General features: G+C 46.9%; 6 protein-coding genes across 6 annotated transcripts; 2 read left to right on the forward strand and 4 right to left on the reverse strand.

Annotated features, from left to right (window-relative positions):
* Window positions 1-426: 426 nt before the first annotated feature.
* LOC106731295 (olfactory receptor 51G2-like) lies at window positions 427-1,383 on the reverse strand. The gene has a single exon (XM_014578292.3). It carries the CDS (start codon window positions 1,381-1,383, stop codon window positions 427-429), a length of 957 nt encoding a protein of 318 aa, XP_014433778.3.
* Window positions 1,384-17,367: 15,984 nt separating this feature from the next.
* Window positions 17,368-18,303, reverse strand: LOC102448203 (olfactory receptor 51G2-like). The gene has a single exon (XM_006132574.3). It carries the CDS (start codon window positions 18,301-18,303, stop codon window positions 17,368-17,370), a length of 936 nt encoding a protein of 311 aa, XP_006132636.3.
* Window positions 18,304-26,903: 8,600 nt separating this feature from the next.
* LOC102447952 (olfactory receptor 51G2-like) lies at window positions 26,904-27,839 on the reverse strand. Its single transcript, XM_006132573.3, has one exon. It carries the CDS (start codon window positions 27,837-27,839, stop codon window positions 26,904-26,906), a length of 936 nt encoding a protein of 311 aa, XP_006132635.3.
* Window positions 27,840-38,169: 10,330 nt separating this feature from the next.
* LOC102447698 (olfactory receptor 51G2-like) lies at window positions 38,170-39,105 on the forward strand. The gene has a single exon (XM_014578291.3). The coding sequence runs from the start codon at window positions 38,170-38,172 to the stop codon at window positions 39,103-39,105; it is 936 nt and encodes a 311-aa protein (XP_014433777.3).
* A 4,736-nt stretch (window positions 39,106-43,841) lies between these two features.
* LOC102447204 (olfactory receptor 52N2-like) lies at window positions 43,842-44,813 on the reverse strand. The gene has a single exon (XM_006132570.3). The coding sequence runs from the start codon at window positions 44,811-44,813 to the stop codon at window positions 43,842-43,844; it is 972 nt and encodes a 323-aa protein (XP_006132632.3).
* Window positions 44,814-56,562: 11,749 nt separating this feature from the next.
* On the forward strand, window positions 56,563-57,498 carry LOC102446954 (olfactory receptor 51G2-like). The gene has a single exon (XM_006132569.5). It carries the CDS (start codon window positions 56,563-56,565, stop codon window positions 57,496-57,498), a length of 936 nt encoding a protein of 311 aa, XP_006132631.5.
* Window positions 57,499-61,980: the final 4,482 nt, after the last annotated feature.

The following is a 61,980-nucleotide window of genomic DNA, read 5'->3' on the forward strand; positions in this document are numbered from 1 at the left end:
TTGGTATCATCTGCAAACTTTACCACCTTACTGCTTTCCCCTTTTTCCAGATCATTTATGAATCAGTTGAAAAGGATTGGTCCCAGGACTGACCCTTGGGGGACACCACTAGTTACCCCTCTCCATTCTGAAAATTTACCATTTATTCCTACCCTTTGTTTCCTGTCTTTTAACCAGTTCTCAATCCAAGAAAGGACCTTCTCTCTTATCCCATGGCCATGTAATTTACACAAGAGCCTTTGGTGAGGGACCTTGTCAAAGGCTTTCTGAAAATCTAAGTATACTATATCTACTGGATCCCCCTTGTCCGCATGTTTGTTAACCCCTTCAATGAACTCTACTAGACTAGTAAGACAGGATTTCCCTTTACAGAATCCATGTTGACTTTTGTCCAACAGATTATGTTCTTCTACATGCTTCACAATTTTATTCTTTACTGATAAGAATAAAATTGAAGAACACCTTGAGTATCCTTGAACGAAGGTGTTCGTTTTTCACACTGTACACGATTGGATTCATCAGGGGCGGGACCAGCATGTAGACGTAGCCCATGAGACTCTGAAGCAAGTGAGAAGAGCTGTTTCCGAATCTGTGTACCATGGACAAGCCAATGTCAGGTATGAAGAAGATCAGGACAGCACAGAAGTGGGAGACACAAGTGTTCAGGGCCCTGAAACACTCTGTAGAAGATGCAACACTCAGCACAGTCTTGAGGATCATCCCATAGGAAAGTAAAATGAGCAATGAGTCCAACCCTAGAGCAAAGATTTTGACAGTCAAACCATAGATGATGTTGACAGTGATGTCCGCACAAGCCAGCTTCATGACGTCTTGGTGCAGGCAGTAGGAGTGGGAGACGACATTGGATCGACAATATTGGAACCGTTTCAGCAGAAAGGGGAGTGGGAATACTAAGAACACTGCTCTTAGCACAAACACTAGCCCCATCTTGGCTATTCTCGGCAGGGTTAAGATGGAAGCATATCTCAGCGGGTTGCAGATTGCCATGAAGCGGTCATAGGCCATCAACAGGAGCATGGAGGATTCAGTGTGTGAAAACAAGTGGACAAAGAACAGCTGGGCAAAACAGGCATCCAGGCTGATCTCTCTAGAGTTAAACAAAAATACACCCAATGTTGTTGGCATGGTGGTTATCGATAAGCCAATGTCTGTGACAGCCAACATGGAAAGGAAAATGTACATGGGCTCATGGAGGGTTGGATCTGTTTTTATAATGAACAGAATGACTGAATTTCCTATAATTGAGATAGTGTACATCATGCAGAAGGAGATAGAAATCCAGGGGTGCATGCTTTCCTGCCTAGGAATCCCCGAAAGAAGGAATACCGTAGAATTGAATTTGGTGTCATTAGCAGCTAACATGATGTACTGGGTAGGTCGGAAGAGTTTTCAGCTTTAATTTCTGAAAGGAAATATAACATGAGAGTAGATGATATTTTACTAGATAGCTTTCTGCTCCCAAGAGCTCAAAGAAGATCAGCAAAAGCATAGACTTGAGTTTACACCATGGAAAGAAAGATAGGCCCTGCTAGACTGGATGAGACTGCAGTCTATCTGTCCCAGTATCCACTGTCCGGTCCCACACGCTGCAAGAGAAAGGTGGAAGACACCCGGTAATAAGCAGCTATGAATTTTCCTGCTGCCAGGGAAAATTTGTCCCTGACGCTAACTGTTGAGACATACTTTGTTATGCAAATCAAGGTTTAGAGACCGTCCAAAATTTTTAAAACAATCCTTTCTACTGTATTTATAACTGGATTTTCTGGTTACCCATATAAACATCCAGCCCATCTTTGAATCCTGCTAATCTCTTGGCCCCAAGGATATCTTGTGGTTAGGACTTCCACAGCCTGCTTCAAGGCACTGTGTGATTTTGCAGTTGTCACTTTCCCACAAACACTCTTTCTGTGCCTCCATATCTGAGGGTATGTCTACACTACTAGGCTGCGTCTAGATTGGCATGATTTTGCAGAAATACTTTTATCGGAAAAGTTTTTCCTTTAAAAGTATTTCCACAAAAGCTCATCTAGATTGGCACAGATGCTTTTGCACAAAAGCATCCATGGCCAGTCTAGACGCGATTTTGCGGAAGAAAGCCCTGATCACCATTTTAGCCATTGGGGCTTTTTTGCGCAAAACAGTTATTTCCTGTCTACACTGGCCCTCTTGCACAAGTATTCTTGAGAAAGAGGGCTTTTTCCTGAGCGTGAGCATGAAAATATTTGCGCAAGAAGCACTGATTTTGTACATTACAAATTCAGTGCTCTTGCGTAAATTCAAGCAGCCAATGTACACAGCTGGCAAGTTTTTGTGCAAAAGCGGCTACTTTTGCGCAAAGTCTTGCCAGTCTAGATGCACCCCTAGATTTTTCCCGGATATTCCGGAAAAACTCTTCTGATGCCAGGGACGTGTTTGTTCTTCCACATTTTTCAGTGGAAGAACAAATGCGCTCTTTTGGCAGCTCTTGTGTTCCTCGTTCTATGAGGAATAAAGGGGCTTCTGAAAGAGGAGTTTTTTTCCCCAACATTTGGCCCAGTCTAAATGGGCCAAATGTCGAAAAACCCTCAAAAGATTTGAAAAAATGCAGAGCGCATCTTTGTGCAGCTTTTTTCAAAAAATCAGTGTAGTCTAGATATACCCTGAGGCTACGTCTAGACTGGCCACAAATTCCGGAAAAGGGATGCAAATCAGGTAAGTCAGCATAGGGAAATCCGCGGGGGATTTAAATATCCCCCGCGGATTTAAATAAACATGTCCGCCGCTTTTTTTCCGGCTTGGAAAGTAGGAATAAGACCCTCCGGAAAAGGGCACTTTTTCCGGAGGATCGGGGCCAGTGTAGACGCTCTTTTCCGGCTTTTTTAAAAGCCGGAAAAAAGCGGCGGACATTTTTATTTAAATGCCGCGGGGGATATTTAAATCCCCCGCGGATTTCCCTACGACGACAGGTGAAATTTACATGCCCCTTCCGGAAAAGGGGCCAGTGTAGACGAGCCCTTAAGTGTTTGAAGCAGCTTCTGGTTAGTTACCAGGAGACCATACTATACAACTGTTCCCCGAACAAAGATTTAATCACAGAAACCCATTGCAAAAAATATGTGGACTGCTTTTATCATACTTTCAACAGCCAAAGCCTCTAAGCAGCAAAGTTACCTGCTTGGTCATTGTCTTCAATCCATCCCCTCCGGGGTACCTGGTGTTGGCCGCTGTCGGCAGACAGGCTACTGGGCTAGATGGACCTTTGGTCTGACCCAGTATGGCCGTTCTTATGTTCTTACCTCTGCTTTTTCCTGTAAAGATTCCAAGAATTCTGCTGCAACCTTTTGATATACCTGAATGCCAGGAAGGCTTGATTTGTAATGTTTTTATGGCAAAGAAAAATGTTTGGCATCACATTTTCACATCTGTATGTTAGCACACACGTATCAACCCAGACACTGATGTTCTTGTGGCAGTGATGGCTCCAATTAGAGTGGGACTGAAAATGGAGCATCTGTCATAGGTGGTATGTCTCCGCTGCATTCCTCTTTTGAGAGAGGAATGCAAATGCAGCCGAGTGAAATTGCAAATGAAGCACAGATTTGAATTTCCTGCACTTCATTTGCATAATTGCATCTGGCCGCTATCTTGAAATACCCTATTTTGGGATTGAAAAAAATCTGTGTAGACATGGTTATTTAAAAAAAAAGACCCTTCTTTTGAAATAACTGTTAAACCCCATTTTTAAGGCATAAGGATTATTTCGAAAGAATTGCTTCATTTACAATTTTGCTCAGCTGTATTTGCATTCCTCTCTCGAAAGAGGAATGCAGTGTAGACACACCCTTTGATTTCTTGAGAACCTGGAAGAAACACAGCATCTCAATCCATTGTCACAATGGAAAACTGTCTATTGGACTACGCCTTCATTACAGTGTTCTTGCGCAAGAAGTCTGTAGCGCTAGTTTTTTGGCACAAAGGCTTCTTGAACAAGAGAGGTCCACACTATTGCACGCTCTTGCACAAGAAAGCTCTGATGGTCATTCACAGAATGGCAATCAGAGCACCTGTGCTTTTTTCCATATGGGTGTCTTGCACAAGGAACTCCTGTGGAGCATCCACACTTGCCTTTTTGTGCAAGAGCTGTAGCATAAAAGGGAGTTATGCCTCAGAAAGGGAGGTTTACCTACAGCAGAAAAAGTCCTCTCTTCTGCCGTTTAACTGCCCATTTAACTGAGCAAAAGCGCATTTGAGGTGTGGACACTACATGGATTTTTGCACAAAAACAGCTGGTTTTGCGCAAAAACCCTGCAGTGTAGATGTAGCCTTGTTTTCTCTCTCTTTCTGTCCATCTGTCTCTACGGTATGTTTACACCGCAGTGTTTTTCCAGAAAAAAAACCCTGTACTTATGTCCACACTGCCACTGAGTTCTTTCAACAGAAAGTTGCTAGAACAGCAAGGTTTTTCTGACACTGGTAAACCTCTTTCTAGGAGAAAGAAGCCTTTTTCGGAAAAAGCTTTTTTGGAAAAAGGCATGTGGGGACACAGGAGAGGGACTTCTTTCCAAAGAAGAGGCCTCTAACAAATAACAAAGATGCCCTGATGGCCACTCTGTCCAGACTAATCACAACTGAAATGCAAGACAGCATCCAATCAATATGGACACTCTCTTTCAAAAATGCACATCTCTTTTTCATTGTGCTTTAGCTGCATGGATGCTCTCTTTTGAAAAAAGTTTTTCTGGAAGATCTCTTCTGGAGAAGCTTCTTCTGAAAGAAATCTGCAGTCTTGACATAGCCTCTATAATTCTTCTGACATTTGCTATATAACTACTTTGCTAAATAACTACTTTGGGTTAACTCAAGGCTACGTCTACACTGGTGCGTTCTCACACAAAAACTCTTCCAGAAGAAAGTGTCTACACTTTCAAGTGGGAATAAGAGATCCTCCAGAAAAGAGCTTATTTTCCGGAGGATCGCGTCCAGACTGGCGCTTTTCTCCGGCTTATCTACAAGCCGGAAAAAAGCGGCAGCCATGAAAATGCAAATCCCGCGGGGGATATTTAAATCCCCCGCGGATTTGCCTATTCCCAAGTGCTACATTAGCATTGCTATTACAGAATAGGGGCCAATGTAGACGTAGCCATCTTGTTGTGCCAGTGCTGAGAGTCTGTCCAGAGATGTGGCCACTGTTGCTGAGAAGCTCTTTAGACTGACTGGCACAGACATGGCTGGGGAAGGCTGAAGGCCCTCGGCCTGCCTGGGTCCCTGTCATACCAGGAGGGCCTATGTCAGAGATGTGGGGAAACTGTTGTTTGAAGCCCTCTTCTTTTCCCATGTTACGCTTTACTCCTGCTGTTCAGATTAAACAGCATTTTGGATCTAGAAGGTTGGCTGGTCATTGGTCTCCCTGCTGCTCACAGCCTTCCAAAAGGAAGAACCTCAGGTGCCAAACCCACTCAGACCTGCAGGGCAGGCCCAGTCCACCCACAGTTTTTTGAAGCTGTCAGCCGATGGTCAGGGCAGTGTGTGTGTATGTTACACCCAAGTCTTCAACTGCTGGGACGCAAGGTCCCGTCGCAGAGGGCAGCCTAGGGAGGATGATGGGTGCCCCGAGAAGTTTAACGTCCATGTCTTTAACCGCTAGGACCGGGGTCCCGTCACAGCAGGCAGCCAACAGGCTGACAGATGCCCCAGAGTTTACAGGGAGAGCTTATTACACCTCAGATTTTGACTGCTAGGATACATGATCCCTTCACAGCGGGCAGCCTAGGGAAGGCTGAGAGATGCCCCACGGATCTGTGCTCTGGAAGCGACACGATCCAAACACCCCAGCTCTCCCTATACCTGTCCCTTATGTCCGGCTGGAGTTCTTTTAAATTGTACTTGGTTCTGTTACAGCCACTGAAGGAGTCAGGTTAAAACTTAACCAGTTACAGGTTTATTAAAAAGGCTTATAAAGCATGTGGTTACAATGGCTATTACTCTACTTCTTAACTGCTAGCTAATATAGATCTTAAAATGGTTACAAAGGAAAAAGGAAGATAGAAAATAATGGTACCAAGTGACAGCTTAATCTTTAAAGAGCTCTAACACTATGTATATACTTAAACAAAGGACACATACAGGTACAATTTTTACCCCTTTCTGTGCCTCTCGACTCCAGCGGGTCAGGCCAGGGTCGGTCCCTCAATTCCTCGGAAAGACGAATACGAGGTGGGCATCCCCATGGAACCTCGGGAGGTCAAACACCTAACCTGGCCAGCAGGTAGATGGCAGATCAACGCTCAGAGTGAGTGTGCTGCTGGACCCATCTTTATGCCCCTAGGGGCCCGTATCCTCTTTCTTATCGCAGATGCCAAATTGTACTGGTCCGGTTTTTTTGCGCCAGTTCTTATAAGGGAGTTTCAAATAATTTACACTTGTAAGAGAAAGATAATGAAATTTAGGAGTACTGGACATTCTTTGCTGGGTGGGAGATTCCTCCCCCCCCCCCCTCCCCGGACAAGTGTGTGATTGTATCAATATGGGTTTCAGTCAAGGCCACTTCTCGGCAGCCTCTTGGTCAGCGATTAGTTCGATCACCCTCTTATCTCTGCTTACAGTTGTCCAGGGTCACTGGGTGAGCTGGCATATCTCGGCGTCCGTCAAGGCTTTCAAAGACTATGCTGATGTTACTGCTCTGTGTACCCTGTGTGCTTCCAGGCAAGCAAAGATGGATGTTACAGGGGGGGTTCCTGTCTGGCTACAGAAGCCCAAGGCCCTGTATGAGGGAGGGAGAATTGTGGGATTCCACCCACAAGAGGATAGGGCCCAAACCCTGTTCTCTGGGACTGACAGAGACTGGCAGGGATTCTGGTGGCTCAGTAATTCTGGGGAGTTTCTACAAGGAAGAACTGCTGGAGCCCTGGGTCAGCCAGGGAAAATAGAAATTAAAACTACGTCCCATTGGACTTATTACCACAGCTCTGAATTCCTGCCCTCACAACGGAGCCCAAGAAGAAAACCCTTCCCAATGCATTTGCTGATTACATTTCAGGGAGCAAACAAATCTGAAGCAATTTGGGAACTAGTCATGGATGTTGCTCCTCTCACTCAACCCTTGGCAGGAATGGAACACCCACACCTCTGGAGATGGAAGCTCTTGAAAATGTCTGACTTAGGGCATAGGGGATTTTATACTCTGAGTTCCTATTGAAAATCACACTCCTACGTAGCTTAAACAGCCCACTGTGGGCATGTCTATGTAAATCACACACCTAATGTGGTTCACTGTCCCATGGAATGGCACCGAGACCATTTACAGCTCGAGATAACAACAAGGGAACTCTACAGCATAAAGTAAGGGCAAGCTGGCTTTATAGCTCAAGCTGTAATGGCTCCTACAGTAAGCTCCAAAGTTCAAATCTGTCTGGCGGCAGTTATATCTACCCCAGGAGATTATTTCAAAGTAACTTATTTTGAAATAATAGCTGCTGAAATAACTGTTTTGAAATAGCATGTGCACACTACAGGAAAGCCTCAAAAATTAGTCTGAAGCAGGCTCCCTCTATGTGGATGCATGACCTCCACTTAGATCCCCAGGAATCACTGGGGAGTAATACTTTGAAGGACTCTGGGAAGTAGTTATTTCAAAAAAGTGTCACCGGAGCGACCACACTACCACTATTTTGAGATAACTATGTTACAATAATAATAGAGGTGTTAGTCTGGTCTTGCTGAAACAAAAGATAGGACTATGCAGCACTTTAATGACTAACAAGATGGTTTATTAGGTGATGAGCTTTTGTGGGTCAGATCCACTTCCTCAGATCAAATTGTGGAAGAAAATTGGCATGACCCTATATACCAAAGGGATCAGACCCACTTCCTCGGATCAAAGGATATGACCCTTTGGTATATAGGGTTGTGCCAATTTTCTTCCACTATTTGATCTGAGGAAGTGGGTCTGGCCCACAAAAGCTCATCACCTAATAAACCATCTTGTTAGTCTTTAAAGAGCTGCATAGTCCTGTCTTATGTTAAAATAAGGGTTATTTCCCATGAAAAGCAGGAGTTACTATTTCAAAATAACCAGCCCCTTCCATTGAAATAATGGGCTTGGTAGTGTGGGCGATCCCCTTGTTATTTCAAAATAAAGGGAGACACTTTGACAAAACTCCATAGTGGAGTCTGTGATGCTTTGGCAGATGGACACGGGTTTTGAAGCTGCCTGGTGTTACCCTGCCTCCAGTTAGAATCATAGAATACTAGGACTGGAAGGGACCTCGAGAGGTCATCGAGTCCAGTCCCCTACCCCATGGCAGGACCAAATACTGTCTAGACCATCCCTGATAGACATTTATCTAACCTGCTCTTAAATATCTCCAGAGATGGAGATTCCACAACCTCCCTAGGCAATTTATTCCAGTGTTTCACCACCCTGACAGGTAGGAAGTTTTTCCTAATGTTCAAGCTAAACCTCCCTTGCTGCAGTTTAAGCCCATTGCTTCTTGTTCTATCCTCAGAGGTCAGTTATGTCACTGAGTCACCCCGGCAGCCCACTGAGTCCTCCTCTGCTGTTCAAAACATCTGCCAGTGCAAACATTTCTCTTCACATTTTAAAGACAGTGCAACCTGCCAAGGTACTCAGTTCCCGTGAAAAAGAGACAGCTGATACCAGAGGTCTTAACCCGATGTTACACGGGCAGCACACATCGTGTGTTCAGATAGGGAGGCTGCTGCCTTTATGCAGCATGTTTGTACCTTCCCTTGGGGGCCACTTGACCATCAGGGAGCCTCAGCTGCTTGGCTTCCTGCGCACCAGCTTTAACCCCGTCACTGCCAATGGCAAATGGCAAGAGGCCACATCCCAAGGGATGGGGGCTGATGCCAGCCCTGCTGCATGCTCCATGCCTGGAATCCAGGCTCTTCAGCACACTTCAGATGATTCTCATTAGTCACACGGCTACCTCATGGGTAGAAGAGGGCTAATGCCGATGCTGTCACAGCTGCAATAACACAGAATATTAATGCTAATAGTGTTGGACCAGATTTCTCCACACAAGTCCCCTGTCCTGAATTACAAACTTAGGGTGTAAGCCAAAGCTCTGTGTATGGGGATTTCCCTCAGATTGCTCCGGAATGGGTGGTCCTTTGCCTTCTCCCTGAGACATGAAAAATGGCTCCTGTATCCAGGGATCCCACAGTTAGGAACAGATGTCAATGATCCATGGATCTAGTCCCACACGTTCACCCTCCAATCTCTGGGCCTCCTCAGCTGTGCTAGGACCCTCTTCAGTGCCCTGTTCACACAGGCTGCTCAGAGATATGCTACCAGGGTCTGTCACAGCAGCCACTGCCCCCAGGAATTGCTCAAGGGGACTTGTGCCAGGAGGAGGTGGCTGCACAGAGAAAATTGGTTAGAGTAGCTGATGGGACATCTGGCTCTCAGCTACCAGAGACGGGGCAGAGAGATTTGTAACAGGGGCTACATGTAGACTACAATATTCTATTGAAAAAAGATATGCAAATTGCACTCCACTATTTCCATACCTTTTTCTGATAGTTGTGTTGGAAGAGGCTTTTCAGAAATCTGGCCCATCTACACTGGGCCAAATTTTGGAAGAAACCTTCTCTTTCAGAGGAGCCCTTCTTCCATGAGGAAGAAGGAAGGTAGGGCTTCTGAAAGAGCGTGTCTGCTCTTGCACAAAAAAAAGCGGAAGAGCAGATGCGTTCCCTGTTCATAGCGGAGTTTTTTCAAGATACCTCCAGTATGTACCTTGTGAGGGGTCCCTCCAAAATGGAGTTTCTGGAGCCCTCAGCTGGTCAGGAGATGGAAATATGCCCTGTTGAGCCTGTTACTACAGAGCAACGCAGCTCTGAGTTCCTGCCTTCATATTCGAGGCACAGAATAAAACCTGTGAAAAGGCATTTGCTGAGTAAATTTACAGTAGCAACTAAATGTAAGTCGATTTGGGAACTAATCATCTATATTCTGTGGGGTCCCCTCTCACTCAGACTCCAGAAGGACTGAGCTCAGAACACACTGCAAGTTGAAAATTCTTGACCTTATCAGAAATTCTGAAGCAGGGCACTAGAGGTTTTAACATCAGAAGGTCGCTTTCAAAGTGAGATTTTTCTGCTATTTGAGCAGCCCACCGTGGAGCATGGGCAAATATAGGGGAGGGCTCCCAAACTACCAAGCGCTGCCTGCCCTCCAGCCCTGTCACTGAGTCACCCCGACAGCCCAGCTGAGTCCTCTGCCTCTGCACAGAACATCTGACAATGCAAACAGCCTGCAGCCTTCGCCCTGCACTTGGCATGTTACAGACAGTGAAACCTTTCTACGTACCCAGTTCCTGCGAGAAGGGAGCCGCTGGCACCAGAGGTCTTCACCCTACAGCATCAGGAGGCATCGGAGAGGTAGCACGGGCAGCAGGCAGTGTGTGTTCAGATGGGGAAGCCACTGCCTTTATGCAGCATGTTTGTACCTTCCCTTGGGACCACTTGGTCATCGGGGAACCTCAGCTGCTTGGCTTTGTGTGCACCAGCTTTAACCCCGTCACAGCAGGAGGCCAGGTCCTAGAGGATGCGCTGTGTTGCTACCCTCTAGGGCTTCGGTGACCACCCTGCTGTAGATAGATAGATAGATAGATAGATAGATAGATAGATAGATAGATAGATAGATAGATAGATAGATAGATAGATAGATAGATAGATAGATAGATAGATAGATTTATTTCTTGGCAGCCCCCATTCATGCCTTACAAACCCCGTGTGCAAGCCAGAGAAGGGACATTCCACAAGGCTCAGTATATGGAAATTTCCCTCGTCTCATTCTGGATGGGAAGTTCACTTACCTGCTCTCTGAGGAATGAAAACGGGGAGCCAGGATCCCCTTAATTAGGCACAGCTCTCAGTGATCCGCTCGCTCGTGGCTCAGTCCACTCACCCGCAATCTCTGGGTCTCCACAACTGCTCTCTCCAGCTCCCTCCTCACACAGGTTCATCAGAGATGAGCTACCAGGGCCAGTCTCATCAGTCACTGCCTGCACAATCAGCCAAAGCAGTGTTGTGCAGGGGCTGCTCAGAGATGGAAAGGCTGGTTAGAGTAGCCGAGGGGTACAGGTCCCCAGCCGTAGGTTGCTCTGGAGGTAGTTTGCTCTGCTCTTTCTTGGTTGGGCAACCTCCATATTTGTCGGGAGGAAGAGGTAGATGCAAAGCTTCCAGGTCTTCTTTTGGATCCAAGCAGGTGCAGCCAGGAAGCATTCTGGCAGCTGAGCGTTCAGAGAAAAATGATCCATTTTCTATGAAAACCCTCCTCAAATAATGGAAACTCAGAGTTTGGGTTACAATTTTTGTGCCTGGGAAATAAACTCTTTGTTTTCCAGCCAAGCACTAGTCCAAATACTGTCTCTCTGTCCTTCATGCCACAAGACCATACCCCTCATGAACAGTACCAGACCTCCCATCAGGTTCTCACCCTGAGTAACCCTGAAGGTGCACTACGGTGCACCATCCAGTCACTATGGGTATGTCTACACTACAGCTAAGCTAATTCGAACTAATGCGTGTAGAACTAAAAACTAGTTCAAATTAGCGTTTTGCTAATTCGAACTAGCAAGTCCACATTGAGTGGACTCTGAACAGGGCTTAAGGATGGCCGGAAGCAGTGCCGGCAGGGCATCAGAGGAGGACTTAGAGCACGGAGATGCTGTCTCAGGCTAGCCGAGGGCTGCGCTTAAAGGGTCCCGACCCCCACCCCGGACAACAGTTCTAAGGGGTGCCCCGCTTGCAAAGCAGTCCTGGCTTGGATTGCCCGGACTACCCACACTGGGCACATATCACCACTCGGCCATCAGCCCGGCTGCACTTGCCGCAGGCTGCCATCTAGGGAGAGGGGGCAATCGGGGGGCTGCAGGAGAGCTTCCACCCCCAGAAGCCCACAGAGCCAGCCCAGTCCTCCCCATCGGGGGCTCGTACCCCATTCCTCCCTCACCTCCTTCCACTTACCCTTCCCTAGCCCCCCTTCTTATTGATGTACAAAATAAAGATAACGTTTCTTCCAACATTGACTCTGTCTTTATTGAACAAAACTGGGGGAGACTGGGAAAAGGAGGTGGGAGAGGGGAGGGCAACTAACATGATCAGGGGTTGGGAACAGGTCCCAGATGAAGAGAGGCTACAGAGACTGGGACTGTTCAGCTTAGAAAAGAGGAGACGGAGCGGGGACAGGATAGAGGTCTCTAAAAGCAGGGGTTGGGTGGAGAGGGTGCATTCAGAAAAGTTCTTCATGAGTTCCCATAAAGAAGGACTAGAGGACACCAAAGGAAAGGAATGGGTAGCAGGCTCGAAACTAGTAAGAGAAAGTTGTTGTTCACAAAGCAAATAGTTAACCTGTGGAACTCCTTGCTGCAGGGGGCTGTGAAGGCTACAACTAGAACAGAGTTTAAAGGGAAGTGAGATCAAGTCATGGAGGTTGGGTCCATGGAGTAGTCTTAGCCAGGCGGTAAGAGTGGTGTCCCTGCCCAAAGTTTGTGGAAGGCTGGAGAGGGATGGCATGAGACAAATGGCTTGGTCACTGTCTTCGGTCCATCTCCTCCAGGGTCCCTAGGATTGGCCGCTGTCAGCAGACAGGCTACTGGGCTAGATGGACCTTTGGTCTGACCCAGGACGGCCATTGTAAGCTCAGGGCTCAGGGTCGGGGGTCTCAGTGGACCCCCTTGGTTTTCATGCACACCTGCTCCTGGGTGGCCAGGCTGGCAGCTCTCCTGCCCTAGACGGCCACTTTCCTGTGCCTAGTGCGGAGATCGTGGACGAGGTCCACGATGTCCGCACTAGCCCAGGAAGGTGCCCGCCTCTTGCGGTCCCGGGCAAGCTCCCGGGAGCCGCCAGCCTGGTCCCGGGAAGAGGGGGTGGGCTGGGGGACATCGGGTGGGTGGCTCTGTGCCGTGCCAGGTGCAGGGTCTGCTGGCTGGGTGCTGGCAGGCTTGCACCTGGCATGGGCACCGTAGCAAGCCCGTGCCCCTTTAAGGGGTCCGGGGCCGGGAGGGGGGCATAGAGTTTCCCTGGTGTTGGCTACAGTGGCCACCAGGGAAACCTGGGGAGGGCTAGCCTCCCACTAGTTCGAATTAAGGGGCTACACACCCCTTAATTCGAACTAGCTAGTTCGAACTAGGCTTAATCCTCGTAAAATGAGGTTTACCTAGTTCGAACTAAGCGCTCTGGTAGTTCGATTCAAATTCGAACTAGCGGAGCGCTAGTGTAGCGCCTATTGAAGTTAGTTCGAACTAACGTCCGTTAGTTCGAACTAACTTTGTAGTGTAGACATACCCTTAGAGAGCATCTTTCCACCTGTTTGGCACATTCTTGGGGAAGTCACCTTTGCTGAGACCTGTGTGAGCCTGATCCCTGTCACCGTGCTCAGTTGTGTCCATGATACAGACCGAGCTGACGTGTGCCCTCAGACGGCTTTCCCCAAGCCCCTCCTGGACACTGCTTCATCGTTGGGCACATTGATCCACTCAGTCTCAATGGCTCCCAACCACTGCTCTGGTGACTGTCCTGAAATTGCTGGTGACTCGGAGGCACTCTGACACTCTCCACAAAACTCCACCACCTCCTCCTATGGTCACTCCTCAGCATCCCACCTCTACCACAGACACCAAGGTGCTGGAGTCACAGGGCTCCCCTAAAGCCAACTGTCACAGGAGGTGGTGGTAAGAGGCCTATGCAGACAAGTGTCAGGCATGTTGCCCTGTGGGACCCTGACAGAGCCCTGATTTAGGTGTGTCTGAGTATCCGAGCACCTCAGAGGTGTTTATCTTTCTACCACTGCTGTGAGGCAGGGCAGGGCTGTTATCCATCTGTTGTGAGGCTCAGAGACAACTGGCAGTTTGCCCATGGGCACACAAGGCAAGGGAACGAAGCCCATCTCTCCTGAGTCACAAACAGTGTTCAGACCACAGTTCCAGCCTTCCAGCCATCTTAGCCAGGAAAGGCCCAGCTGGATTCTCTGCTGTGCCAGCAGAATTCCCCCATCTGTTGCAGAGCGGAGATGACCAGGCATCAGTTACTGGGGCTTGATTCAGTGGCATTAGAGCATCCCAGAGGCTGGGATGATCTCCATCCATTAGGAACAGCCCACCCTGGCCATGTCCCTGCAGACAGGTTCCACCCCAGAATGCTCCCTTTGGGATCTGAAGTAGCCCTGCAGGCACCCTTCCCTTCCCTATATGGTCCTTGTGGTGACTAACTCTCAGCCTGGGGTACTTTACAAGAGATCCCCCTTGTGGGGAGCAGAGAAAGGAGGGCCTGGAGTCCAAGGTTTTAAAGAAAGCCTCTGGGCCCAGCTAGCTGTCCCCGATTTACCTGCAGCCAACACCAGGCCTGGGGGGAGAAGAAAAGATAGTAGCCTGGCTCAGTTAGGTGCGACTAGCCAGGAGGTTCATCAGTCTGTCACGGGAGCAAGTATAATCCCCACTCATTGGGAAAAGGGGGGAAGCTACAGAGAAGCCCCAACTAAGGGGAATCTTGTGGCCATGCCCCAAACTGAAGTATTATATGGTTTGGAATTACAGAGTTGAGAAAGAAATCACTTGAAACACAGAGAGCCGAAACAGTTGCAAGCTTCCATTTAATGCCATACAGAATTAAGCAGAGCCAGTGAAATCCAGCTGGGCTGATCCCTAAAGAAACATCTCAGTTACTATAACATCTAGGTCTACAACAACCAAATACACAACAGCTACGTCTAGACTGGCAGGATTTTCCAGAAATGCTTTGAATGGAAAATTTTCTGTTAAAAGCATTTTCGGAACAGAGCGTCTAGATTGGCACGGACGCTTTTCCGCAAAAAAGCCCCGATCGCCATTTTCGCGATCGGGGCTTTTTTGCGGAAAACAAAGCTGAGCCCTACACTCGCTCTTTTGTGCAAAAGTTTTGTGGAAAAGAACTTTTGCCCGAACGAGAGCAGCATAGTATTTCCACAAGAACACTGACAAGCTTACATGAGATCGTCAGGGCTTTTGCGGAAATTCAAGCGGCCAGTGTAGACAGCTGGCAAGTGTAGAGAATCAACAAGTATAGTGCATTGACCGCGTGACAGGGCATCCAAGGACAAAACCAAGAAAAGCTGCAAACTTTGGAGGACGATCCAGGAGTCAGCGGGGACGCGCATGATCAAGAGTCCTGAGCCAACAATAACAACATCTGCCCGAGTCAACGACCTTCGAGAATGCTGTGTTGGGACTGTGAGAAAGCACAGTTTGTGAAAAGCAGGATGTGGACTTTTGGGAAGTTGAGAGGGAATAAAGATAGTTGTAATCTTGCAATAAAACGATTTCGTGCTTGCACCGGCTGGAGTCCGTGCCTTCATACACCACAGGCAAGCTTTTCCGGAAAAGCGGCTAATTTTCCGGAAAAACTGGCCAGTCTAGACACAGCCAGCATGTCCTCATCCCTTCCTAAGAATGTCCCTTTAATAAAATAAAAACTAAACTAGGGAATGAGGGTAGACTGCCTTAGTTCTTGGCAAACCCTGGGGATTATTTTGCCCCATAATCATGGATTAACCTAAACAAAAAGTCCACCCATTGAGGAGGCCTTCTTTCTCTTGGTGGATTACAGCGGACATCTGGCGTTCTTACACCTGAAGGTGTTATTTTGAAATTATTAAGTCCATTATTTCGAATTAACAGGCTTGATAAGATATATCTACACTGTGGTGCTATTTCGGGATAGTTCCGGTACCCCAAAATAGCTATTCCGTATTTTAACAGCATGCCTGTTACTTCAAAATATAACAGCCTTGCTATTCTGACGTCCCGGCAAACTTCATTCCATGACGATAAAGGGACTTTTCGGAATAGCGGTTTATTTCAAAATTGGGCACTGTGTAGACAACGCTAAACGACAAAATAAGCTATTTTGAAACTGACTCAAAATAAGCTATGCTACACATTTTGAGATAAGGCTGCAGTGTAGATGCACCCATAGTGTGGATGCTTGCCTTGTTATTTCAAAATAAGGGGTGTCATTTCAGAGTAACTCCCCAGTATAGACATACCCTCATGTAATAAGTAGGATTGTGGAAGTGGGAACTCAAGAGGAAAGAGAAGGTGTGGGAGGAGAGCACAGAGGGGAATGAGCATACATCCTGTGTTTGCTTTTTGAATGGGGCTCACTCTAAAAAAAATGGGCTGGGTTGGGGTGTGATAAGAGCGATTCATGACTGTGGGGGAATTGACAACCATTTCCACCCCTTTGCGTTACTGTGGCAGCATAAACTGAGGTGGGATTGGGGGGGAATCTGGGCCTGAGGGTCGTGTCAGGACTCCTGCGTGGTGTGCAGATCCATCAACAGGGCAGGAGTTGGACTACGTGAATGGTTTCTCCTAGATCCACAGTATTAATCATGTTTCTGGCATCACACAGTCACTGGTACCTCTTTGAGGACCTAAGTGTGGGGTGGGTGACTGTGTCCATTGAGAAGCCCTGTCCAGAGCTGGAGCAGTCCTTATGGATCAGTCAGCACCAAGAGCTCTCATAAGAACATAAGAACGGCCATACTGGGACAGACCAAAGGTCCATCTAGCCAACTGTCCTGTCTTCCAACAGTGGCCAATACCAGGTGCCCCAGATGAAGTGAACAGATCAAGTGATCGATCCCTTCCCTGTCACCCATTCCCAACCTTTGACAAACAGAGGTTATGGGAATCCTCCCTGCTCATCCTGGCTAATAAGTATTGATGGACCTAATCTCCATAAATGTATCTGGTTCTTTTTTGAACCCTTTTAAATTCTCAGTCTTCACAATATCCTCTGGCAAATTGTTCCATAGGTTGACTGTGTGCTGTGTGAAGAAATATTTCCTTTTGTTTGTTTCAAATCTGCTACTTATTAATTTCATTTGGCAACCTCTAGTTCTTGAGTTATAGGAACAAGTAAATAACGTTCACTTTGGAAGATGCAGGATTGCCACTGCACAACTTTTTCATGAGTGACAAGCCAGGTGTCATGGGATACAACATCCACAACCCGTCTCTTTATTGATGGTACAGAGAAGAATACTGAAGTCGGAGCAGCCACTCTTAAGGTTAATTTTGACCCTCCCATTCTTTGGCTCTCCATGAACCCAATCATTTTGGAAATGCGGCTGCCTACCTTTGTCTTCTTCTCCAGAACTCTGTCCTCCCTCACCCATGGGTGGGGACAACCTGTCTCACCTAGCTCCAGACCTTTCACCCTACTGGAACCTCAATGTAGAGTGTAGAGATGAATAGTTCATTTCATGATGCATATAAGTGTCCATCACGGTGTGAATGACTGTGGCCTGCGTTTTCCATGTTTCAAGGCACCAGAGCTGGAGCAGGTAGAAGAACTCACTCTTCACTTGAAGAACACCCTGAGTATCCTTGAACGAAGGTGTTTGTTTTTCACACTGTACACGATTGGATTCATCAGGGGCGGAACCAGTATGTAGACGTAGCCCATGAGACTCTGAAGTAAGTGAGAAGAGCTGTTCCCGAATCTGTGTATCACGGACAAGCCAATGTCAGGTATGAAGAAGATCAGGACAGCACAGAAGTGGGAGACACAAGTGTTCAGGGCCCTGAAACACTCGGTAGAAGAGGCAACACTCAGCACAGTCTTGAGGATCATCCCATAGGAAAGTAAAATGAGCAATGAGTCCGACCCCACAGCTAAGATTTTGATAGCTAAACCGTAGATGATGTTGACAGTGATGTCTGCACAAGCTAGCTTCATGACATCCTGGTGCACGCAGTAGGAATGGGAGAGGATGTTGCATTGACAGTATCGGAAACGTTTCACAAGAAAGGGGAGTGGAAATACTAGGGACATGGTTCTTAGCACAGACACCAGCCCCATCTTGGCTATTCTCGGCAGGGTTAAGATGGAAGCGTACCTCAGCGGGTTACAGATTGCCATGAAGCGGTCATAGGCCATCAACAGGAGCATGGAGGATTCGGTGTATGTAAACAAGTGTACAAAGAACACCTGGGCAAAACAGGCATCCAGGCTGATCACTCTAGAGTTAAACAAAAATATGCCCAGTGTGGTTGGCATGGTGGATATTGATAAACCAATGTCTGTGATGGCCAACATGGAAAGGAAAATGTACATGGGCTCATGGAGGCTTGGGTCTGTTTTTATTATGAACAGAATGAGTACATTTCCTATTATTGCAATAGAGTACATCATGCAGAAGGTGATAAAGATCCAGAGATAGACATTTTCCTGCCCAGGCATCCCAGTGAGAAGGAATACTTCAGAGTTGAATTTAGTGTCATTGGCGGCTGACATCATGCACTGGGCAGGTTAGAAGAATTTTCAACTTTTATTCCTGAAAGGAAAAATAATATGACAGTAGATGATATTTTACGAGACATCTTTCTGCTCCCAAGAGCTCAGGGCAGATCAGCAAAAACATGGACTTGGGTTTACACACTGAAAGACTGGATGAAGTCTGTAGTCTATTTGTCCCAGTATCCTCTGGTCGGTCCCACACACTGCAGAGAAAGGTGGAAGATACCCTGTAATAGGCAGCTATGAATTTTCCTGCTACTAGGGAAAATCTGTCCCTCATACTAATTGGTGAGACATATTTTGTTATGCAAATCAAGGTTTAGAGACCTTCCAACATTTTAAAACTATCTTTTCGACTGTATTTGTAACTGTATTTTCTGGTTACCCATATAAACATCCAGCCCATCTTTGAATCCAGCTAATCTCTTGGCCCCAAGGATATCTTGTGGTTAGGACTTCTACAGCCTGCTTCAAAGCACTGTGCAATTTTGCACAGTGTTACCTCCCCACAGACACTCTTTCTGTGTCTCCAAATCTGAGGGTGGCCCCTTCTATCATGTTATGTGTGTAAACACCTGGCAGGTGCATGGTGAAAAATCATAGAATCATAGAATACTAAGATTGGAAGGGACCTCGAGAGGCATCAAGTCCAGTCCCCTGCCCCCATGGCAGGACCAAATGGTCACTGTGTTGATCCATGTTGCATACCAGCTATTTATAAACAAATTTCACTGTCTTGCAGCACTCATTTCTATTTTTTTCCACTCCAAATTGTGCCGTTGCTTCTTTCTGGTAGAATAGATAAATTCAAAGATCTAGAGTCTGAATTCAATACAATACATGTCTACAACATCACTCTGGATTTATATGTGTAAGTTTGATCAGTACCAGGCTCCATTAAAGTTCCATTACCGAATTCTGCCAACGATAGTGTGACGGACCTATTATTGCCTAGGGAGGTTCTGGAAAGATTCCGAGAATTCTGCCGCAACCTTTCTATATATTTGCTTGCCATGGAGGCTTGTTTTGTAATATTTTTATGTCAAAGAAAAATGTTGGCATCACTTTTTCACATCTGTATGATAGCACACAGGTATCAACCCAATTTCTCTCTGCTAATGTTCTTTCAGTGATCATTGCTCCAGTTTAGAGCGGGACTTAAAATGTAACATGTCACTTAGATTTCTTCAGAACCTGGAGTAAACACAGCATCTCAGCCCATTTTCACAATGGAAAATAGTTTATTGCTTTCTCTCTCTTTCTGTCTCTCTCTATAATACCCATTTCTTTTGACATTTGCTATATAACTACATTGGGTTAACTATTGGGGGTGGTTTTGTTATGGTTGTATTGGTTTGAACCAATCTGGCTATCTTCGTCTAGAAGTAGGTGTCCGGGGAGGGATCATGTGAGGATTATCTGTTGTGTTCCCTCCCTCTGGGGCATCTGGTATCGGACACTGTCGGCAGACAAGACGCTGGGCTAGATGGACTGTCAATCTGACCCAGTATGGCCGCTCATGTGTTCTAATGCTCTTAGTTTACTAGCAGGTTGCTGGGAAACAAGCAGAAAGGGAAGTAGAAGCAGAAGAAAAGCCGTCGCTCTGTGAACAGACTGTGGTTTGACACCCTTCTTATTCTCCCATGTTACACTTTCTTCCTATTGTTCAAATTACACTGTATGTTGGTTCTCAAAGGCTGGCTGGTCACTAGTCTCAACACGAGTCATAAATTCCCAAAGGGAGGAACCACAAGTTCTGGTCCTCTCACACTTGCAGGGCAGGCCTAGTCAACCTGCCGTTTGTTGGAGCCTATGGCCCAGTCTGAGGGTGGGAGAATCATGGGATTCCACCCATCAGAGGGTAGGGCCCAAGCCCTGTCCTCTGGGACTCTTAGGGTGTGTCTAGACTACATGGCTCCATCTCCATGTTGATGAGTTTACTAGACATAGGAAAATGAAGTGGCGATTTAAATAATTGTCCCTTCATTTACATCAAAATGGCTGCCGTGCTGTGCTGATCAGCTGTTTGGCCGCACGACAGGGCAGTCTGGACACTCCGTGGTCGACAATGGAAGCCTTTGTCGACCACTCCGGTAAACTTCATTTCATGAGGCATCATGGAGTGCTCAACAAAGGCTTCCATTGTAGACTGTGGAGCGTCCAGACTGCCCTGCTGTGCCACCAAACAGCTGATCGGCTCAGCACAGCGTCCATTTTGATGTAAATGAAGCAGCAATTATTGAAATCGCCACTTCATTTTCCTATGTCTAGTAAGCTCATCTACATGACTCCGTAAATGGAGCCATGTAGTCTAGACATACCCTTAGACCAGAGACTGGCAGGAATTCTGGTGGCCCAGTAATTCTGTGGGATTTCTTCCAGGAAGAATTGCTGGAGCCTTAGTCAGTCAGGGAAAATAGACTTGGACTTGTTACTACAGAGCAACGCAGCTTCTGAATTCCTCTCCCTCACAAGTGAGCCTGAGAAGAAAACTCTTTCCAGTGCATTTGCTGATTACATTTCAAGGAGCAAATAAATCTGAAGCAATTTGGGAACTAGTCACTTAGCAGGATCAGCCCAGAGCACACGGCACCTCTGGAAATAGGAGCTCTTGAAAAGTCTGACTCAAGGCATTGGGGATTTAACACGGTGCACACCTCTTAAAAATCACACTCCTGTGCAGCTTGAACAATCCACCCCGGGCATGTCTACACTACGAGATTGTTTCGAAGTAACTTAGCTTGAAATAATAACTCCTAAAATAACTATTTAGAAAAAGAGTGTCAGCACTACATGGAAGCCACAAAATTAGTCCAAGGTAGTCTCCCCCTACATGGATATGTAATCCATACACCTAGTATGGGTCACTGCCCCTTGTAGTGGCATTTAGACTACTTACATCAAGAGATAAGAACAAGGGAGCACTACAGCCTAGGTTGAGAGGCAGCTGGCTTTATAGCTTAAGCTGAAGAAGTTCCTACATTAAGTTCTAGAAGTTCCAGGTTCATATCTGTCCAGTGGTGGTTACAGATACATTACCTCCACTTAAAGAAAACAGTCATGTAGCACTTTAAAGATTAACAAGATAGCCTCCCCACCTTTTGATATTCATAGTGACACGATTAGCCACTACTGGCTAAGTAGCAATTCTGCAGAAAAGAACCGGGTGATTACAGTGGACAAGAAGCTGGATATAAATCAACAGTGTGCCTTTGTAGCCAAGAAGGCTAATGCCATTTTAGCGTGCATTTGGAGGAGCATTGCCAGCAGATTCAGAGATGTCATTATTCCCCTTTATTCGGCTCTGGTAAGGCCACATCTGGAGTATTATGTCCAGCTCTGGGCCCCCAATTACAGGAATGATGTGGACGCATTGGAGAGGGTCCAGAGGAGGGTGACCAAAATGATTAGGGGGCTGGAGCACATGACCTACGAGGAGAGGCTGAGGGAGTTGGGCTTATTTAGTCTGCAGAAGAGAAGAGTGAGGGGGGATTTGATAGCAACCTTCAACTTCCTGAAGGGAGGTTCCAAAAAGGATGGGGAGAGGCTGTTCTCAGTAGTGACAGATGGCAGAACAAGGAACAATGGTCTCAAGTTGTGGGGGGAGAGGTCCAGGTTGGATATTAGGAAAAACTATTTCACTAGGAGGGTGGTGAAGCACTGGAATGGGTTACCTAGGGAAGTAGTGAAGACTCCATCCCTAGAGGTGTTTACGTCTCGGCTTGACAAAGCCCTCGCCGGGTTGATTTAGAAGGAATTGGTACTGCCTAGAGCAGAGGGCTGGACTTGATGACCTTCTGAGGTCTCTTCCAGTTCTATGATTCTATTTTGAAATAACAAGTGGAGTATCCACACTACCAAGCGTGTTATTTCGAAATATGGGGCTAGTTATTATAACAGGGCTGGTTATAAGGGGGGGGTCGCTTTGAAAAAACTCCCTACTGTAGACCAGGTCTGTGATGCTTTGGCAGCTGGACTGGGGTTTTGAAGCTGCCTAGTGTTACCTGGCTTCCAGGTACATTACTGAGTCACCCCAACAGCCCACTGAGTCCTCTACTGCTACACAAAACGTCTACCAATGCAAACATTTCCCGTCACATTTTAAAGGCAGTGCAACCTGCCAACATACCCAATTCCTGTGAGAAGGGGACCACTGACACCACAGGACTTCACCTGATGTTCCACGGGCAGCAGGCAGTGTGTGTTCAGCTAGGGAGGCAACTGCCTTTATGCAGCATGTTTGTACCTTCCCTTGGGGCCACTTGGCCATCACGGAACCTCAGCTGCTTGGCTTCGTGTGCACCAGCTTAAACCCCCATTACAGCCAATGGCAAACAGCAGGAGGCCAAATCACAAGGAATGGGGGCTGATGCTAAACAACTGGCCTACAGCGCCAGACCTGCTGCAGACTCCGTTCCCGGAATTTAGTCTTGTGAGCCCTGTTTTGATGATTCTCATTAGTCACATGCTACCTCAGGGGCAGAAGAGGGCTGATGCTGCTGCTGTCACAGTTGTAATAATACAGAATATTAACGCTAATAATGCTGGAGCAGGTTTCTCCACAGAAGTCCCCTTTCCTGAATTACACACCCAGGGATTAGGCCAAAGCTCTGTGTAGGGGAATTCCCCTCAGACTGACCCAGAATGGGCCATCCTTTCCCTTCTCCCTGAGAAATGAAAAGTGGCCCCTCTACCCAGGGATCCCAGAGTTAGGCACACATCTCAATGATTCCCCATCTAGTGTCCCCCTGCCGATTTCTGGGCCTCCACAACTGCTCTAGGACACTCTCCAGCTCCCTGCTAGCACAGGCTCCTCAGAGATGGGTGACCACAGCAGCCACTGCTCACAGGAACTGCTCAAGGAGTCTTGTGCAGGGAGGAGGGGGCTGCACAGAGAAAGTTGGTTAGAGTAGCTGATGGGACATCTGGCTCTCAGACACCAGAACAGGGGCAGAGAGATTTGTAACTATGAGGGGTCCTTGCAGAGTAGAGGTTCTGGAGCCTTAGTCCTGTCAGGAAACAGAAATATGCCCTGTGAGATCTGTGACCACAAGGCAACACATTCCAGAGTTCCTGCCTTCACATTTTAGCCACTATAAGTCAATTTGGGTATATAGTCTGTGGGGTCTCCTCTCACTCAGAGCCTAGAGGGACTGGGCCCTAATCACACTGCATGTTGACAAATCCCAACCTTTCAGAAAGTCTGCTATTTCAGCAGCCCACCATGGAGCATGGGCAGAGGCAGGATAGGTCCCAAGCTCTCTAGCGCTGCCTGACTTCCTGCCTCAACACTGAGGAACCCCGACTGCCCAGATCAGTCCTCCGCCGCTGTACAGAACGGCTGTCAATACAAACAGCCTGCAGCCTTCACCCTGCGCTTGGCATGTTACAGACAGTGACACCTGCCAACATACCCAGTTCCTGCTAGAAGGGAGCCGCTGGTACCAGAGGTCTTCACCCTGAAGCACAAGGAGTCACCAGAGAGGTTGCACGGGCAGCAGGCAGTGTGTGTTCACATAGGGAGGCAACTGCCTTTATGCAGCATGTTTGTACCTTCCCTTGGGGCCACTTGGCCATCAGGGAACCTCAGCTGCTTAGCTTTGTGTGCACCAGCTTCAACCCCTGTCACAGCCAATGGCAGACAGCAGGAGGCCAAATCCCAGCTGATGGGGGGTGATGCTAAACAACTGGCCTGCAGCACCAGCCCTGCTGCGTGCTCTGTTCCTTGAATCTGGGCTGTGATCAATGTTCTTATGGGTCTGATTAATCCCATGGCTACTTTGTGGGTGACCAATTGTCATGGCAGCAATGGTGCTGTTATGGCTGCTATCTTGCTGAAATATAATAATAATAATAATAATAATAATAATAATAATAATAATAATGATAATAATGATAATAATAATAAATTCTCCTAGGTAGACCCTCTCCTACATTATCAGAACAGGATGCCAGACAGTATAAGGAGATCCCACAAGGCTCCATACATTGAAATTTTTTTGGGGCCATTCCCCGTCCATTCCCTTCTCATTGGGAAATGGAAATGGGGAACGTGGTGGGTTCCCCTGCTTGGCGCTGGCTGAGGCGCTGGTGCTGACTGCAGACTGGATCTCTCTGGAGGAGTGAGTTTGGATAGATATTCATGGCTCTGGATAAAATGGGCACAGGAACTCAACCCCTCCCTCTTCCCTCTGCTCCCCCAGCCTCCTGAAAAGAAAGAGGTTTAGTCGTCAAGAGAACAAAGCATTGGAGAAAACGGTTTGAAAGTAACAGGCAGCTGTCATGTCTACACCCATCCATCTCATGTATCCCAAGATCAGACAGGCTTTGCTCTGGAGACACAGGAACAGAACTGATTCGATTTACATTGTGTGGGAAGCCAAGGAGCCCTGGGGACCCAACCTTGTTTGCCTGTGTCTGTGAGAGCCTCTTCCCATCCGTTTGACCCATTCATACCTTTTCTGGAACCTGTGTGAGCCTGGGCACTGTTACTGCAGACCTCAGCTGTGTCCACGTTACAGGCCGAAGTGTGAAGCTGACTTTGCACCCAGGCTGCTTTCCTCAAGCCCCTCATGGACACTGCTTCATTGTTTGAGAGACTGATCCATTCGGTCTCAGTGGCTCCCAAACACTGATCAGGCGAGTGTGCTGAAACTCCTGGCGACTCCGAGGCACTCCAACGCTCTCCTCAGAACTCCACCACCTACCCCTACGGTCACCCTTTAATGCCCCCACATCTACCACAGACACCAACGTACTGGTGTCATGGGGCTCCTCAGAAGCCAACTGCCACAGGAAACTGTGGAAAGAGGCCTGTGCAGACAAAAGTCAGGGGTGTAGCTCTGTGGGATCATGACATAGCCCTGATTTCGGTGTTTCTGTGTATCTGAGGCCATGACTACACTACAGAGTTTTTCCAGGATACTGGAGGTGTTCCGGAAAAACTCTGCTGTGTCCAGGGAACGCATCTGCTCTTCCAAAAAATGTTTTTCGAAAGAGCAGATGTGCTTTTTCGGCATCTCAATAAACCTTGTTTAACAAGAAAAAGGGATCTTCCGAAAATGGGTTTTTTCCCATAATTGCAGATAACCATCCTCCTAAACTCCATTCCTCAGATTAGTGTACCTGAATAGCCTCCTTTCTGATATGGTCTGCCAAATCATGGATTTGCTCTGATTTGTCTGGTATATATATGCAACATTCCTTCCCAATCAGGACACACACTCCTCCCTTGCTGGCTAACATGAAATCCAAAGCCATGCGATTTTGTAATGTCATGGTTCCGATGGCTATCATTTCCGTGGTCATCTGATCAAGTGCGCTAGCAGTAGCATTACTGACTTTTTCTTAAACATTTGCTAAAAGCCTGACATCCTTGATAGTCCAGCCAACTCCATACGTAGGGAACATTATGGCCCAATATCGTTCATTCTCAGTGATTTCTCGTTTTATTCTATTAACTTGAGGCAGACTACTTAAATGCCTTATGGCTGGGATAACATACCCCATGTAGCAGGATCCAGACCAGTTGCTTGGTGCTCAGAAATAGACCCTGTTTCCACAGATCCAATAAGTTGAGTTAAAAGAGGACATTTGGTACTTTGCTATATGGGTTCTATTGATTTTTTTGTATGGTGGTCAGTCTGGAACAATTTATAATAAAGCTTCTCTTTTCATCTATTGTTACAGTCTCATTATGTTTCAAGGTAGAGCAGTCAATGGTGTAATTACAGGAACTATTTCCCACCCATCTGTTTCCTAGAAATTTATCACACATGGTCCCTTCTGACCTTAAAGTCTATGAGTCTAATAATTTCATCTGGTGACCCTTAGTTCCTGTGTTATGGGGATGCTCACTTACAAAGGGCCAGAAGTGCCACTGCACAATAGACTTGCAGCTTTTTCATGGCATATAGCAGATTAACTAGAGACAGGACAGTGATAAGCCAGGTGTCATGGGAAACAACATCCATATCCCTTCTCTTTATTGACGGTACAGAGAGGAATATTGAAGCTGAAGGAGCCACTGTTAAGGTTCTTTGTCACCCACCCATCCTTTGGCTCTTCATGAACCCAAACACTTTGGAAATGCGGCTGCCCGCCTTCGTGTCCTTCCCCAGATCTCTGTCCTCCCTCACCCATGGGTGGGGACAACCCGTCTCACACAGCTCCAGGCCTTACACCCCACTGGAACCTCAATATAGAGAGCAGATATCAGTAGTTCATGTCATGTAGGAGGTAAGGGTATGTCTTCACAGCTACCCTGAATCTTTTGGAAGCATCTGCAATTTCAAAATATAGTGGACGCACTATTTCACCATCTCTTAACCTCATTGTATGAGGAGTAAGGGATGACTCGAAATAGCACTTTATTTTGAAATTTGGCACTGTGTAGACAGCGCCAATTGACAAAATAAGCTATTTTGAAATACTCAAAATCAGCTATATAATTTGCGTAGCACAAATGGCGTATCTTATTTCGAGTTTTGGGTGCTGTGTAGACGCACCCTAAGTGTCCCTCATGGGGTGAGTGGCTGTGGCTTGACTTTTTCATGTTTAAAATCACCAGAGTTGGAGCTGGAAGAGGAACTGACCCTTCACTTGAAGAACACCCTGAATATCCTTGAACGAAGGTGTTGGCTTTTCATGCTGTACACGATTGGGTTCATCAGGGGAGGTACCACCATGTAGATGTAGCCCATGAGACTCTGAAGCAAGAGGGAAGAGCTATTCCCAAATCTGTGTACCACGGACAAGCCAATATCTGGTAAGTAGAAGAGCAGGATGGCACAGAGGTGTGAGACGCAGGTGTTCAGGGCCCTGAGGCGCTCTGTGGAAGATGTGACACTCAGCACAGTCTTGAGGATCATCACATAGGAAAGAAAAATGAACAATGAGTCCAACCCCACAGCTAAGAGTTTGATAGCAAAACCATAGATGCTGTTGACGGTGATGTCTGCACAAGCCAACTTCATGACGTCCTGATACAGGCAGTAGGAATGGGAGAGGACATTGAATCGACAGTATTGGAACCGTTTCAGAAGAAAGGGGAGTGGGAATACTAGGGACATTGACTTTAGCACAAACACCAGCCCCATTTTGGCTATTCTTGGCAGGGTTAAGATGGAAACGTATCTCAGTGGATTGCAGATTGCCATGAAGCGGTCAAAGGCCATCAACAGGAGCATGGAGGAATCACTGAATGAAAACAAGTGGACGAAGAACACCTGGGCAAAACAGGCATTGAAGCTGATCTCCCTAGAGTTAAACAAGAATAATCCCAGTGTGGTCGGCATGGTGGATATTGATAAGCCAATGTCTGTGAGGGCCAACATGGAAAGGAAAATGTACATGGGCTCATGGAGGCTTGGGTCTGTTTTTATAATGAACAGAATGAGTGAATTTCCTGTTATTGAGATAGCGTACATTATGCAGAAGGAGACAGAGACCCAGAGACGGACTTTTTCCTGCCCAGGTATCCCAGTGAGAAGGAACACTGCAGAATTGAAATTGGTGTCATTGGCAACTGACATGATGTCCTGGGATTTTCTGAGGAGTTTTAAGCTTCAATTTCTGAAAGGAAAAATAACATGAAAGTAGATGATATTTAGCTAGACTACTTTCTGCTCTGAGTGCAAACTGAGAGGCTCCTAAGAGGTCAAGGAAGATCAGCAAAAACATGGACTTGGGTTTACACCATTAATGGTAAGATGATATTTTATGAGGCATCTTTCTGCTCTCAATGCAGAGACTCCCAAGCACTGAAAGAAGATCAGCAAAAATAGTGTTAGAAAATAAGCCCTGCCCGATTGGATGAGACCTGTCGTCTATCTAGTCTAGCATCCATTGGCCAGTCCCACATGCTTCAGAGAACTATGGAAAAGGCCCTTTAATAGGTAGCTCTGAGATGTGCTGCTGCTAGGGAAAATTTGTCCCTGATACCTACTGCCGAGACATATTTTGTTATGCAAATCAAGCAGGTTTAGAAACCTTCAAAAATTCTAAAACAATTCCTTCCACTGTATTTGTAACTGTATTTATTGGTTACCCATATAAACATCCAGCTTATCTTTGAATCCTGCTAATCTCTCGGCCCCATTGCTATCATGTGGTTAGGAGTTCCACAGCCTGCTTCAAAGCACTGTGCAATTTTGCAATTATCACCTTCCCACAGACTCTTTCTGTGCCTCCATATCTGAGGCTATGTCTACGCTACAGAGTTTTTCCAGAATACCGGAGGTATCTCAGAAAAACTCCTCTATGTCCAGGGAACATGTCTGCTCTTCTGAAATTTTTTTATGAGGAATAAGGGCTCTTCCGAAAGAGGAGGTTTTTCCCACATTTGGCCCTGTGTAGATGGTTCAAATGTCGAAAAAGCCTCTTTCGACAAATTGCGTATCTTTGTCCATTAAAACCCTACAGTGTAGACATAGACTGAGTACGGACCCTTGTATCATGTCACGTGTGTAATCACCTGGCAAGTGCATGGTGAAAATGGTCATTGTGTTGATCCGTGTTGCATACAAGCCATTTATAAACATATGTCACAGTCTTACTATACCCATTTTTAATTTTCTCCACTCCAAATTGTGCCATTGCTTCTTTCCGGTAGAATAGATAAATTCAAATATCTGGTTTCTGAATTCAGTAAAATTGATGTAAGTTTGATAATTACCAGGCTCCGGATTCTCCCAATGATGCACTCTGATCCCCAGGAATCCCTCTAACAAAGGATGAAGTCCTTTGATGGTCAGCATAGACTGAACCCAGAGAATGCAATCATATAATTATGGAAACACAGAAGTGAAAGCAACTTCAGCCTTGCTTGTGTAAGGGGGGATGGGCATAAATGATATACAGGCACTCTTCCTTTCCTCAACCTCAGCTCCACTCTTGGCTGAAACACAGAGCAGTGGTTCTGTTCTCTCAGGACTTTTCAGAAAGCTTTGCACACATACGGCTGAGAGATTGTGTTCTCAACACTGAATGTAAGTGTTCGAGGCGGCTTCTAGTCAGTTACCAGGAGATTGCATCATACAACTGTTCCCGAAATAAAGATTTAGTCACCAAAACCCATTGCAAAGAGTATGTGGAGAATTTTTGCCATACTTTCTACAGCCAAAGCCTCTAAGCAGTAAAGTTACCTCTGCTTCTTTCTGCAAAGATTCTGAGAATTCTGCCGCGCCCTGTCGATATACCTGCATGCCATGAAAGTTTGTTTTGTAATATTTTTATGGCATCACATTTTTACATCTGTACGTTAGCAAACAGATTGCTCCACTTAGAGTGGGACTTATAATACAGCATCTGTTACTTGGGCTTTATCTAGACTGCACTGTTACGTTGGAAAAAGATACGCAATTTGTGGTCTGCAGATTGCGTATTATTTTCTGACTTACTTTTGAAAGAGAAGCTCTTCAGACCAACAAGCACAGACATGGCTGGGGAGGTCTGAAGGCCCTCAGACTGCCTGGGTCCCTGTCAGTTTGGAGGGCCTGAGGGCACAGACATGGACAAACTGTTGTTTGGAACCCCTCTTATTCCTCCATGTTACACTTTCTTCCTGATGTTCAGGTTACACAGCATTTTGGCTAAAGAATGTTGGCTGGTCACTCACCTCACCACTACTCACAGGCTCTCAAAGGGGAGAACCACAGGTGCTGAGCACAATCAGTCCTGCTTTGCAAGCTTCAGAGGGGTAGCCAAGTTAGCCTGTAACAGGAAAACTTAAAAAACAACAAACAGTCTAATAGCACTTTAAAGACAAACAAAACATGAACATAAGAACATAAGAATGGCCATACTGGGTCAGACCAATGGTTCTTCTAGCCCAGTATCCTTTCTTCCAACAGTGGTCAATACCAGATGCCCCAGAGGGAGGGAACACAATGGGTAATCTTCACGTGATCCCTCCCCTGTCACTCACCTCCGGAATGATAGAGGCTAGGGACACCATTCCTACCCATCCTGGCTAATAGCCATTGATTAACCTCCATGAATCTATCTAGCTCTTTTTTAACCCTGTTAAAGTCCTAGCCTTCACCACATCCTCTGGCAAGGAGTTCCACAGATTGACTGTGCACTGAGTGAAAAAAAACTTCCTTCAGTTTGTTTTAAACCTGCTGCCTATTAATTTCATTTGGTGACCCCCTAGTTCATAAATCTTCATGTTTTGTTAGCTTTTAAATTGCGACTAGACTATTTGTGGTTTTTTAAGTTTTTAAAGTTTTTACGTTTTAAAATTTTTTCTGCTTTGCAAGGAACTGCAGTGCGCTGTAGCCCAGGTCCCAGTCTGAGAGTGGGAGGGTCGTGGGATTTCACCTGATGAGAGGGCTGGGCACAAGTCCTGATGTTGGACATTCAGAGACTAGAAAAGGGCAGGGATTTTGGTAGCCAAGGGGCTTCTACAGGGCTGAAGTGCTGGAGCCCTGAGTCAGTCAGGAGACAGAAATATTCCCTATTGGACTTGATACCACAGAGCAACATGGCTCTGAATTCCTGCCCTCACAGTTGAGCCAGAGAATAAAACCTTCTCAAATGCATTTGTTGATGAAATTTACAGGAGTAAATAAACCTGAAGCAATTTGGGAACTAGTCACTCATGTTCTGTGGGGTCTCCCCTTGCTCAAGTCTTGGTACAATTGGTCCCAGAGCACAGGGCACCTCTGGAAATGGGAACACTGGAGAAATCCTGATTCAGGGCATCCGGGTTTTAACACTCCGTGCTCGGCTTTGAAAATCACATTTCTGTGTAGCCAGAATAGCTTCCTGTGGTGCTTGTGCAGGAGAAGGGCAGCAGTTTTGAAGCTCCTTGCCTTCAGGTTTGTCACTCAGTCCAGGGGTGATTCCTCTGCTGCTTCACAAAACATCTGCCAATGAAAACCCTTCACATTGCATGTTACAGACAGTGAAACCTGCCAACGTACCCAGTTTCTGAAAGAAGGGAGCCGCTGGAACCAGAGATCTTCACTGTAAAGGGCAAGGAGTCATCGGAGAGGTTGCACGGGCAGCAGGCAGTGTGTGTTCAGATAGGGAGGCAACTGCCTTTATGCAGAATGTTTGTACCTTCCCTTGGGGCCACTTGGCCATCAGGGAACCTCAGCTGCTTGGCTTCATGTGCACCAGCTTTAACCCTGTCACAGCCAGTTTTCCTAAAAATACCTTGTTACACTCCATTCTAAATCTGCCAATGTTATAGTGCATGAAACACCCACAGGGATCCACAAGCTCCTGCTGAACCATGGAGAAGCACTTCTTCCAATTGATGTACATGATTACAAGCAGATCTAGTGCCAGAATTGGAACATCCATAAAGTTATGCATGGCGTCAATAGTCAGGTCTTTCACAATAAGATGCAATTAATGCCCTGGCACACTTAGAACATAAGAACGGCCATACTGGGTCAGACCAAAGATCCATCTAGACCAGTGTCCTCTCTTCCAACAGTGGCCAATGCCAGATGTCCCAGAGTAAGTAAACAGGTCAGAATCAAGTGATCCCTCTCTTGTCAGCTATTCCCAACCTCTGACAAAGACTAGGACACAATTCTTACTCAACCTGGATAATAAGTATGGATGGAGCTAACCTCCATGAATGTATCCAGGGTTGGGTTTTTTTTTTTAGCTTTTCTACCTACTGACGGGAAGATAGCTAATATGACACCAATATTTACAAAGGGCTCTAGAGGTGATCCTGGAAATTACAGACTGATAAATCTAACATCAGTACCAGGCAAGTTAGTTGAAACTATAGTAAAGAATAAGATTGTCAGACACACAGATGAAGATAATTTGTAGGGGAAAAGTCGACTTGGTTTCTGGAAAGGGAAATCACGTCTTACTAATCTATTAGAGTTCTTTGAAGAAGTCATGTGGACAAGGGGGAACCAGAGGATATAGTAAACTTAGATTTCCAGAAAGCCTTTGATAAGGTCCCTCACCAAAGGCTCTTAAGTAAAGTAAGTTGTCATGGCATAAGAGGGAAGGTTCTCTTATGGATTGATAATGGATTAAAAGACAGGAAACAAAGGGTAAAATAAATGGTCAGTTTTCAGAATGGAGAGAGGTAACTAGTGGTCTCCTCCAAAGGTCCGTAATGGGATGAATCTTGTTATAAATGATCTGGAGAAAGGGGTAAACAGTGTGGTGGCAAATTTGCAGATGATACTAAACTGCTCAAGATAGTTAAGACCAAAGCAGACCGTGAAGAGCTTCAAAAAGATTTCATCAAACTAAGTGACTGGGCAACAAAATGGAAATGAAAATTAATGTTGATAAAAGTATAGTAATGCACTTTGGAAAAAACAATCCCAACTATACATATAAGATGATGGGGACTAATTTAGCTACAACTACACAAGAGAGCAATCTTGGAGTCATTGTGGAGAAGGTCTAGATTGGATATTAGGAAAAACTATTTCCCTAGGAGGGTGGTGAAGCACTGGAATGGTTTACCTAGGGAGGGGGTGGAATCTCCATCCCTAGAAGATTTTAAGTCTCGGCTTGACAAAGCCCTGGCTGGGATGATTTAGTTGGGATTGGTCCTGTTTTGGGCAGGGGGCTAGACTCGATGACTCCTGAGGTCTCTTCCAGCCCTAGCATTCTATGATTCTATGGATAGTTCTCTGAAAACATCCACTCAATGAGCAGCAGCAGTTAAAAAAGCAAGCAATATGTTAGGATTCATTAAAAAAGGAATAGAGAATAAGACAGAGAATACTGGATTGTCACTCTACAAATCCATGTTTTGCCCACTACTTGAGTACTGTGTACAGATATGGTCGCCTGACCTGAAAAAAGGTATAAAGTAATTCCTCATTTATCACGTGCCAGCTTAACACGTTTTTGTGATAGCACGATTTTTTTTAGGGAAAGTTTTTTGAATTACACAACTGTCCCCAGAATAACCTGTTGCCGGCGGCTGCGTGGGGCTTCCCCGCCTCCCTGCAAAGCAGCGAAGGGTTCGCTGCTCGGTGCGCTATTCCCCAGCAACCCCCCTCGCCGGATGCAGTGCGGGTTCTGGCAGACCCATGACAGGGGCATACTCCCAACCCAATCCCCCTCCCCTCTTCTCTGCTTTCCCTTCCTCAGAGCCAATCACCTCACCTCCCTGCTGTAACCCAGTCCCCTTTCTCCCCCAACCTTATGTCCCGGTCCCAACAGACACCACCACTTGAAACACAACCCCCAACTTTTCCATTATTTTCAATGGGAAAATTGACCCCACATAACACGTTTTCACTTAACATGATCATTTTCTGAAACACATCTGGGCTTGCACAAAAACTTGCCAGCTGTCTACACTGGCTGCTTGAATTTGCGCAAGAACACTGACTTTGTAATGTACAAAATCAGTGTTTCGTGTGCAAATACTTTCATGCTTCTGCTCAGGAAAAAGCCCTCTTGCGCAAGAATAATTGTGCAAGAGGGCCAGTGTAGACGGGGAAGAAAAGGTTCAGTAAAGTGTCGGAGGGTGGATAGGAATGCTCAGGAGAATTCTGGGGACTCAATGGGAAAGAATGTATCTGTCGAAGGGGAAGGTGTGTGCACAACTGCTCAGTCAGAAGCATAAGAAGGGACTGCAGCATTTTGGTTTGATTCTCAAAAGCTGTTATCGGCTTCTCTTTGGCAACCCGATGGAAAACATCGTTTTCTTTTCTGGTCCACTTCTCATTTCCCTCCACTCCTACCTGTCTTTTCTGCCTCTGAGTATGGGAGTGCCACATGGAACATGTCTTCCTTGATGCATGTTAATTGTTTTTTGTTCAGCACAGATGATCTGCTATTGCGGGAGGTTGGCTTCTCCAGGTCATTACTGTGTCCCCACAAGCAATGATTCACACAAGCATTATTGTTATCTGCACTCACAGCATCGATACACTGCCTGAAAATACACCTCTGGTGGCAGACCTTTTGCATCCTCAGTGCCCATAATCAAAGACTCATGAGCCAGAAGACCCCGAGAATTGTGGCCTTGTCAGAGGCCTTGTTTATTGAATGAAGGCAATGTGAAAAGGTCACATGACACGGATAGAGGTCAACACTCTAAACATTCCCAATGGTTTCCACTGACAGTGGCATTGTGGAAGATGTCTCACGCCTGAGGATAAGGAGAAAAGCAATGGCCTTGCCTCTGCTACACACTTGACCCCTTTGCCCCCTCCTTATACTCTCACCTGACTGCAGCATTGGTCGCAGTGCAAGTTATTGCAGAATAGCTCAGGAAAGTGCCTCTCAATGGGGCAAGGAACGAGGCCATTCTGACCAGGATTCCCCCACGCAATTCTGTCTTGTGTCTCCTTTATCCCTGCTCTAACTGTCTTCCCAGATTGTGACCCTTCTCCCAGGCCTCCATGTTTTTCACTTACCTGTGTGCATTGGTCACCTGCTCCCGTCAGGTGTCAATAGAGTAGGCTTGAGAACAAACTGATCAATTCTAAAGTTATAAGGCACGAGGGCCAGAGGGGATTCCGCAAGAGTGATGAAGACACTCAAATGTGGAACTGCAGAATGGCTAACTGTGGTGAGCAATCTCTCACTGAAATCAGCCTCCGAACCAGATGACTGGCACATACCTAATGCAATGCTCATTTTCAACACAGGCTCCAGAGGCAATCCTGGCAATACAGCCCAGTAGGGCTAATTTCAGTATAAGATCTCAAATGGGTAGCTGTGTCAGTCTGTTTCTCCAAAAACTATGCAACAATTTGCCTTATACTGAAAAAAAACAACAATGAGGAGTCCTGTGGCACCTTAGAGATTAACTGATTTATTAGGATATAAGATTTCATGGTTAAAACAAACTTCATCAGATGATTTGGAGTGGAAGTACAGAGGCAGGTATATATATGAACAACAAAAGAAAGAAATTACTTGTAACGTCTTGTAGCCTCTTTCTTTTATTGTTCTTATGTGTAGATAATTTAATGGAGCACAGGTCCATCAACAGCTATTATCCAAGATGGTTTGGGATACAGCCACATACTCACTCTGGGTTCCTATGAATCTCTGACTGCCAGAAGCTGGGAGCAGACAACAGGGGATAGGTCCCTCCATAATTGCCCTATTTTGTTTGTAGCCTCTCTGACAGCAGCATCATTAACCTTCTGTAGGCCCAAAAGCAGCCATGGGATTAATCAGACCCATACGTACAGGGCTGACAAGTCTGGATTCCAGGAACGGAGTCTGTAGCCGGGCTGGTGCCGCAGGCCAGTTGTTTATCATCATCCTCCATCCCCTGGGATTTGACCTCCTGCTGTTTGCCATTGGCCATGATGGGGTTAAAGCTGGTGCACAGGAAGCCAAACAGCTGAGGTTCCCTGATGGCCAAGTGGCTCCAAGGGAAGGTACAAACATATTACATAAAGGCAGTTGCCTCCCTATCTGAACACACACTGCCTGCTGCCCCTGCAACCTCTCCGATGACTCCTTGTCTGTGTCAGCGGCTCCCTTCTAGCAGGAACTGGGTACGTTGGCAGGTGTCACTGTCTGTAACATGCCAAGTGCAGGGCGAAGGCTGCAGGCTGTTTGCATTGGCAGCTGTTCTGTGCAGCGGCAGAGGACTCAGCTGGTCTATCGGGGTGACTCAGTGACGGGGCTGGAGGGCAGGCAGCACTAGGTAGCTTGGGAACCCTCCCCTCCATCTGCCCATGCTCCGTGGTGGCTTATTCAAGGTACACAGAAATCTGACATTGAAAGGGAGCTAGGAGTGTTAACAGCCTAATACCTTAAGAAAAGATTTGTCATGGTGTCCAATTTCTAGGGGCGTTGTGTGCTCTGGGCCCAACCCTGCCAGGGGCTAAGTGAAAGGAGACCCCATAAAATATCACAAATCTCCTCAGGATTATTGTTTCTGAAAATATAATCTGCAGACGCCTTTTGAACTGTTTTGTTCTCTGGTTCGGTTGTGAATTCGGTGCTGTGTTGTTCAGTGGTTAGAGATCCCATAAAGCACACTGCTGTTTTGTGACTGGCTGAGGGCTCCTACACTTCTGCCCTGCAGACACCCCTCAGTGGTGCAGGGAGACCAGCATCTCTGCCCCTCTCTGGTCTGTAAGTGCCACACGTCAAGCCTTGGACCTGGCTCTCTCATGGGGTGGAATCCCACGATCCTCTCACCCTCAGAGCTACAGCGCTTTGTGGTTCGACTGGGCCTGACCAGCAAATCCAGCTGTGTTCAGCACCTGGGGTTGCTTCCTCTGGGAGGCTGTGACTAATGGTGAGACGTGTGACCAGTCAGTCTTCCTCATCCAAAACACTGTGTACTCGGAGCAGCAGATAGAAAGTGTAACCCGGGGGAATAAGAGGGTTTTCACAGTAATGTCTGTACACATCTCTGACTCCAAGCCAACTACTCGGACAGGGACCTGGCAGGATGAGATTTTTCAGCCTTCTCCAGCCGTGTTTGTGCCTGTTGGTGTGAAGAGCTTCTCAGCAACAGCTGCCCCAACTCTGGGCAGACTCCCAGCGCTGGCAGAACAAGCTGGGTAACGTGGCTGGAGCCTGGAAAGGCTTTTCCCACCTTGTAGCCCCGGTCTGGTCTCTCAATCTCCCTGAAGTGCTCACTGAGCAAAGGCTTTTCTTCAGCTGTTGCTTCCCTTTCTGCTTGTTTTCTAGCAACCTGCTGTCAACTAAAACAACTGGGACCTAATGTAACCCTGACATACATATCCCAATAGTTAACCCAATACGGCTCTACAGCAAACTTCCCAAAAACTCAGGTTGACATTCACATTCATCAGAGCACTTCAGCTCCATGTCTCTCACAATTCCAGGTCTGGAGTGCTGTGTATTTTACGAATACAGGATATTGAGAGTAAGAGGGACCAAGAGAGCAGGAGAGGACTTTCGTGTGTGAAATGCTCTCCTGTGTCCATCAATACTCAGGAGTTTGACTTTGAATCTGCTTCCTCCAAACTCCCATCATGCCTTAAAAGAGGTGCTGGAATCACTATGTCCTCCAGAAATTTTTGATCTGAGGAAGTGGGTCTGGCCCACGAAAGCTCATCACCTAATAAACCATCTTGTTAGTCTTTAAAGTGCTACATAGTCCTGTTTTTATGTCCTATAGAGTGAGAGTCCCGAAATAAATATTTCATGTGTTGACCCCGTTGCCTATACCCCTCCAGATACAGGCAAGATTCTGCCAGAACAGAACCTGAGGAGAACCAGTCAGCTGCTAACCCTGGGACAGAGGTGCTCCTAGACTTTTGTTTTCTGAGAAACAATCCATGGAGGGCTGAGATGCTACAGTCTTTTCAGAATCTGAAGATCGCCAGATGACAGAAGCTGCATTGTATCTCCAGCTCTAACGTAAGAAATTATCTCTGAGGGGATGTCTACACTGCGGAGCTATTTCAGGATACCAAAAGTATCCCAAAATAGCAACTTTGCATTTATTGAAGCATCCTGTTAGTGACAGGCCCCTTATAGTGACATTCCAGCAACCCTTTTTCCACAAGGGCAATACACCTATCTCCTATAGCTGGAAGGGACCTTGAGAGGTCATTGAGTCCAGTCCCCTCCCCCCATGGTAGGACTAATTACCATCCCTAACAGATTCATCCCAGATGTCTCCCTCAAAGATTAAACTCACAACCCTGGATCAAGCAGCCTAATGCTCAAACCACTGAGCTATCCTTGGGAACTGGGAGGGTTGGCTACAGGTCTCATCAAGCCTGTCAGTGCCTATTTTCTTATCTGTGGTGGAAATCCAAGAGTATATTTTTGCTGAGCTTTAATTCTTGGGAGATTCTAGCCTTGCACTGAGAGCAGAAAGATGTCTTGTTAAATATCACCTAGTCTTCTGTTGTGTTTTCTTTCAGGAAAGAAAGCTCAAAACTCCTTGGACCTGTCCAGCACATTATGTCAGCTGTCAACGACACCAAATTCAACCATGCAGTGTTCCTTCTCACCGGGATATCTGGGCAGGAAGACGTCCGTCTCTGGATCTCCATCCCCTTCTGCTTAATATATGCTATTTCAATAGTAGGAAATTCCTTCATTCTGTTCATTATAAAAACTGATGCAAGTCTCCATGAGCCCATGTACATTTTCCTCTCCATGTTGGCTCTCACAGACCTTGGCTTATTGATAACCACCATGCCGACGATACTGGGTGTACTCTGGTTTAACTCTGGGGAGATCAGCCTTGATGCCTGTTTTTCCCAGCTGTTCTTCATCCACTCCCTTCAATTCATTGAATCCTCCATACTTCTGTCGATGGCCTTTGACCGCTTTGTCGCAATCCGTGACCCACTGAGGTATTCTTCCATCTTAACTTTGCCGAGAATAGCCAAGATGGGACTGGTGTGCGTGCTAAGATCGGTGGCTGTAATATTCCCACTTCCCTTTCTTGTGAAACGGTTCCAATACTGTCGAGCCAATGTCCTCTCCCATTCCTACTGCCTGCACCAGGAGGTCATGAAGTTGGCTTGTGCGGACATCACAGTCAACAACATCTATGGATTGCTTATTACCCTTTTAACGGTGGGGTTGGACTCACTGCTCATCTTCCTCTCTTACGTGATGATCCTCAAAACAGTGCTGGGCATCGCGTCCCACACGCAATCTCTCCGGGCCCTGAACACCTGCGTCTCCCACCTCTGTGCCGTCCTGCTCTACTATATACCAGAGTTCTGCCTGACTGTGATACACAGATTTGGGAAGGGCTCTTCTCCTTTGCTTCAGATTCTCCTGGGCTATGTCTACCTATTGTTCCCACCCCTACTTAATCCAATTGTGTACAGTGTGAAAAGCAAACACCTTCGTGCAAGAGTAATCAAGGTGTTCATCAAGTGAAGGCTCAGGTCATCACCTGGTTCTAGGGCTGGTGGCACAGATTACAAAAAAACCTCAGTCCCCGGTCACCTATTCCATCCTGGACCTTACATCCAAGATGACACAAGCTACTGATCCCCACTCTACAGAGAAAGGCTTAGAAGGGGCGTAAGGCCTGGAGCTGTGGGAGAGGGCAGCTCGCTGGGGGAAGGAAACCAAGGTAGGCAGTTGCATTGACAATCTGATTCTGTTTGTGTAGAGCCAGGGGACCAGTGAGATGCTGGCCAGAAGGAGCTGTTCTGATGGCTGCTCCAACCTCAGAATTCCTCCTGTCATTAAAGAGAAGGGATTTGGATGTTGTTTCTCTTCAGAGGTGGCCTGTCACTGTCCTGTCTCCCATAAAACATCAATGAGCCCTTCCCGAGCACGTTGAATGCTGGATAATTCATGGGACTCTGTAGACAGGGGCTATTCAGACACAGACCCTTCCTCCACACCATCAGCCAGCTGCTTGTGACTAAGTCATGCCAGAGACACCGTGAATGTAAAACCGTTGGGAAAAGCTGGTCAAACACATACACCCCCATCTGTTAATAGCTCTGCAACCCACACACCTGCTGAACCCTCCCTAGATGACTGTAATGCCCTAAGGCAGAGCAGAGCAGTGGGTGAGGGAGGGTCCAGACCATATTTCCCTCCCTATAATGTATGCTGCCCCCATAATGCGAAGGGGTGGAAACAGGCCTCAATTCCCCCACAGAGGCACATCTAGCTCTTCTCCCAGCCTAGCCCATCCAGTGTTAGGTGGCCTCTTTTTCAAAAGGCAAAAGCAGGACAAAGGTAAGATCCACACCCCTGCCCCTCTTCTTTTCCTGGACCCCCACTTGACACTCTTCCTCCCCGCTCCCAGCAAGCCCCTCCCTCTCTCCAAGACGGAAGCCAGAGCCTGGATGTGATTAGTCAGCAAGGGATTCCGTGGGGAACCCCAGAGTCTCTACATTCCTGGGGTGGAGGGGCCTGGCCTGTGGAGAAAGAGGAGCAAGGACTAAGCTTCATATTGAGGGGGTCTAAGTGACACCTCAACTCCCACTCAAGGAAAAGGGTGACGAGGCCCACAGGCCTGTCTCAGGCGAGGAGCTTCTCTGCAGGGGACTCGGAACAAACGCTGCCGCGGAGTCATTCAGGGGCTGGGACTTTGAATTCTGCATTCCGGGGAGAGGGAGCCACCCTAATTCAGTGGCCATAAGAGGTGGTGTGTTGGGGACTGTGTCCTTTCAAGTTAAGAAAATTTAAAAGCATCCCTGAACCCCTAATCCAGGTGTGGTCCCTTAAGGTTCCTGGGGCCTTCTGGAGCTGACAGAGGCCTAGCAAAGGCAGCTAATGAGAGAGAGGAAGATAGTAGCAGGAAATAGGTCTGCTCTGAGAAATCCCAGGTGACCATGTTTGCCGCTGTTCTTGCGACTGCAATGCTTATTTGCATTTGGTATGCATAGGAAGCTATTGTGATTGTTAAGGCCCAGTATTAAATGTAAGAAATTGCTACAAGTACCTCTTGATTTGTGGGTGCCTTAAGGTATCATAGCTTGTGTAGAAACAAATACAAAGTGCTCACAATGCTTTTATTTTCAAATAAATGACTGCATCACACAGACAAATACACACACTGACACTGAGGGGGGCATTAAACATATTGGGAGGTGCGAATTATTGTAGGTGAGTGCAAATTCTGCTTTCATTTGAAAAGCGGTTGTCCAAGATGGAGTGTGGAAGAAAATGCAAAGTCTCAGAAAATGGATAAGAATGCTAAGAGGAGTTCTGGGCACTCCATGGGAAGGAATTTATGAGCTGAAGGGGACGGTGGACACACAACTGCTCAGTCTGGAGCATAAACACTGGAATAAATGGCCTAGGGAGGTTAAGGAATCTCCATCACTGGAGATATTTAAGAGCAGGATAGATATCTATCAGGAATCATCTAGACAGTGCTTGGTCCTGCCATGAAGGCAGGGGGCTGGATTTGATCTCTCGATGTCCCTTCCAGTTCTATGAGTCCATGATTCTATCAAAAGGAACGGCAGCATGTTGGTTTGGTTCTCCAAAACTTTTATTGGCAGCTGACAAGGAGCAGCCATGGGTGTCTAACTGGGTGTTTCTGTACTGAGGGGCTTTGGTTAAGAGACTAGCAGATCCAGACTAATCTTTGGTTAAGAGACTAGTATAGACCCAGACCCAGACTAGACCCAGACACATTGGCTGTGTCTAGAATGGCAAGTTTTTCCGCAAAAGCAAATGCTTTTGCGGAAAAACTTGCCAGCTGTCTACACTGGCCGCTTTGAATTTGCGCAAGAACACTGACGATCTCATGTAAGATTGTCAGTGTTCTTCCGCAAATACAATGACTCTCCCGTTCGGGAAAAAGCTCTCTTGTGCAAATGCTTTTGCACAAGAGGGCCAGAGTAGACAGCTGAGAACTGTTTTGCGCAAAAAAGCCCCGACGGCGAAAATGGCGATCAGGGCTTTCTTGCACAAAACCGCGTCTAGATTGGCACGGACGCTTTTTCACAAAAAGTGCCAATCAAGACGCTCTTTTCCACAAATGCTTGTATCGGAAAAACTTTTCCGTTAAAAGCATTTGGGGAAAATCGTGCCAGTCTAGACGGAGCCAATGTTTATTGAGGGATACGTAGCATAAGTGCCCCATAGTACTAATGTGCTCGTCATTGTTCCCCGCTATGCTAGCCCTGTTCTTGCAACTGGGTGCTCTCCAGACCACAAGACTGGGGCTCCCTGGCTTGCTGCCATTTAGTGTCTGAGGAAGAAACCAGATCCCCTCTCTGTCCTGCCCACTACACACTGAGGCAAGCAACCCCCTTTGCAACCTGAACCAAATCTGGGACACTGCATGGCACAAGATATCTGTGGCCTATGCGGGGGAGGCTATGCCTGACTGTTATCTGAGGGCTTAGAACTGTCTCTATAAGGCTGTGTCTAGACTACATGGCTCCGTCGATGGAGCCATGTAGATTAGGATTATAGGCAAAGGCAAATGAAGCCGCGATTTAAATTATCGCGGCTTCATTTACATTTACATGGCTGCCTCGCTGAGCCGACAAACAGCTGATCAGCTGTTTGTCGGCTCAGCGCGCTAGTCTGGACATTCCCCTGCTGACATCAAAGCCCTTTGTCAGCAGCCCCGTTATTCCTCGTGGGATGAGGTTTACTGGAGGATGAGGGTCGACGGAGCCATGTAGTTTAGACGTACCCTAAGTGTGGCCATGGGAAGAGGAACATGGGCTGACACAGGAATGATTTCCTGTGGCAAAGTCGAGGTTGGTCCCTGTAAATGCTGGGCCATGCAGGAGGTGCAGCTTTGAGTTTTCATGTTGATTCATAGACCCAGATCCCTGAACATGTCTATTGAATTCTAGGCACAGCCCGGCAGGCCCCATGGAAGCAGTGGGCTCTGAAGTAGGGGTAGATCATAGTCCTTTGGGTGTGTAGGGGAGTGGCTGCTCCTGAGTTTCCTCTCAAAATATTCTGCGAGGTGACATATGCAGCTGGGGTGTCTCATTTGAAGCTGCTGGGGTATCTCTCAGGGCCGTGTCCTGTTGCTTGTGAGTATGTCATGGCCTACCGCACAATGAGGCCTGGGACCATCACTGGACACGCTCCATGGAAACCCCAGTGGGAAACAAGCTTTGCCATATTTTCAGCTGCTGCACTTGGCTGGGACTTCCCTTGCTGCCCTCCCTGCAGCTGTTACGTGCGGGTCTCGCTCTGTGTCACAGCCACCCCCGTTTCTCAGGGAAGCCGTTTCTCACGCTCAGCGCACTGCTGATAATAGTTTGAAATTCCTTTTACAATACTGGGGGCAGGAAAGCACAAAATGGTGGCCTGGGTCTAGTCTGCAGCCCTGCTATGCCCCTTGTTGCTCTTTTCCCCGTGGTCACCCCGGATTCCTGCTCTCACCCCTTGGTAGCTGGGGCCTGGGCTTTCCCCTTTACTCCCCCCACTGCGGGTACATGACCCTGCTGCATCATCTCCAGTGGCCTGGGGTTGACAGACAGAGCACTAGATTGACAAATGAGGCACCCAGCTGGCATCTCCCTCCACACATTCCCACACCTCACCTGGGCAGCACCCAATTGTTGAAGAATGCAAGCACCTGCCCAGGAGAAGCCTGAGAAATGTCTGTTGGTTTCAGCACCTGGGCACAGATCCTTGCCATGGGCAGCATGAAGCATCGTTGCTGGAATGACACTGATTTGATCCACTCCCACCTGTAAGCTGTGACAGGGACTGGGAATCGGGGCATTTATGGTGTCGACACACCTGTAAAACATGGGAAGTTGGAAAAAAGTTTCTTAATCACCACGTCCTTGGGTGGCAGCAGTTTTGAAACAGCATTTACCATTTCTGGGATCATTCTTTGGAGCACAGTAGTTAAAACAATGTTAATTTTTTTCAATTATTTCATTAATGTTGAAGGTTCATAAACCAAAACTTTCTGTCAGAAAACTGCAATATTTTCCAGTAGCCTGGAAGTCACAGAAATTCTAAGTCCCAGGGTGTGTTGAGGAGAGGTCTTATGGGTAATGCTGTTGATCAGAAAGAGACAACTAAGCAACCGAGTCACACAGTGCTAAGACCTTGGCTATGAGGAACAGCTGAGACTATGAATGTCTCCCATGCTGAGCTGAAGCTAAATTGGGGCAGAGCACAATTGTTTAATGAGGAGGTCTCTTTTCCCCTTCTTCTTATGCAGGTTTAGGGTCGTTGGCTCCAGGTAAGCACCTTCTGCAGATGTATTTACTCACTTTGGTGCGAAGCTCTTTGGTTTTGACCCCATAGATGATGGGGTTGAACATGGAAGGGACAAGGAGATAGATATTGGCAACAGTGACGTGTGCTTGGGAAGGGATGCTCTGGCCAAACCTTTGTGTCAGAGAGGAGAAGAGGCAGGAAGAGTAAGACACCAGGATCACACAGAGGTGGGCTGTGCAGGTGTTGAGGGCTTTCTGGTGGGCTGTCTTGGAGGAGACTTTGAGGATAGCTCTGATGATCAGTCCATAGGACAGAGCAATGAGTGTCAGATCTAACCCAGAGACTGATAATATCATTCCCAATCCATAAGTCCGACTGATTGTGATGTCCCCACAGGAGATCTTTGCCACAGACATGTGCTCGCAGTATGTGTGGGGGATAATGTGGTTGGCACAGAACGGCAGGCTGCTCAGGCGCAGAGGCATGGGCAAAACTAAGAGAACAGCTCTTACCAAACCCGCTAGCCCTAGCTTAGCTACGCGTGCATTGGTGAGGATGGTGGCGTATCTTAGAGGGTTGCATATGGCAATGTAGCGATCGAAGGCCATTATGCTGAGAACAGCTGCTTGCATCACAATAACCATGTGAAGGAAGAACATCTGAGTGAGGCAACCTCCCACAGTAATGTCTTTCAGATTGAACCACAATATACACAGGGCTTTCGGCACAACAGAGGAAGACATGCCGATGTCGGTGAGCGCCAGCATGCAGAGCAGCAGGTACATCGGCGTGTGCAGGCTCTGCTCTTTGCCTACCACAAACAGAACCAGGAAATTTCCCAGCAGGCTGATAATGTAGCACACACAGAAGGGGATGGCAATCCAGATGTGGGCTGCTTCCAGGCCAGGGATGCCCATTAGGATGAATACAGAAGGGTCAGAAGAGGTGAGGTTGAAATTAGACATGAGGTGGCCGATGTGTGGATTGGACTCCTCCAGGTACCTGGGAAGGGAGAGACACATAGCGCGGTGGTGACACATTTCATAGGAAATGGTGCCGTTGATATTTTCTAGCTATTACCAGTCTACAAAAGGGGCTGAGCACGGAGGTGGTGACATTGGCAGGTGTCTCCAGGTTCTTTAGCTCAGAGTCTGAAGTCCTCAGAGGGAGCTGAGCAAGCCAGGGGAGTGGGCAGCAAATGGTAGAGGAACCGCAGTGTCGATCACTATAACACAAGTGCCCATTGGAGGAAAACAATCAAACTCCTCAAACACCCAGCAAGGTTCTAATTGAACTGTATGAACTCAGAGAGGGACCTTGGTGTCATGGTGCACGGCTGTGGGAAACCCTGAGCCCAGTGCTTGTATAGCCAGGAACTGCACAAAACATTGGGGACCTAGACAGGGGGGTTGATGGGGACCCTACAGAAAACACAACATCACAAGCTGCGTCAGTCAATGCTTCACCCTCCTCTGGACATCCCTGTGCAGTGTTGGGCACCCTACCCACCCAGTGTATTGCAGAGAATGACCAAAGGCCTAGCTGAAACAAAATACAGGACTATGTAGTACTTTAAAGACTAACAAGATGGTTTATTAGATGATGAGCTTTTGTGGGCCAGACCCACTTCCTCAGATCAAATAGTGGAAGAAAATAGTCACAACCATATATACCAAAGGATACAATTAAAAAAAATGAACACATATGAAAAGGACAAATCACATTTCAGAACAGAAGGGGGATGCAGGGGGGGGGGGGGAGGAAGGTGAATGCCTGTGAGTTAATGATATTAGAGGTGGGGAAGGGTAGATGTCTGTGAGTTAATAGTATTAGAGGTGATAATTGGGGAAGCTATCTTTGTAATGGGTAAGATAGCTGGAGTCTTTGTTCAGCCCCTCCCCCCCTCCCCCCTCCCCCGTGGAGAGTGTCGAATTTTAGCATGAATGCCAGTTTAGAGGATTCCCTTTCAAGTGCAGATTTGAATGTCTTCTGAAGTAGGATGCAGGTGAGTAGGTCATTGAGACAGTGTCCTTTCTGGTTGAAATGGCAAGCAACTGTTTTTTCTTTGTGATCCTGTCTAATGTCTGTTTTGTGGGCATCGATTCTTTGGCGAAGTGTCTGAGACGTTTGTCCAATGTACATAGCAGACGGACACTTTCTGCACATGATAGCATAGATTATATTTCTGGAGGCGCAGGAATATGTATTCTTGATCTTATACTCACTTGGTTAGACCCAATAATGGTGTCAGCAGAGTGAATATGTGGGGAATGCTCCTGTGGAGAGGGGTTGAAAAGACGTGGGATTGTTACCTCACAAAGGGGATGGAAAAGAGGAGACATGAGACAATCTCTAGCCTTGCCACGTAGAGATACCTCCCACCCCCCAGCACCAAAACCAGGTGTCAGACCCGACAGAAACAGCCCACAGAAATATCTCCGCAGACAACATTACACTCAGTGTCTGCCGGCACTGGGGAAATGGGGAGATCAGCCTGATCTGCCTGTCTGATTGGCAGCTCAGCCTGTGCAGGGGAGGAGAGAGGGACAGGCCCAGCGGGAGGGAGAGAGGACATGGGGACCTCAAAGAGACAAAGGACTTTCCTTCAAAAGACACAAAGTTTACCATATTGCAGCCCATTCTAAACCCAGACAGACCTTCCTCAGGCTGCTCCTCCGTGTTGGCAATTGCAGACGTGACGACAAAGCTGTAGTGGGGTTGCTCAAGGGAGGAGGAAGGGTCTGGGTAGGGGAAGGTGTCAGGGATATTCTGCTGCCGTGTGCTCTGTGATACAGCACTGCCCAAGACACCACATGCCTCAGGAGGGCTCATGTCACCTCTTTGGACCATGAATGGGGCAGGCTGCTCATTCCCTAGTTCAGTGGTGCTCAGCCGCTCTTTCATTGGAGACCCTTGGAGCTGGGAACATTTTTGTTGAGAAAAAAAAAGCCACTCTCCCCATCCCCACCGTGTGTGCACTGGGCACCGAGCCGGGAAAAGAAAATACCAGTGGGCCAGTATCAAAGTGCTGCGACCCCCCAGGAAGACAGCTGCTACCCCCATGGGGTTGTGCACCGCTGCCCTAGTTCACTCGATTTCAGGATTTCACTCTGCTCCCCCCACTCTGTGCATTCCTGGACCTACCCCAGAAAGATCTCTACAAGCATCTGATTTCCTCGGAGCCAGGCATGTGCTGTTACTTTTACAGTCTCTTGGTGCGTCTCGTCCTCTCCACGCCCAGAGATGCAGAGGAGGGGCAGGGCAGATCCCGCTCCGCTAACACAAAAAAATGTTAGCATGACTGTTTTGAAATTCTAAGCCGGTGAGTTTGAGGTTTCTGGATCCCTCCTGTCATTTCTTCTGTGCTCCCCACGAGCTCACCCAGAATTAGTGTCCACAGGGCAAGTCCAGCTGAAGTCACTGACAGTTAACAGGATTTTTATTTAAGTCTCTACACGTGAATTTAGGGGGAACTCATGGTCTTGTTGAGGGTTTTACCACTGATCTCATTGGGACCGGAGTCCTCCGCAGTGGTTGGCTTTTGGATCCCAGCTGCAGAAAGAACAGTTTGGGATCCTGCTACAAAGAGCTCTAGTCTGCAGGATGCTGAAAGTGTCACAAAGAAACCCCCAGTTTCTCTGGCACTCAGAGGGAACCAGGATTCCAAAACTCCAGAGACCAGATTGTGCTGTCAGGGAGGCCAGAGTCAATCTGGAGTGACCCACTGTGGGCAGAAGGGGGGAGCAGAATCTGGCTAGTGTATGGCCCATGCTTGTTGTGAACCCTCCAGTCACACAGACACCCAGAGTGGAGCCTTTGGCTGCACTCCCTAGCAGGGCAGTGACGTGTCTGAACTAGAGAACCTGAGTGAGCCAAAGGAATCTCCACATGCACCAGAAAAGGGAAGCCACCGAGACAGAGAGAAGGACACAGTCAGAGACAAGGAATTGAACTGTAACACAAATCTTTCTCTAAATGATTTGTAAAAAATTTTTACCTCCAGTTTTGCCAGGTAAATCGACTGGTGTTTCTGACAATGCTGAACAGCTCAAGTCTTTGTGCTAGTGAATTCCTCTCCTGATTGTTCTTGCCTTAAACACTGGAAATCTTCCTCAGGCCTAAGCTCCAACTTTATTGCAGAAACAGGCCACTCACTGAAATCCTGCTCAGCAGAGGGAGGAAATCTTCCAGCGTGACAGGGAGACCGAGCCCTGAGCACCAGCGTAGGAATCTCGTATGTCTGATGCTCCGTGTGCTTCAGAGCGACCTTTATGGTTCAGTTCATTCCCTGAGGAAACTCGCGTTGTCCTGGACACCCGGACAATTCCTTGGATCTGGAGCTACTGAAACCCCAGAGAGAAGAGGAAGAGCCAAGTCTGAGATATGCTCCCGTGTGTATCAGCATTTCTGGGCTGCTGCCCATCCCCCTTGAGAGGGAGCGTCCCCTCCTCCTCTCCTGGCTGGGATTTTAGGGGGATCTCTTTGGCAACCCTATGGGACACATACTTTTCTGTCCCGCTTCTCACTTTCTCTCCACCCCTACCTGTCTTTTTTGCCTCTGAGAACAGTAGCATCACATGAAACATGTCCTGGATTCATTTTAGATGTTTTTCTTTTATTCCACAGAGACATTCTGCTGTTGTGGGAGGTTGGCTTCTCAGGGACATTTCTGTATCCCCCCCAAGCAATGATTAACACAAGCATTGCTGCTATCTGCACACACAGCATCGATACACTCCCTGAAAATGCACCTCTGGTAACAGACCTATTACTTCCTCAGTGCCCGTAATCAAACACTCATGAGACAGAAGACTCCAAGAATTGTGAGTGAGCCCAAAGTCAGAGGCCTTGTTTACTGAATGAAGGCAATGTGAAAAGGTCACATGGCATGGATGGGGGTCAACACGCTAAACGTTCCCAATGATTTCCACTGACAGTGGCATTGTGGAAGATGTCTCATGCCTGAGGGTAAGAAGACAAGCAAGGTTGCTTCTGCTACCCACTTGAGGCTTTTGCCCCCTCCTTATACTCTCACCTGCGTGCAGCATTGGTCCCTGTGCAAATAACAGCAGAATAATGCAGGAAAGTGCCCCTTATTGGTACAAGGAACCAAACCCACTCTTCCCAGGATTCCCCTATGCAATTCTGTCTTGTCTCTCCTTTATCCCTGCTCTGTCTTCCCAGATCATGACCCTTCTCCCAGGTCTCCATATTTTTCACTTACCTGTGTGCATTGGTCACCTGCTCCCTTCAGGCGTCAATAGAGTAGGCTTGGGAACAAACTGGGCTAGATGGGATTCACCAAGAGATATGGAGACACTCAAATGTGGAACTGCAGAACTACTAACTGTGGTAAGCAACCTCGCACTGAAATTAGCCTCTGAACCAGATGACTGACACATAACTAATGTGATGCTCGTTTTCAACAAAGGTTCCAGAGTCAGTCCTGAGAATACAGACCATTAAGGCTAATTTCAGTACAGTAAAACTTGTGTTACCCGACATGCTCGGGGATTAGGCCATTCTGGATATCTAAAAATTCCAGTTATCTGAGGGTCCCATCAACCTAGGAAAAACCAGTGGACAATAATAGTAACACTCATGTTTTGAATATTGGTAGTTTTGTAGTGTGAGGCAGTTGATCTCATATTTCTATTTTGAGTTAAAGATGATTAGTGCTTCTTAAATACAAAATTGTTAAGCCAATCATGGTAAACCAAGCCAGGCCTGTGCGCCCGAAGATGTGACCGTATTGTGGCTGGGGGCAATGCCAGTTAACAAAGTTTTCTGGTTAACAGAGTACCAGATAACAAAGGTTTCACTGTATACTGTCTCAGAGGGGTAGTTAGTCTGTATCTGCAAAAACAATGCAACAATTTGCCTTATATTGAAAAAAAAACGAGTCCTGTGACAACTTAGGGTATGTCTACACTACCCTCCTAGTTCGAACTAGGAGGGTAATGTAGGCATACCGCACTTGCAAATGAAGCCCAGGATTTGAATTTCCCGGGCTTCATTTGCATACGCGGGGAGCCGCCATTTTTAAAACCCCGCTGGTTCGAACCCCATGCAGCGCGGCTACACGGGGCTCGAACTAGGTAGTTCGGACTAGGCTTCCTATTCCGAACTACCGGTATACCTCGTGGAAGCCTAGTCCGAACTACCTAGTTCGAGCCCCGTGTAGCCGCGCTGCATGGGGTTCGAACCAGCGGGGTTTTAAAAATGGCGGCTCCCCGCGTATGCAAATGAAGCCCGGGAAATTCAAATCCCAGGCTTCATTTGCAAGTGCGGTATGCCTACATTACCCCGCTAGTTAGAACTATATAACAGCTGTGGTAGCAGCATCAATAACACTCTTTGGATCCCAACGGGGCCATGTGACTAATCAGACCCATAGGAACAGCGCTGACAAGCCCAAACTCTAGGAATGGAGCCTGCAGCAGGCCAGTTGTTTAGCATCATCCTCCATCTCCTGTGATTTGGCCTCCTGCCGTTTGCCATTGGCAGTGATGGGGTTACTGTTGGTGCACATGAAGCCAAGCAGCTGAGGTTCCCTGATGGCCAAGTGGCCCCAAAGGAAGGTGCAAACATGTTGCATAAAGGCAGTTGCCTCCCTAGCTGAACACACACTGCCTGCTGCCTCTGCAATCTCTCCAATGACTCCTTGTGCTTCAGGGTGAAGACCTCTGGTGCCAGCGGCTCCCTTCTAGCAGGAACTCGGTATGTTGGCAGGTTTCACTGTCTGTAACATGCCAAGTGCAGGGCGAAGGCTGCAGGCTGCAGGCTGTTTACAATGGCAGATGTTCTGTGCAGCAGCAGAGGACTCAGCTGGGCTGTTGGGATGACTCAGGGCTAGGATGGAAGGTAGGCAGAATAGCACTAGGTAGCTTGGGCATCTTCCCCTAACTCTGTCCCATCTCCACTACAAAGAAATGTGATTTTCAAATCAAGCACAGAGTGTTATAACCCAATGCTGTGTCAGGATTTGTCAATGAGTCCCATGTCTAGAGAATATATTCTCTGCTCTCATAAGATGTCATGGGATTCGAAGGAAGGTTCTCTCATGGATCAATAACTGGTTAAAAGATAAGAAACAAAATATAGGCAGAAGTGGTCAATTTTCAGCCTGGGTTAGGTAACCCAGTCTGGGTCCCATCTTATTTAACACATTCACAAATGATCTGGAGTAAGGGGTAAGCAGTGAGCTGGCAAAATGGGCAGATAACACAAAACTGTTCAATATATTTAAATCTAAGATAGAGAAGCGATTCAAACGGTGAGTAGGAAGCTGAGCAACAAAATGCAGATGAAATTCAATGTTGAAAAATGCAAAATAAAGCACAATGGAAAACACAGTCCCAATTATGCAAATGAAATGATGGAAACTAAATTAGCTATTACCACTCAAGAGAGAAAGGTTGGATCATTTTCTGAAAGGGTTCACTCGTCAATGATAGCCAAGAAAAAGCAAACAGAATGTCAGGAATCATTAAAAAAAAGGGATAGAGAGAGAGTAAGAGAATAAATTATTGCCTCTACAGAAATTCATGTTACACCCATATATAGAAGACTGTAAACAGATGTGGTCACCTCATCTCAAAAAAGATAACTTGGCATTGGAAAACATTCAGGAAAGGTCAACAAAAATGATCAGGGGAATGGAATGGGTGCCGTTATGAGGACAGATTAATAATACTGGGACGTTTCAGACTGAAAATGAGATGACTAAGGGGGGGATAGGACAGAGATCCATAAAATCATTATTGGTGTGGAAAACATAGATAAGTGAGAGTTTTTTAGTCCTTCTTATAACACAAGACCCAGTTATTAGGTAGCAGGTTTAAAACAAACCAAAGGAAGTATTTCTTCACACAAGGCATTGTCAACCTGAGGAATCCCTTGCCAGAGGCCATTGTGAATGCCAGGACTATAACACGGTTCAAAAAGAGCTAGATAAAGTCATGGAGGATGGATATATCAATGATTATTACCCAGGATAGAGAAGGATGTTGTCCCTAGTCTCTCTTTGTGAGAAGCTGGGAATGAGGATTCCCTGTTCTGTTCACTCCTGGCATTGGCCACTGTCAGAAGACAAAATACTTGGCTAGGCAAACCTTTGGTCTGACTCAATACAGCCTTTCTTATGATCTTGTCCCTATTGTGAGACTGAGAGAGAGGACACCCGGCAGAATAGATTCCCAAATGGCCTGAGGAATCATTTGCTTCTGGAAATTCAATGATCAAATGCCTTCTCAAAGATTTTATTCTCTGGCTCAGTTATGAGGGCAGAAATTCAGTGGTGCGTTGCTCTGTCATAATGGGTCTGATGGCGGCAGATTTCTGTTTCTCGACAGTCTGAGGAGTCAAGTGCTTCTGCCTTGTAGAAACCCCTCACAGTTCCAGAGCTACCAGAATCGCTGTGCCCTCTTGGATATCTTAACATCACATGTCAGACCTTGTAGCCTGCCCCCTCATACGATGGAATCCCACAACTCTCCAACAATCACACTGGGAAATGGTCTACAACACACTGAGGGTTGACTGTGCTTGCCTGGTAGTTCTGACTGGGTTTGGCACCTGTGGTTCTTCTTGTTGGAAGTCTGTGAGGAGGGGTGAGACAAGTGACCAGCCAGCCTTCTTGAACCAAAATACTGTGTAAACCGTGTATCGGGACTAAAGCGTCACATGGGAAAATAAGAGGCTTTTTGAAACAATACTCTGTCCTCATCTCTGCCCCCAGCTCTCCACTCTGACAGCTCCCTTGTGCTACATTGCTTATGAGTACAGGACATAGGCAGTGAGAGAGAGAGAGCAATAGGTTTCTTTCCAGTGTTAAATGAAGCTCTATTTTCATGAATACTCACATATTTGATTTGTAACACATTTGATTTGAAATCCTCATCATGGCTGAATAAGAAGTAATGAGGTAACTATGAACTAAAGAGTGAGAACGTATGTTCTATATATTGATCCCAACGTCTGATACCACACCGGACACAGGTTACAGACTGATAGACAGAACCTGAGAGAACCTGTCAGCAATTAAGCCAGCTACAGCGGAGCTACTAGACTTTTGTTTGGTGACAAGTGATCAAATGAAATTTCAAACATTGCAATCTTTTTGGATTCTGAGGATATCCAGGTGACAGACACTATATTTTAATGTCCTATTTTAATTGGAAAATCATGTGTGAAAACGCATTGGAAGGGTAAGAATGGGTTGGTACCTGTGTGCTAAAGTACAGATGTGTAAATGTTATCCCAAAAAATTCTGTCTCATGACATGCAGGTATATGGAAAGGGAGTGGAAGAGTTCAGTCTCTCTCTAGGAAGAAGCAAAGGTAACTTTACCACTTTTCTGAAATTATGACAAAAGTACGCTACCTACTGTTTGCAATGGCTGAATCATTGTTGAGGGAACAGTTATTATGATGCTGTCTCCTCATCAGAAAAAAAAAACGGTAAACAGTGAGGTGGCAAAATTTGCAGATGATACTAAACCCCTCAAGATACAACGAATAGTCTAGCAGTACCTTGTAGACTAACAAAACATGTAGATGGTATCGTGAGCTTTCGTGGGTACAACCCATTTTTTCATATAAATGGAGTATGAAAAGTCCAGTTCCAAAATAAATATGGAATGGGGGGAGAGGAGGGAAGAAGGAAGGGACAAAATAGTGAATTACAGTGTTTGTCTTACATGAAACAAAAAACAGGACTATGTAGCACTTTAAAGACTAACAAGATGGTTTATTAGGTGATGAGCTTTCGTGGGCCAGACCCACTTTCTCAGATCAAATAGTGGAAGAAAATTGTCACAACCATATATACCAAAGGATTCAATTAAAAAAAAAGTGAACACGTGAAAAGGACAAATCAAATTTCATAGACATATGTCCTTTTCATATGTGTTCACTTTTTTTTTAATTGAATCCTTTGGTATATATGGTTGTGACAATTTTCTTCCACTATTTGATCTCAGGAAGTGGGTCTGGCCCACGAAAGCTCATCACCTAATAAACCATCTTGTTAGTCTTTAAAGTGCTACATAGTCCTGTTTTTTGTTCCAGCTACACCAGACTAACACGGCTACATTTCTATCACTGTCTTACAGGAAGCTGATAGAGAAGATGCCAATTGCTCTTAAGTACCTATTGTTTGGTACCTTTGTGATGGTTCCCACACCTGTAAATGAAGTTAAGTTCAAGCACTTCCCTGTGTATTTAGCTCATGATACCATCTACATGTTTTGTTATTCTTTAAGGTGCTGCTAGACTTTTTGTTGATTTTTAAGTTTCACCAGTTACACAATAACTCGGCTATCCCCCTGAAGGAATAATTAAATAAGGGATAGAGAATAAGACAGAGAATACTTTATTGCCTTTCTATAAATCTATTTTATGCCCACTTCTTGAATAATGTGTATAGATGTGGTCACCTCATCTCAAAAAAAATATCTTAGCATTGGAAAAAAATCAGTAAAGCGCAACAGAAACGATTAGGGGTTTGGAAGGAGAGTCATAGAAGAGAGATTAAAAAGACTGGGACTTTTCAGGTCAGAAAAGAGGAGACTAAAGCGGGATATGACAGAGGTCAATAAAATCATGACTGAAGTGCAGAAAGTGAATAAGAAAAAGTAATTTACTTATGTCCATAACATAGGAACTAGGAGTCATCGGATGAAATTCATAGGTTTGAAACAAAAGAAAGTACTTCTTCATTCAACAAAGACACAACCTATGGAACTACTTGCCATAGGATGTTGTGAAGAACCTCAGCTTAACAGGTTTCAAAAAAGAACCAGACAAATTCAAGGAGGATAGGTCCATCAATGGCTATTAGCCAGGATGGGCAGGAATGGTATCCCTAGTCTCTGTTCATCAGAGCCTGGGAATGGGTAACAGATGAGGGATCGCTTGATTATTCCCTGTTCTGTTCATTCTCTCTCGGGCACCTGGCATTGGCCACTGTCAGAAAACAAAATACTTGGCTAAGAGGACCTTAGGTCCACCCCAGTACGGCCGTTCTTATGTTCCTGTGAAAATTAATAGACAGTTCTGAATTACTTCACACATGTAAATATGGAGTGATGCAGCTGACATGAATTTAAATGAATCCAGAACCTGGACCTGAGAACTGATCCCATTTACTAGAAGAAAGCAGTGACAAAATTTGGACAGTCAGCCGTGGAGAAAATAATATTGTGTATAGTGAGACAATAAAATGTCTTTATATGTGGGAGTGATGAACAAAATGGCTGTTTTCACCATGCACTTGCCATGCATTAACACACGTGTCCTGATACCATGGACAACACTCAGCCACAGAGGGACGGAAAGAGTGCCTGTAGGAAAGTCCAAATTGCCAAATTCATAGTGTTTTCCAGTAGGCTGCGGAACTCCCAGCCACAGGACGTCAATGGGGGAAAGGACTCAACAGGATTCAAAGGGACTTGATGTTTACATGGGCAAACAAGAAATCTCATTACAGCAGAGAGTGGTGTTGTTTTGTTAAAGTATTAGAAGTTCTCTGCACTTTCCTGATTTACATAGCTAAATAGCTAGTGGGTGTCATAACCAGGAGAGCTGACCAACACGTGGGGACTAAAGGGTTAACTATGTCTCCTGTCCTTAGCCAGGTATCGGGATAGGCAATAACAATGCAAGGTAGGGATTGCAAACTGGGATAAAGGAATTTTAATCTTTTCCCTCCTTTGTCTGGGTCAGAGTGGTTTTCTTCCAGGTAACAGGGAGATTGGAGGACGTCTCTTTCTCCAAGAAAAGTCTTCTCACAATATATGAGTGAGCAAAGTTTAGTGAGCCCATCAGGTTTTATTGTAGTCTGGTTTGGGAATTTGGAACTGATGTCTGTGCTGTTAAAAGTGTTTTTTTCCCCCTCTCTCTTTTGTAATGAAGCTTTCTAACCCAGGGAATTTTCTCTGAGTATATCAATTTGTCGATCTTACCATCTAGCCACCTCAACTATGCTTGGAACAGTAGTTTTGTTTTGATAATAAAAGTTTTTTTTTCTTTTTCTAATTAACAGATATTGGTTCATTTTTGTGTCCTGGGAAGTCAATCTGTCTGTCTGACTAAGGAGTCAGCTACCACAGACTGCAGCTTGTTTTCTCTTTTCTTTTTCAAGCTTTGTAGGGAAAAAGAGCTTGAGGTACCCCTGAGGTTTTAGGAAGGAGGTTTCCCAAGTGACGTCTTCCCTCGTTTTCTTGGAAATACTTGAGTGGTGGCAGCGGATATTCCCCAAAGTCCGGGTATTAGGATTTTGGGGGGAAGTTTTTGTACCAAAGCCCTTAGAGACAAGGTTTTGGGGTGCTCTTGCAGGCCCCCACTTCTGCATTTGTCATGCCAGAGTGCGGAACAGCCTTGACAGTGAGTGAAAGGAGGAATTTTCTGTGGTAGCGGGCTAACTCCTGGTTATTATGGGGCTTCTTCTACCTCCCTCTGCTGCGTCTGGGAATGACCACTGGGCACTGGCATAGATACACTCCAGGTCTGATCCAGTCTGGTGGTGACAATCTTTTTTCCTATCAATGCTGTAAAACCAAGACTATATTTCTGGTGATCTCCCTGTAGCTCCTGGGTCACTGGTGACGTGCCTTGAGAGCAGAAAGATGTCTTGCTACAAATCATCTCATCTCGTATTCTTTCTCCTTTCAGAAAGGAGAGCTGCACACTTCTCGGACGAGCTCAGAACATCATGTCAGCTGTTAATGACACCAAATTCACACATGTTATGTTCCTTCTCTCCCGGATACCTGGGATGGAAGATGACTGTCTCTGGATCGCTATCCCCTTCTGCTTCATATATGCTATTTCAATAGTAGGCAATTCAGTCATTCTATTCATTATAAAAACAGACCCAAGCCTCCATGAGCCCATGTACATTTTCCTTTCCATGTTGGCCCTCACAGACCTTGGCTTACTGATAACCACCATGCCGACAATCCTGAGCACATTCTTGTTTAACAACAGGGAGATCAGCCTGGATGCCTGTTTTGCCCAGCTGTTCTTCATCCACTCGCTTTCAAACGTTGAGTCTTCCGTGCTCCTGTTGATGGCCTTTGACCGCTTCATTGCCATCTGTAACCCACTGAGGTACACTTCGATCTTAACCCTGCCAACAATAACCAAGATGGCCCTGGCGGTTATGCTAAGATCTGTGGCCCTTATATTCCCTCTCCCTTTTCTCCTGAAACGATTCCAATACTGTCGAAGGAACAGCCTCATCTACTCCTACTGTGTACATGCAGAGGTCATGAACCTGGCTTGTTCGGACATCACAGTCAACATCATCTATGGCCTGTGTGTTAAAGTCTTAACAGTGGGGTTCGACTCTTTGTTCATCTTTCTTTCCTACGTGATGATCTTCAAAACTGTGCTGAGTGTCACATCCTCCACGGAACGCCTGAAGGCCCTGAATACCTGCGTCTCCCACCTCTGTGCTGTGCTTCTCTTCTACATACCAGATATTGGCTTGTCCATTCTACACAGATTTGGGAATAGCTCTTCACTCTTGCTTCAGATTTTCCTGAGCTACATCTACATGTTGCTCCCACCTCTGATGAACCCGATTGTGTACAGCGTAAAAAGCAAACACCTGCGTGCGAAGATCATCAGGGGGTTATTCAAGTGAAGGATGAGTTCATTGCCAGCTCCAGCAGTATTCACATGTGTCATGAAAATAGCCTGCCATGGACGCCTGTTCCCTCCTGGGCCCTTACATATGAACTAGGACCTCCACTATGTAGCTGGGGGTTCTACTGGAGTGAGGCCTGGAGTCACGTGAGAAGGCCTGTTCCCTCCCACTGGGGAGGAAGTACAGTGCACTCAGCAAAGGAGCAACAGTTAAAAGTGACCTAGTTTGTGGAGAGCCAGGGGACTGTGGCCCAAAAGAGACATATCAGTGGCTTCACCGATCTCAGAATTTCTGTCGACACTGTTAATAAAGGGAAGGGATATTGATGCTGTTTCCCAAGGTACCTGTCCTTCCTCTGTCCCGTCTATTTCCAAACATTGATGGGCCATAAAAAAAATATTGGGATGCTTTTCAGTCACAGACCTGGATTTCCTGGGTGCTCTGGGGGGAGGCATGTTCCATTAGCCTCCCCTTCAGCGATGGATTGGGGATATTCAATGGGTACTCTCACCAGGCCATACTCAGTGGGATGTAGGGCCCAGGACAATCCTCCCCACGAGGCCAAGTTTCCACCCCCATCTCTCCTCTTCCTGCCCCTGCTCCACCTCCTCCCCATCTTTTCCCCCAAACTCCATTCCTCAGATGACATGGTCTGGGGGAATAGCAGTAGCCCGGGTACAGTGTTTCCTCTAATTTTTATCTCCATGTGCAGAATAATGTTATGTGCACCAATATGGAGGGGTGGTGTGTCACAGTCCATCCATATTGGTGCACACAACCACATTCCTTCTGCAAAGGAGCCAGCAGTTCACAGAGCCATCTCTTCCCTCCCCCCCAGGATGGGCTGCCCAGAACAGAGGCTTGAGGGCCTGCAGCCCCGGGTACTGAACTAAGCTGCCCTCTTTAGTCCAGGACCCAGCGCTACAGACCTTAAATCTTCTTATTTTCTCCTTCCCCACTCCTGAAGCCAGAGGACGACATCTCTCTCCCGGATGCTTAAGGCAGAGACTGGATTAATTCCAGAGACCTACTTAAGTGGCCTCCTTTCTCTTCCCCTATTGACCGCTCTGCATGCCTCACACCCACTGGGCCCACTCCTCACATGGCAGGGTAGAGCTGTGTGAGGGAGGGTCTGACGCACAGGAGTCCTGTCCAGAGACTCGGGTCCAGATTCCTTCTTTCTCTCTTTGGCTTGTGCTGGATACAGGGAGGGGACGCTTTGGAAAAATACCTCATGTAACCTGTCAGCTTTCACCTTCCAATCTCCTGGATGTATGTCCTATTTGCTGTGTGTCTCATTTCTGTAGGTACAGTTAGAAATATGAAGTGTGAGACCCTTAATAGAAGAACTAGAGGACACCAAATGAAATTAATGGGTAGCAGGTTAAAAACTAATAAAAGAAAGTTCTTTTTCACACAGCGTGTAGTCAACCTGTGGAACTCCTTGCCAGAGGAGGCTGTGAAGGCTAGGACTATAATAGAGTTTAAAGAGAAGCTAGATAATTTCATGGAGGTTAGGTCCATAAAAGGCTATTAGCCAGGGGATAAAATGGTGTCCTTGGCATCTGTTTGTCAGAGGCTGGAGAGAGATGGCAGGAGACAAATTGCTTGATCATTGTCTTCGGTCCACCCCCTCTGGGACACCTGGTGCTGGCCACTGTCGGTAGACAGGATTCTGGGCTAGAAGGACCTTTGGTCTGACCCAGTACGGCCGTTCTTATGTTCTTATGTTCTTCCGTGTATAGTTTGAAATGTCCTGTTACTCAGGAAACCTCAATGACTGGTGACCAGTTTAATGACTTTTAAACAACTTTGTTTGTCCTGTGTGTCCTGGGGGTGATTGGACTAGTGTGTCACAAGACCATACCACCTGGTACTAGGATTCCATTTTTAGCCAGTTCATTTTCCATGGAAGAGACAATGGAGAACAAAAGATTCCCACCCCAGGGGAAAGATTATGTAAGCAAGGGGCAATGATCAGGTCTTCGTCTTCCTTGAATCTTTTGTCTCTGTTTAATCTTTTCTGCCTCTGAGAATGGGAGCACCACACATATAAGAACACCAAAGAAAGAAGTTGCTTGTAACTTGTAACTTCTTTGTATTGTTGTTCTTACATATACACTTGCCTCTGTAACTTCCCCTCCAATTCCTCTCATGAAGTGGGTTTTACCCAAGAAAGCTTTTGCCCTAATAAATCTGTTACTCCAAGGGCACATTTACACAGCAGCATTATTTTGAAATAGATAATAGCCCTGATAGCACGGTGACACGTAGGAGCAGGGGTGGCCTGTGAGCCTAGGTGAGCTAGGCAGCTGCCTAGGGTGCCGCTGGCCCTGGCGCCTGATGATGACGTCACGGACATTGTTGGCCGTGCAGGCAGGGGCGCCGATTGCGCCGCCCTGCTTAGGGTCCTAGCTGCTGCAGCCGACCTCAGGCCGCTCCTGCATAGGAGCTCCCAGCTCTGCCTTTCCTGCTGCCTTTGCAGACCCCAGCATATCACCTGAGCCCCCCATCTCTGCCAGCACAGCTGCAGGCGGCTCCCAAGCCCCTGCCTGCAGGGGGAGGGGAGGCGGAGGAGATGGGCCCCATCCTGGACTGGTGTGGAGATCCTGGATCTCATTGAGGTCTGGGCAGAGGAGGCAAACCTCCAAGATCTCTGCACCAGGTGCAGGAATGCCGACATCTACGGCCGGAAGGCTAATAGCCTGGGCCAGAGGGGGCACGTGCACCCAGGAGCAGGTGCACAGGAAAGTCAAAGAACTCGGGCAGGTTTACACCAAGGCCAGAGAGAGCAGCTCCCACTCAGGGCCAGCACCCCCAGACCTGCCCCTGCTTCAACCAGCTCCACCACATCCTGGGAGTGGGGGGTTAATCCCTTCCCCACCTTGTTGTGGTCTCTGGGCTGGAGGGGAGGCGTGTGGCCGATGAGGAGGAGTGGAAAAAGAAGCAGGACCAGGCCACTGAAATGTTTGCCAGCTAGGAGCTCAGCCTGTCCCCGGAGCTGTTACCTCTCCTCCCACACTATGCCACCGGGATGTTGCTCAGAGTTTGGACAAAGCTGGGGACGGCCCATCAGGTGAGTTCCATTACTTTCCCTAGACACACACAGGCGGAGGCGGTGGTCAGCGAGGGTCTGTGTGCTCTTCCCTCAGCCTTCTCTGCCTGGGGATTGCACAGCAGCCTGTGCACGTGGGTGCACGTAGAGTTCCAATCCAGAACACACAGCCCCAGGCAGCTGCAACAGAGGACACTTGTGCTCCCGCTCACAGGGCTTCTGGAGACGCCTGCCTTACTCCCGACTCCGTGGAGGGACACCCTTCCACCACACGCCACCACTAAGGAGGATGGGGTCATGGACACACACACACATACACACACACAGCAGTGCCACACGTGGCACAAGGTCAGGCCAATACTCTTGGGGTAGCATCCACTCCTGGGCATAAGAACATAAGAACGGCTGTACTAGGGCAGACAAAAGGTACATCTAACACAGTGTCCTCTCTGCCCACACTGGCCAATGTCTGATGCCCCAGAGGGAGTGAACAGAATTGGGAATCATCAAGTGATCCCTCCCCTGTCTCTCATTCCCAGCCCCTGACCAACAGAGGTTAGGGATACCCTCCCTACCCATCCTGGCTAATAGCCATTGATGGACCAAAACTCCATGAATTTATCTAGCTCTTTTTTACAGCGCAGCGAGGCAGAGGGCACTGTGTCCCTTGTAGGGGAGCCTAGTAGGAGGAGAAGGAAGTGGAGGGGACCCTAGCAGCACCCTCCTTGGAAAGCAGCACCTACTATACATACACACCTCCCCCACCAACTCCCCCAGTCCTCCAGCAGGCAGAGATAGAAATCCTCTCCTTGTGGGATGCCACCACTGCCACACTCAGCATGACCACAGCATGGGGGGAAGCTGAGCCACCCCATTGCCCACCTCTCGCCTGCAGGTTCCTGGCCTGGCCAGCACCTTCCCATGCTCCCCGGTCAGTTTAACGTCTGTCCCAGGGAAGATAATGGAGCAGGTAATTAAGGAAATCATATGCAAACACTTGGAAGGTAATAAAGTGATAGGGAATAGCCAGCATGGGTTTGTGAAGAACAAGTCATGCCAAACTAATCTGATAGCTTTCTTTGATAGGATAACGAGCCTTGTGGATAAGGGAGAAGTGGTGGATGTCATATACCTAGACTTTAGTAAGGCATTTGATACGGTCTCGCATGATATTCTTATTGCTAAACTAGGCAAATATAACTTAGATAGGGCCACGATAAGGTGGGTGCATAATTGGCTGGATAACCGTAGTCAGAGAGTTGTTGTTAACAGTGCTAAATCCTGCTGGAAAGGGATAACAAGTGGAATTCAGCAAGGGTCTGTTTTGGGACCCGTACTGTTCAATATCCTCATCAATGATGTAGATATTGGGATAGAGAGTACGCTTATTAAGTTTGCAGATGATACCAAACTGGGTGGGGTTG

The sequence above is a fragment of the Pelodiscus sinensis genome, chromosome 1 (assembly GCF_052426305.1).
Source record: "Pelodiscus sinensis isolate ZL-2025 chromosome 1, ASM5242630v1, whole genome shotgun sequence".
In the NCBI taxonomy this organism is placed as follows: domain Eukaryota; kingdom Metazoa; phylum Chordata; order Testudines; family Trionychidae; genus Pelodiscus; species Pelodiscus sinensis.

Coding starts and splice junctions, on each gene's coding strand:
- LOC102447204 (XM_006132570.3), bottom strand. CDS start 44,813: ATGTCTAATTTCAACCTCACCTCTTCTGACCCTTCTGTATTCATCCTA.
- LOC102447698 (XM_014578291.3), top strand. CDS start 38,170: ATGTCAGCTGTCAACGACACCAAATTCAACCATGCAGTGTTCCTTCTC.
- LOC102447952 (XM_006132573.3), bottom strand. CDS start 27,839: ATGTCAGTTGCCAATGACACCAATTTCAATTCTGCAGTGTTCCTTCTC.
- LOC106731295 (XM_014578292.3), bottom strand. CDS start 1,383: ATGTTAGCTGCTAATGACACCAAATTCAATTCTACGGTATTCCTTCTT.
- LOC102448203 (XM_006132574.3), bottom strand. CDS start 18,303: ATGTCAGCCGCCAATGACACTAAATTCAACTCTGAAGTATTCCTTCTC.
- LOC102446954 (XM_006132569.5), top strand. CDS start 56,563: ATGTCAGCTGTTAATGACACCAAATTCACACATGTTATGTTCCTTCTC.